The sequence below is a fragment of the Phascolarctos cinereus genome, unplaced genomic scaffold (assembly GCF_003287225.1).
Source record: "Phascolarctos cinereus isolate Bilbo 61053 unplaced genomic scaffold, phaCin_HiC Scaffold_1;HRSCAF=81, whole genome shotgun sequence".
Classification (NCBI taxonomy): Eukaryota; Metazoa; Chordata; class Mammalia; order Diprotodontia; family Phascolarctidae; genus Phascolarctos; species Phascolarctos cinereus.
The window spans coordinates 75,380,673-75,452,761 of NW_027555514.1; positions in this window are offsets into that span (position 1 = coordinate 75,380,673).

Below are 72,089 nucleotides of genomic sequence, written 5' to 3' on the forward strand. Positions count from 1 at the left end.
TCAGACAGAAAATGGCGAGATCTGTTTTGTACACATCGTGTCAAGTTCTGAGAGAGCTACAGAGGCAATCGGCAACATGGGATTAGAGTTCTGTTTCTTGAAATTCTGCCACAGAGCTCACACAGCCCAACTCCTCTGCCTGTCCAAATCCAACACATATTCTAAACACTAAATAGGCAACCACAGTTATCTACTATGTAGTAGGCATCCAAAAAAGAAGCAGGATATGCCCTCAAGTTTACATACTCTTGGGGGTTAGAGGGGAGACAGGATAGAGAGGGTGACATATATGCATATTAATATAGGCAACACACTCAAAATTCAGTTCATTCTGAGGGAGGCATTAGCTTCTGGGAGATCCTTCAATGTCTAACTGAACTGCTATCCAATCTACATCGACCCCAGTCTTCCTAAATGCCCATTATACTTAGCTCTATAATACTTTGCAGCACTTAATGAAGTTTTGTTACTTTATATCTGTTCAGTGTATGTGTATTCACATATGTTGTTGGTGTTCAGTCATTCAGTTGTCTGATTCTTCGTGACCCTGTGGACCATACAGTCCATGAGGTTTTCTTGGCAAAGATACTGGAGCAATTTGCCATTTCCAGTGAATTAAGGCAAACAGAGGTTAAAGTGACTTGCCCAGGGTCACATAGTGTCTGAGGCTGGATTTGAACTCAGGTCTTCCTAACTCAAGGCCCAGTGCTTTATCCATTGAGCCACCTAGCTGCCTTTGCACTCAACTATACACACATATAAATGTATGTGAGTATACACGTGCATATAAATAGATTTACTATCTATCTACTTGTCTCTCCCCCTAAAATGTGAACTCCTTGAGAGCAGGGATTTATTTTTTTTTGTGTAATTGTGTTTCCCCAGAACCCAGCATAGTGGCCCCACACATAGTGGATGCTTAATAAATACTTGTTGATTGATTTATTGATTTGTCTCCCCAGTTGGACCACAAAAGCTCCTTGAAAGTACTGACTTGATCGTACACTTTCTTTGTAACTCCTACAACACCTAACACAGTTCAGTGAGGACCAGCAGGTGCTAAATCCATGAGATGGATAATTGACTGAAATCATCTCAGAAAAAACACCCCCTCTTCCCTGTGCACTGATAAGAACCTGAAGGACTCTTCAAATACTGCATTTTCTAAATTGTACCTCTCCTGCCTCTAGCAGCATCACAGAATTATTTCTTTACATAGAAACCAGTTGATTTTCATGTGCAACTTTAATACCTAAAATGCCACTCTGGCCCTCAGCAGTACAGGTACCATGATTTCTGTGTAATCCAGGGAAAATGTTGTCTCAGGTCAGGATTCACAGTTTCTTCCAGTTCTTCTCCTTCTGACAAAGCTTTCTTTCTAGAGGGGCTAGGGAAATCTTGGTCCTTGGCTGAATTTGCCTTAGTTTTTAGTGTGCACAATTCATCATTGGGCTTCCAAAGGCTGCAAATTCCACTGAGTCTCTGAGTATCAGAACCAGGAAAAGTATTAAACATAGGAGTAGCTCCTAAATGAGGACTGAATTTGATGAAATAGATAAAGGTTTCCGCTAAATTGACATTGGGCCCATAACTTGGCCAAGAAAAAGCCTGTGGTAGAGATGTCCTTTAAAAATGGCCATAAAAGTAACATACAATTAAAAAGGAAAGGGAGCTGATTCCAAGACATTATGATGCATTCTTGTAGGCTATTAGTCTTGTGTAGTAGGTAGATTACTGAGCTAAGTATCTGCTTTGGATATCAGATTCCTTTAGACATTACTTCAAATCCCTTTTGTAATGGGAGTATAAAGAGGACTAGGAAAGCTTTGAGGAGTCTTATTCCAACTAACTTACACTGATGAGGAGAAAAGAACAGCCAGAGCAGAAATAAAAACAGCAGTAGAACAGTGTGCTCATCAGCCCACATTTGGTGGCCCAGGTGGGAAGAAGTCTCTTTCCTTACCACAGGTTTATGGCCATACCAGAATCCTCACTTGAATGCAGCCAGGCAGGTAGCTGAAAACTCCTTGTCTGGCTAGTGATTTCTGAATATATTTTCAGTTCCAGTTCAGCAGACAACGTAAAGACTGCCTAAGGTTTTAAGCAGGCTGGAAGCATTGCCTACACGTGCTATGAATTCCTCAAAGTGATTGTATCAGCAGAGCATTGTTGCATGTGCTCAAAAGGACTGGGTTCAAGGCCAGTCCCTCAATTAGATCTGCTTAGTTATAACCTATGTAGGTAGTCGGCCCTTAGTTCCTTGGTTGCATATTAGTGTGAAGGGAGGCAGATAGAGTGGGAATAGGGAAGGAGGACAGCAAATGGTATAGGAGTTGGGAGCACATCATAATATCTCATTATGCCTTCTATAGAGAGGCAGTTGTGGGCCAGGCTGAATTCATGTTGATCCAGTGTTTCAGGCTCAAAATTCATATAAAATATGACACTTATAGACCAAAATTTAACAAAAGGAAGTTTACTTAATCATACCATAGAAAGGATATTGATTCAATGAGCCACAACTTTCCTGCCTCCCCATTTATCACGATGACACTGCTTCGAAGTGTGTCTCAGGCCTGAGGGAGCCCTTAATGCTCCCTACACTAGATTTGGGTACTGAAATGACCAAGGACTTGTGTCAGTTGCTTAAGACTTAGTACTCTGAACCAATTAAAACTCAAGGGCAATTTCATTACCTCTTAAGGAAAAGAGAATCTAGCCTCCAAAGGGTAGATGTTACTTCAAGCACAAATGTTTACCCTCATGTTGAAGTATAAGATATGTTAGTACTCCAAAATTATATTATTACATTTCACTAAATTCAACAAATATGTGTTAAGTACCTACTAAGTGAATGGCATTGTGTCAAAAGATGGAGTTTCAGTAGATAAGAAACAAAATAGTTCCTATCCTCAATGAATTTGCCTTATGCTCAGATTTTTTAAAAAGCATACAAGTAAATTAAAAGCATATATAATCTAATATGAGATATTCTAATGAGGGATAAAATGGACAAAGAGAGAAATTCCATGAGGTAGAAGAGTAGAGGTGAAGAGGAAGTGCATTCCAGGCAGAGGAGATTATTTATACAAAGACATGGAGAAGAAAGACGGAATGTCATATATCAGGACAGTCAACAGGCAAATTTGGTTGGAATGGAAAGGACATAAAGGAGAGTAATATTGATTAATGCAAAAGTAGAAAGTTAGCTATTATACATATGATTCAGAGCAAAATTATAATCAAATTACATCAAATGCACATATCAAAATATTGATGCAACACTGCACATAGACATTAATTCATTAATCAACAAATATTAAAAGAGCATAGCACTATGAGTTACATAAAGAAAAAAAGACCCTTTCCATGTCCTCAAGGAGCTTATAATCTAGCTGGTAGATCTGAAATATACTTATGAAAAGACATAATATGCAGAGCAGCTCTCAGACAAAAAACCCTTTTTGGGGGGTTCTTTTCAAGGGTGGTAACACGGAAAGGAGAGTGGAGAAAAGATAGATGTGAGAGACACTGTGATGGAAGTAGTTAAACGGTCTGGTGACTGATTAGATACAAGGCTCAAGGGCAAGAGAAAAATAAAAGAAAGCTCAGAAATTTCTAGTATGGATGACTATAAGAATGTGTCTGGTGTTAACAGTAATAGGAGGAGAAGCCAGTTTTGAGGGAAGATGATGAATTACACTGTAGACATGTGGATTTCAAGGTAACTAACTCAGAAATATCCAGCAGATAGTTGAAGATAGACACTAGAGATCAGGAGAGAGGTCAAGGCTGAGAATATTTTCTTATATCTAGGATCTAATCACAGAGGCAGTGATTGATGTCATGGGAGAAGATATTTCCCAGCAGAAAGTATAGAAAAAGAAAAGCCAATTGTTAAGGACTGAAAGGTCAAGAATTCTCTTTTAGGAAATGTTAGTTGAAAGAAGCATCAGGCGAAGAGACAAAGAAGTTTAGTCAGAGAAGTAAGATGAAAACCAGAAGAGTATGTTGACACTGAAGCCAAGAGACAAGGGAGTTTCAAGAAAGAAGTTCAGATGCACCAGAGAGGCCAAAGAGAATGACACCCTCAAAAAGGACATTGCATTGTGCGATTGCTGACTTTTAAGCAGTAAGTGGTGGGAGCAAAAGACAAATTGTAAGCAAGTAAAGATTAGGGGAAGGAGGTTAAGGAAGTAGAGGCAGTAGGAGAACAATTTTCTAAGAAATATTACAGCAAAAGGCAAAAACAAGAAAAAAAACAAAGCAGTTAAAAAGGTCAAAAGAGTTTGAGGTTATTGATGGTTTTTTTAAGATCAAAATTTCTAGTGGGTATCTGACAGCAGAGGTAAGGAATCAATAGAGGAAAGGAGGGAGAGGATAATTGTGTGTGCATACCTCCAGAAGCTATAGGAAGTATATAAGAAAATGCAGGTGAACAGGTTAGACTTGGAAAGAAGAAAGGAATAGTTAGATTACCTCACTTCATAAGTGAGAACACGTAACCCATATCTGTAGGCTATATTGGTCACAGCACCAAGGGCTCTTTGGTCAATCCAGACTCTAAGCACGGAAAATACAAATCCCAAGGCTTAGCATCAAATCAGCCTCAAGCCTCCCATCTGTTCCAGGGACTAGACTTATTCCTAATGATCAATCCCTCCCCTCCCCCACCTTGTACCTCAGTCTTCTTTTCAGAAGCTGACAAGAATATCAGAGGCCATATATTCTGATTCATAACTGAATAAGAATCCCCTCTATGGCATCCTGACAAGGATGCATCCAGCTCTAGCTTAAAGATCTGTTGTTGTTCAGTCATGTCCAACTCTTCATGACTCCATTTGGGGTTTTCTTGGCAAAGACACTGGAGTGACCTGCCATTTCCTCCTCCAGTTCGTTTAAAGATGAGGAAACTAAGGCAAACAGGGTTAAGTGATTTGCCCAAGGTTACATAGCTAGTAAGTGTCTGAGGCTGGATTTGAACTCAGAAAAATGAGTCTTCCTGACTCCAGGCCCAGTGCTCTATCCACTGTACCACTAACTGCCTCTTGGAGAACTCTAGGGAGGAGGTACTCCCTCCTCCTGAGGCAGCTTATTCTGGTTTTGAACATTCTGCTGTAATTACCAGGAAAAATACCCACCTATTTCTCCTGGGTATGAGGAAGGAATGAGAAAAGAGACATGTATAGTCACGTTCTACAGATATGAAGTGCTAGCATTAAAATCAACATGCCCTTGTACTCTTGGCCGACTTGAGAAGAGGAATATCTTCTGCATACACATCCCATTTAGTGCCTCCCTTCAAACAAGCCAGAGCAATTCATTCACTGCTCACCTAGAACCATAAGCTTCAGAGACCACCAAAAGACAGAAATGCCCATACAGGTCTTCCTGAAATGGAGCATCTCTCTGTAGACACTATACAGTGTCATGGATGATGCTACATAAAGCTACCTTTGACTTGATGTCTACCTGCTCTTTCCTTTCCCCCAAAACTCCCTTCCCCTCCCTTCACCATTACCACCACCCTAAGATCTGTTATTGCCTACTATAAGGAAATATTCCAACCTTAATCATATTACCCAATGCTGAAAGGATATTAACAGTTGCCTAACACTTTGTATTTTCAAGGTGCTAGTTGCTAATGACTTAATCCCTACAAGAGGCTAGAGAGAAGATAATTATTAGCCTAATTTTATGGATAAGGAAACTGAAGCCCATCAAGATTAAGTGACTCAAATTTTAAGACAAATGAAGGAAAGAAGGAGAGAGAGAGAGAGAGAGAGAGAGAGAGAGAGAGGAGAGAGAGAGAGAGAGAGAGGGAGGAAGGGAGGAAGAAAGAAAGAAAGAAAGAAAGAAAGAAAGAAAGAAAGAAAGAAAGAAAGAAAGAAAGAAAGAAAGGAAGGAAGGAAGGAAGGAAGGAAGGAAGGAAGGAAGGAAGGAAGGAAGGAAGGAAGGAAGGAAGGAAGAAGGAAGGAAAGAAAGAAAGAAGGAAGGAAAGAAGGAAGGAAGGAAAGGAAGGAAGGAAGGAAGGAGAAGGAAGGAAGGAAGGCAGGAAGGAAGAAAGAAAGAAAGAAGAAAGAAAGAAAGAAAGAAAGAAAGAAAGAAAGAAAGAAAGAAAGAAAGAAAGAAAGAAAGAAAGAAAGAAAACACAGATAGAATCCATAACAAAGCCAGCACTAGAATACTATATCTGAGTCAAGAAAATAAACATCTAACTGGGAGATAAGGCTCAAAGAGAAATCAGAACAGGCCTGCAGGCAATTGGGTAGCCTGGCTAATGAAAATCAGTCCACAAGCCTGAAAGAAATTTAATAAATCCTGTCTCCCTTTCTAGGAGGCCCTCATGGGAAACGTTGCTTCTGGGGAATCTGAGTCCATTGGCACAAGCTGACGTTTCTGTATCTTAATTCTCATTACTTAGGGCTTTAGGGAGCAGTCAAAGAAGTTGTTGATAAAACCAGGAGAGGAAAAAGTCACCTTCACCAAAACCAACAATCAATCATTCCTTCCATCCCACCTACTTCAATCAGCTCTAACCCTCTCCTGATTTCATTGAATTCTTTCCCCATCTAAGATGCTGCTGTCCTCTCCTTCAGAACTAGTAGCATTCAGTACTTCAGAGAGGAAAGGCACAGTCAAATAAACCAGAGGGTTTAGTAATTGCATGCTATTGATGGCACACATACACACACACACACACACACACACACACACACACACACACACAGAGGATACAAGGAGAATGATGCTCTCAACTCATGGCTACCTTTAGTTCTCGGTCTTATTTTGACTCCAGGAAATGACACTGCACAGTTAAGTAATGTTGAGGAACTCAGCCCTACCCAATTGCAGACTAATATGGAGTACCAGGAGATAAGCAGAGCTTATTTCATTCTTACATGGTCAAAGGGAGCAAGAACTGTTGATAAATATACAAATCTGAGGGAAGAAGACTTCAGACATCTTGGAATATATCCATCCTCAATAGTCCAGATAAGAATAAACACGAAAGTATGGTAGAACCTATCAGGAGCTGCAACAATTAAGTCATCATTCATCCTAGCTGCTTCTATGTACATATCACTCTTTGGAAGGGGACTTGTCTAACTAGCCTGTATTTCCAGCATCCCTGTGACTTTAGAAAAGACTTCCATATCAACTCCCAAGGCTGGATCAGCACTTTCACCAACTCTTGCCTTTGATCTCTTTCTCAGTATAATTTAACAACTCAAAAAGACTGATTAACCACTGACTCTATTCAAGACAGTATATGTTAGGTGCTGGGGATGCAAAGACAAAGTGAACAAACTAGTCCCCACCTTTGAGGAGTTTACCTTCTTTTGGGGGGAGTTCAACATGTAAGCAGATAATTGTACATATGATCATTTGAGGAGGGAGTGAATCCTTACAACAGGTGGAGGAAAAGGAGAGTGGGAGTCCAAAAAAAGCCATTAATGTTTTTTGGGTTTTTTAGGCAATTGGGGTTAAATGACTTGCCCAGGGTCACACAGCTAGTAAGTGTCAAGTGTTTGGTCTGAGGCCGGATTTGAACTCAGGTCCTCCTGACTTCAGGGCCAGTGCTCTATACACTGTGCCATCTAGCTGCCCCAAAAGCCATTCACATTAATAAGCTTCAACGATGGGCAGACTTTGCGAAGAGAGAGATTTAGGCTTTGTATGAGAAAAGGAAAAAAAAATCCCTAACTGGAGCTGTCCAAAAGTAGAAAGAGCTGCCTCTACCTGTAGCAGCTTCCTTTTTATTGGAAGGCTTCAAAAGGATGGTGGATAAGCACTTTTCTGTTTTGTTTTGTTTTTGGCTAGGCAATGGAGTTAGGGGACTCGCCCAGCTAGTGAGTGTTATGTGTCTGAGGCTGGATTTGAACTCAGGTCCTCCTGACTCCAGGGCCAGTGTGCTATCACTGTGCCACCTAGCTGCCCCAGCACTTTTTGAGGACTTTATAAATATGACTTTTGTTCTATTAGAAGTGGGATCAGATGGCTTCTGAGTTCCTCAACAACTCTGAAATTTTGTAATCCTGTGATTTTGAAATTCTTGTATATTCTACGTGTGGCTTTCCTTTGCTCTAGTAATCCTGTCCAAAAAGGAAATGAAGTTAGTTTGACATGAGCTGTTCTTCATGGACCCATGCTAACTTACAGGGAGTACTGCTTCCATTTCTAAGTTACACAAATCCAATTTTTAACAAAATTGCATTCTATAATTCTGAATCCATGGATGATAGCCAGTTACTAGCCTGTAATTTGAGTAATCTGCCTTCTTTTCTTTTCTTTTCTTTTTTAATTTTTATATCTCTGGTTTGTTGGTAGTCCTCTGTGATTTCCAAAGCTCTCCTTTATGTGCTCTATTTGTGATGCATAAATCTTACCTGCCTAATATATAGAAGGTTCCCCAAAGGCCAGGACCACATCTCAGACAGCTTCAAAATATTATCCCCATACACATATGTATATCACCTAGCACTGTGTTAGGCATATAGTAGATACTTAATAAATGCTTGCTGATTAATTTCTCTGGGCCTTAATGCAATTTGATAATCAAAAGGCATTTTTGTTTGAATTTTATTTTATTTTGCAATTAAAGAGCATTTTTCTCTTCTTCCTACTTCCCCCTATTGGAAAAACAAAAACAAAAACAAAGCCCCTATAACAAATATGCATAGGCGAGCAAAACAAATCCCTACATTGTCCATATCAGAAAATGCACATCTCATTCTGCATTTGGAATCCATCACCTTTGACAGGAGGTATGTAGCCTACTTCATCATCAGTCCCTTTGAATTGTGGTCAGTCAATGCAATGATCGGAGTTCTTTAGTCTTTCAAACTTGTCAAACAACATTTTTTTCAAGGCCAGAGAATTTTGAAATCAATTGCAAGATGGAGTCCTCTTGAATGCTTTGCTTTGGTTGCTACATCTCTAGCCAATATTCTAAGTCTAAACCAATTCACAGGCTTCTTTCCTATAATTTGTTGCCAGTAATTTCTTTACAAGAGAAGCCTAAATCCTGATGATGATTCTTATCCCTATACCCTCATGCCAGACTAACTTCATTTCCTTTTGTGACAGGGTCACTACATTGGTCAATCAGAGAAATGCTACAGATAATATACATTCCTAGCCTCTCCCTGTTTCTCATGCTGCCCTTATTCTTTTCCAGTTGAACTGCTGTTCTAAACACTACTATCTTTGCCTCCATCTTTTCCTTTACTTAGCTACTTCATAGAACTGAACTAACAGTTCACACTGAGTGTGACCAGTAAACTAGGAGATGTGGCTGATAAGCAGACAGCAGTAACTTGGCTTCATCATCTCAGCTATGTGTAAATCACGGTATTCCCTAGCTACAACTGATCTGTTTTCCTGAACGTACTTTGAAAAAACATCTCGAACCAGTTTCACTACTTACTTGAGCCATACAAGTTTCACAGCTAAGAAAGTAAGTCCTGAACACATTAGAACAGATTGATTTGATCTTATGCAGTAATAGACAATAGATTTCCTGGACATTGAAAATAAAAATAAAAATCCTTTTTAAAAAAAGTTATGAGGGTAACACTCATCAACAACACAAACATGTCAGTATACAAAGAACAAAAAAAACTATACAAAACTATGACTTTCTTTTATATGGTTTGTTTTTTAAAGTGCCTATTTAATTTAGCAAAGTAGTAGCAGGATATCCCCATCTATACCTTCTTATAAACATTTGTTTTCTTTGGTGTACTTTCAATATTTTATTGATGCTTTGTTCTTTCTTTATTTTTGCATCTCTAACAATACTTACTATCTCTCCCCCTGTCCACAAGTCCATCCACCAATAGAAGCTCTCCTTTGTGACAAATGAGTAAAGCCAATAGAAACAAATCAAATCATTGGCCATGTCCAAAACCACATGCTTCATTCAGAGCCCCTAATCCATCACTACCAAGTCAAAACAGTCAACTGGTTTTTCAGAACCCTTCATTATATCAGCTTAGTAGTGATAAAAGGCAATAAACAGTTAGATGCTGGTGATGACGTTTTCTGTCAAAATGTTAATACTCGTAGGTGCTAATTGCATTTTTGTACCTACCAACCCTGTAGTGGTGACATCCCAAGTGGAAAAGGAGGTCAGAACACTTGATTCTGCCTCAATTGCTGTGTGACTTTGGGTTAGTCACATGACTTTACTAAGCCTCAACTTCCTCATTTATAAAACAGAATAACAATATGAGCTTGCCTCCCAGGTTTGTTATGACGTTCAAATCAGATATCATAACCTAGCTCACATTTCTGAAGTATTTTCAGGTCGGATGTCCTCAAAATGATCCAATGAATTAGGATAACAATCATTATCCTCATTTTACAGATAAAGAAACTGAGGCTCGGAGAGCCCATGGGAAGCAGTGTGGTGTAGTAGAAGAAGATTCGGAGTCAGAGAACTTGGGTTCAAATCCAAATTCTGCTAGTTAATTCCTCAGTGAATCTGAGCCAGGTATATAATCTCTTAGTTTCTTTATCTACAAAATGAAGGCATTAGACTTTAGAGAATTTTAACCTGGACCCACAAACTTGATTTTAACATTTTGATAACTATATTTCAATATTACTGCTTTCCTTTGTGATCCTGTATTTTAAGTATTTAAAAATGTGATTCCAAGAAGGGGTCCATAGATTTCACCAGACTGCCAAAGGGGTCCCTGGTGTAGCAAAGGGTAAGAAGACCTGGACTTTGAAGGTCCCATATTCAAGGCCCCACCTAGCTCTAACTGTGTGATCCTGCACAGGTAACAAGCATCAGAATCAGAATTCTAACCTAAATCTCCTGCCTCCCAGGCCACAAGCAAGTCTGTTAATAGCTTCTGATCTGGAAAGGAATTTAGAGATTATCTAGTCCAACTACCAATATTTGGAAGAGATCCAAGATCCACAGAAAATAAGTGACTTGTCTAAGATCACGTAGATAGCAATGGAGCTGGGATTCGAACTTGAATCCTTTAACTCCAAATCCAGAATTCTTTCCACTGTACCACACTTGCCTAGTACACCATGTTAGCTTACAATGTATGTAACTGTGCTTTATAAACCTTAAAGCTCTGTAGAAATCTGATATCATTAATAATAATCCCAATGTCTAACAGTATTGTGGCCTTTCCTAGTGAGTAGGCAGAGTGGCATCACAGAGCATTTTAGTACAACTTTTTAGTGTCTGTCTCCCCGTTCATTATTGGACATGTAATGGCCTTACCCTTTCTGTTCACACAATGTATGCATCATTTTTTGTATCCTCCCACCCAATTAACATATGCTACTTTGGCTTTAGCTTACTCCATCAATGTTGTCTTCTAATAGAAGTCTAATCAGTGCTAATAAAAACAGAAATTGCCTTTAGAAGGGAGATGAAAGATTTTTTTCAGAAAAGCTTAAATGATATTTTACAATTAATTAACTAGAGACTGTGAAGTGATGGGAAAACTCCCAAGTTCATAGATATCAGGAAAAGTAGACTGAAAGTACAAACATCAGTAACTATAAGGAGAATACGCAAAGAGAAACCAGCATGTGTGGAGCCTGCCTTTCCCAAATCACAGGATCATAGAAAATATTCTGATTTAATTACCCTGCCTATAGATTAACAGGCACTGGGGACACTTCAAATCTAAAAGACAGTGAATTCTAATTCCAGATCTGAGAGTCATCCATCACTTTACATTTGGCCAACGACGAAAGCTCTCGGTAATAGTGCCCCGTCTGTAACAAACAAATAAACATGAGATAACTAGGACAAAGTCCAAGGCTTTGAAATACTTTGTCTTGTATTTTGAACTATTTTCCTTAAATGTGTGAGACAGCTTAGTGTAGTGGATAGAATACTGAACCTGGAGTTCTGTTGTTATTCAGTCATTTCATTTGTGTCTGACTCTTTGTGACCCCACTTGGAGTTTTCTTAGCAAAGATACTGGAATGGTTTGTCATTTCCTTCTCCCAGTTCATTTTACAGATGAGGAAACTGAGGCAAACAGGGTTAAATGATTTACTCAGGGTCACACAGCTAGTAAGGGTCTGAGGCCAGACTTGAACTCACAAAGCTGGGTCTTCCTGACTCCAGGCCCAACACTCTATCCATTGTGTCACCTAGCTGCTAGACTTTGAGTTAAGAAGACCTGTTTGAGTTCTGCCTCAAATAGTTACTGGTTGTGTGACCCTGAGCATAGGCCTTATCCTCTCTCAGTCTGTTTCTTAATTTGTAAAAAGAGGATAATAGTAACACCAGGGGTATGCTGGAACTAGCTCATACTAGCTCAGAGGAGTCAAATTGTTAGACTTTCTGGGTCAGCATTTACATCTTGGAAAAGAGCAAACTACAAATCCCACCTTGATTTATTATTTTGCTGATCCTTGAAATCTAAGAAAGTGATGGAGAAACATTAACAAGTTTGTTGCATTTGCTTTTTTGGGGGGGAGGGGGAGCTGGTTGTTAAATGTTTACCAGCAGACTGCTGGTAACACCAACCAGTAGTGTTGTTGTGGGAATTCGATGAGATGACATGCATAACGCACTTCGTAAACCCAAAAGCACAAATGTTAGCTGTTATTTGACACAGGTGGTAATGAGGCATGGGAAGTAAGGCATTACAACAATGTCCTGGCACAGGATGGGTCTCTACTTACAAAGTAAAATAAATATCTGAAAAAATCACCAGGTAATTCAATTTTCTCTATCCACTCATCAAGAAATATGTATTTGTTTGAATCAAGTCTGCACAACTGATCATGGCCCAAAACAGCATAGCCTCATCAAGAGAGTGCCGGACTTTGAGTCATGAAGAACTGATTCTGCATCCTACCTGACACTGTGTGACCATGGAAATTACTTAACCTCTTTGCTCTTCAGTTTCTTCATTTGCAAAATGGGTGTAATATTTTGTAGTACTCAACCTCAGTTGTTACAAGGATCAAAGGAAGCAACATATGTACATTTTAAAGCACTATGTAAATGTAACTCCTTACTTTTATCCACTGTTCTACCTAGCTGCTTCAGTGTCTGGTTGCTGGAGTCCAGAAGTTCTGAGTTCAAATACAGCCTCAGACATGTACTAGCTATGGGACTCTAGGCAAGTCATTTAATTTCTGTTCTCAGCCTCAGTTTCTTATTCTGTAAAATGGAGATAACAATAGCACCTACTTCTCAGGGTTGTTGTGAAGGTAAAATGAGATAGTATTTGTAAAGCACTTTGCAAATCCCAAAGGGCTATGTAAATGCTGAATTTTTTTTTTTACCATATCTTCAATGTTCTAAATACACTTAACCTTTCTATTGAGCCAGTATTTCTTGGCACAGAATGAGTCTACACTTACAAAATAAAATAGAAAATGGAGGAAATTGCAAGATAATTAAATTCCTCTGCTACACACACACACACACACACACACACACACACACACACATGAATGCATGCACAAATCTTTATTTGTCTGATTCATCTGAGTGTCATATTTGCCATTTGAATTGAAACATTAAACTTCTTTTACACATTCCCTATTACTCTAAGTATAGTTATGTAAGGGAAACTCGGTCTTGTCTGCATCTGAATATTGCCCTTTATTTCACTTAAATGAACTTCATATCATGCATTTTCACATGTAAAATACGCACATATTTGAAACTCCCCAAGCTTCTCCTAATTTCCATTCTGTTCAAATCCTATTAAGAATATGCCTCCTATCTCCATTGATTTTTTTTTGTAGTGCTACAGGCAAACAGCATTCGTAATGATAGCAATAAGATGGATCCCTCAGCTTATGTTAAAAGAGAAATCAAGACAGGAAGAGAAATATAATATTTTTGGCTGAATTTTAGCAAAAATGACCAGGTCAATCACTTAATATACAAAGTAGCCAATTTTTTTGAAGTGACAAAATCAAAGGGAAAAGTTTTAGCCACATAAAACCTGGCAGTAACTTAGTATACAAGAATATCTTACTAAGTATAATTTAATAGGAAATGGCACACACAAATGTTATTAAAGCTATAAAACTGTGCAGATATGTATATATACATATATGTGTGTATGTTATATACATATATGGGGTATATGTGTGCATATATATGAGTGTGCATTAACATACATGCGTACACTTTCCACTGAATGTTTTGAGCTCTCTGGAAGTCCTCAGCCAGTGATTGGTAAAAGGAGATTATAGAATCAGACAATCTCAGAATTGTAAGAGATCTCAGAGATCTTAGTTCAAACAATATTGGAAGAAGAATCCCATCTCCATACTAGAGAGTATAATAAGGATGCTAATTCTACCATCATCACTAATGATGGTGATAATGGTGATGATTATGATACTCAGTCCTTTTATGAAAATTTGGTCATCTTCAAAACCACTATCATTAAAGCTTATTCTATGAAGAGCCCTAAACTAGGTAGTTTCCAAAGCAAATGACCATGAGTGCTGCCTCTGCTCTGAGAGTTTTTAATATTAGATATGCCTAAAAGAGAGAAAGCATGAACAAGCATGGGAAAAATATATTAAAGGGTTGTCAAGAATATTGTGGATTACAGGAATACTGGAATGAAAGCTGTGGTTGAATCTGAGCTGTAAATATAATTTTGGCTCCTTGGTAAACACAGTCAGAGGAAGCAAGAACAAATTTTCCTACAAATCAACTCTTCAAAACAAGTTCAGTTCAGAGAGAAACCTTTACACTGTGAGGCCACTTCTGGGGAAATTGCCCCAATGTTGAGCTCACTTGCTATGAGATCTGGTAGCTTCCTATTTTAACTAATTATCCTTGATATTGTTGTTCAATGGTTTTTCAGTCATGTCTAACTCTTTGTAACCTCATTTGGGGCTTTCTTGGCAAAGATACTAAAGTGGTTTGCCATTTCCTTCTCCAGCGCATTTTGTAGACGAGGAAACTGAGGCAAAGTTAAGTGACTTACCCAGGGTCACACAGCTAGTAAGTGTCTGAGACCAGATTTGATCAAGAAGATGAGTCTTCCTGAATCTAGGTCTGGCACCCTATCCATGGCACCACCTAGCTGCCCAATTCTCTAGGTAAATAAGCTCAGTTGTTTCCACACTGCTGAAGATGTGTAACTGCTGCCAATGTCATCTAAATTTCATTGTTCTTCAACAAAGTCCTGATTGCCCTGCCCTAGTTACAACTCTGAATTGAAGTAAATCATTAGTCTTCTCAAAGCCAGTTATGGAGGTACCTAGTGTCAAACATTTCAGGTCCTAAAAGGAATATAAAATAGGGTAGATGGTAAAGAACGTTGCTGCTGCTGTTGCTGCTGCTGCTGTTTGTCCATTGTGCTCGAAGATGACCATGACATCAGGGAGGTGATGACATGACATGCAAGTGAATTGGGCTTAAGTGAGGCAGGACTGTGCAAAATCACCATCCTCACTTTCTCCTCGGGAGCCATCCGGGTCCAATGGCCAGACATGGATCAGGACGACTGGAGATGGCCCAGGATGCAGTGGGAGACCTTGGGCCTTTTCAAGCTAGGGTCTTTAACAGGTCTCAGTTTGACTGAGGCAGCATCCATTCAGTGGTTAAGGCTACTGTTCCCACAAAGGAGTACCTGGGGCCACATCTAAACAAGAGATCAGATCAGGAGAAATGCCTTCAAAATAAGGGGATTTCTGTTTAGTTTTTAACATGGAAGCTTAATATGGAAGTTTTACAATTAATAATTCAATTTTTGAGAGAAAGGATAGTGAGTAGAGGCCTTTGTGTTAGGAAGATCTGATTCAAAATCCTACCTCTGACATCATCTTCTGAGTGACTTTCTGATCCCCACAATGGCTAATGATGCCCTCCCAAACCACAGTCAGTCAACTACTTCGTATATATTTGCATTTATTCACTTTCAATTTGTGCCATACATTTTATATGTGAACTTTTCTCCCCCATTAGAATACAAGCTCCCAGTGAGTAGGAATGGCTTCATTCTTTGTACCCATATGCCCAGGAGTCTAGCACAGTGCCTGGCACATGGTTACGTGGCCCTGGGCAACTAATTTAATCTTTCAATGTCTACAAATAGCTCTCTAACATTACAAATTGTAGACAACTTGCTGATCTGCTTCCTTGGAGAGTTCCCAACACTGAAGAAGTCACAGGACTGGAGAATTTTTTTAAAAAATTAATTTCTCAAATTTCTTGAAAATTTTCACCAGGAACACAAGTCAGCTTAAATGTCACCTTAGAAATAAGAACTTTCCTGATTCCCCTTTTCCTCCCCCATCAGTTCACATTCTTCAACACCTCCATCACCCCAAAATTGTTTTGTATGACCTTCGTATGTATTTTATATTCACTTATTTGTATCCATGCTGTTTTCCCCCAGTATACCATAAGCTTTTTGAGAATTGAGACTTTTTCATTCTTATCTTTGTTTCACCAAGTGCTTAGCACAGGTCTGACACATAGGGACCTAATAAAGTTTTGTTGCATTGAACTGAATGGAAATTTGCTAAGTAACTCCCAATAAATAATTTGTGAATTGTGTGCTAGGCTCAAGGGAAAATAGTTTGTTTTTCCTAATACTGACCATTAATGCTGGGGTAGGACTACACAGAAGAGGATATAGAATTTTAACAGTTAAAATGAAATCATTAGCAGCTTTTAGTGATGCACATCCTCTCTAGCAAATTGAGAATGAATACCACTGTCTTCACCAGCAACAGATGTGTAGATCTCAATAGACCTGGCACAGTACTAATGTTTTCTTAGGTTAGGTAGGTACCTACAAATCTTTTTTAAGGTCACAGAGTACATTGATGACAAAACATCACATAACTGTTTACTCCTACTTGTCTTTTCTTTATTTTCTACCCTTAGGCCATATTATCACACTTGATGTCAATTTTTTTTAATTAGCTAAATCATTTGAAAAATAAAGATTTGATTGGCTTTTTGACTGGCCCAACCATCCTAATGGCAGAACTAGCTAGAGTACAGGAATGTTGAGACTGGTCTACTTTGGCTGGTGTGTCACAGTGAAACATTAAAAACAACTTTAAACTTCAAATCTATTATCACTCTATGATGCGTTTTTTTTTCCATTTTTCTTCAAGATCTCTTATTTTATCAGTGTAGGAAATTCTCAATCTGTAAACTCTCTCCACAAATGCAACTTCACAAATAACTATAACTTAAGAGCAGTAAAGAGTTGTCTGGCACACCGAAAGGGGTAAGTAGCCCAGCTTCACACATGCAACCAGTGTCAAAGCCAAGACTTGAATCCAGGTCTCCCTGTTTCCAAGAATTTCACCTCCGTGCCCCTCTGTTTCTTGATTAATCATTAATCCATAAGAATAAAATTAAATTTATGCCATGAGGCAACATGACCACATAGCCGTGGATGGGAAGTTGAGAGGTCTGGGTTCTAGTGCCAGGTACATCACTACTATGTTGTTGTTGTTGTTGTTGTTGTTGTTGTTGTTGAGTCATTCAGTCACGCTCAACTCTTCATGATCCCATGGATCTGGACATGCCAGAGCCTTTTATCATCTATTATCTCCTGAAGTCTGTCCAAGCTCATGGTCATTGCTTCCATAACACTATCTATCCATCTCATCCTTTGCCATCCTCTTTTCTTTTTCCCTTTAATTTTTCCTAGCATCTTTTCCAGTGAATCCTATCTTGTCATTTTTTAGCCAAAGTATTTCTGCCTCAGCTTCAGGATTTTTTTTTTCCCCAATGAATAGTCTGAATTGATTTCTTTAAGTATTGAATAATTTGATCACCTTGCTGTCCAAGGAATTCTCAAAAGTCTTCACCAGCACCACAATTCAAAAACCTCAATTCTGTGGCATTCAGCTTTCCTTAGTGTCCAACTCTCGCAGCTATACATTAATACAGGAAAAACCATAGCTTTGACTGTATGGACCTTTGTTGGCAAAATGTTTCTTCTTTTTAGTATGCTGTCCAGATTGACCATAGCTTGCCTTTCAAGGAACAAACATCTTTTAATTTCATGGCTACAGCCACCATCTGCAGTTATTTTTGAACCCAAGAATATAAAATCTGACAGTTTCTGTTTCTTCTATTCACCACAAAGTGATAGAAATACTTGCAAAGATCTTAGTTTTTGGTTTTTTTAAACTTCAAGCTAGCTTTAACATTCTCCTTTTTCACCATCTTCAAGAGGCTTCTTAATTTCTCTTCACTTTCTGCCATCTGAGTGGTATCATCTGCATATCTGAGATTGTTGATATTTCTCCTAGCAACCTTGATTCTGGCTTTTGATTCATCTACCCTGGCATTTCACATAATGTATTCTGAATATAAGGTAAATAAATAAGGTGACAACATACAGTCTTGTTTTACTCCCAATCTTAAACCAATCAATGATTTCATGTTCAGTTCTTATTGCTGCTTTTTGACCCAAATACAGGTTCCTCAGGGGACAAGTAAGATGATCTGGTACTCCTATCTCTTTGAGGACTTGCCACATTTTGTTGGGATCCACCCAGTCAAAGGCTTTAGTATAGTCAATGAAGCAGATGTAGATGTTTTTCTGGACTACCTCGTTTTTTCCATAATCTAGTGAACACTGGCAATTTGGTCTCTAGTTCCTCTGCCTCTTTGAAAACTAGCCTGCTCTTCTGGTAATTCTCAGTTCACATATTGTAAAGCCTAGTTTGTAGAATTTTAAGCTGTCATGTGAAATGAGCACAATTCTTCAGTAATTTGAACATTCTTTGGTATTCTCTTCTTGAGATGTAAACTGATCTTTTCCAATCCAGTGGCCACTGTTGAGTTTTCCCAAATGTGCTGGCATATTGAATGCAGCACTTTAACAGCATTATCTTTTAGGATTTTAAATAGCTCAGCCAAAATACTTTCATCTCCATCACCCTTAGTAAGCAGTGCTTCCTAAGGCCCCATTCTCCAGGATTTCTGGCTCTAGATCTAGACCACACCAGGGTAATTATCAGTGATGTTAAAATCTTTCTTGTATAGTATTTTTCTGTAAGGGCTTGCTACCTCTACTTAACCTCTTTTGCTCCCATTAAGTACCTCCCATTTTGGTCTTTTCTCATGCCCATTTTTGCATATCTCTAATTTCCTTGAAGAGATCTATCTTCTTTCCCACTCCATTGTTTTCTTCTATTTCTTTGTATTGCTCATTTAAGAAAACCTTCCTATCTCTCCTTGGTATTCTCTGGAATTCTGCATTCTCTTGGGTATATCTTTCCCTTTCTCCTTTTCCTTTCACTTTTTTTCTTTCCTCAGCTTTTTGAAGTCTGATCAGACAGCCATTTTGCTTTCTTTTCTTTGGAATGCTTTTGTTGCAGCCTCCTAAATGTTGTAGAGACCCTCGGTCCATTGTTCTTCAGGCAATCAACCAGATCTAATCCCTTAAACCTATTCATTACCTCCACTTCATATTCATAAGAGATATTACTTAGGTCATACCTATCTAGTCTCATCGTTTTCCCTACTTTCTTCAATTAAGTCTTAATTTTGCAATAAAAAGCTCATGATCTAAGCCACAGAACCTTTGGTAAATGCTTGGCTTTCAGTGAAACTCAGCTTCTATGTCTATAAAAATAAGAATTTTGTAGTAAATGATTTCCAAATTTCCTTTCAACTCCAAACATGTACAATACTATGAAAATGGTATATATTGAATGGGGTGAAGCTTGGTGAGTGAGATTTCTCACTGATATTCAAATTCAGTAGGCCTGTTAATCAGCTAATGTGGACTAATCATCTTGATAACTTCATCTAATTGTCCTCAAAAATATAGTTATCAAAAAAGGGAACATGGAGAGATTGGTGGAATCATTTTGGGCAAAATGATATCAAAGCTTATTTGGCCCCAGGCAAAATTTTTTTTCTCCACCCATGCTAATGAATCCCATGCCCCAGTTTACATAAAGATCTTAACTACCACAACCTCTCTCTGGATAAGAAGTGGTAAACCAAAATACATGTGAAAAACTGAATCTATTCCCATGGGCAACAAACATCAGTCTTACCTAATGGACCCCTGCGCCTCCGCTACTCCCCCAACATCTAGGAAATAAAACAGGGAGCCTAAAGAATGAAGTTCTCCCTAGGAAGTTTGAAGTAGGAGCTCAGGTCTGTTAAGTAGAAAGATATTTCATAAAAGTTAAAGCAGATACAGGACATGTGAAAACAAACACTACTCTTTTTTAAAGTGTTATTACAGAAATCGCCACAAAAAATATTCAGCTTCAAGCTCTGACCAAGAATTGAGTTTGGTTTTCATTTGATGCAAACCCTAATTCCTCCAAAGCAGTTGCCTCATAATGATCTTGGGAACCTGGAAATGAAATGAAATGAGAGAAAATGGAACACATCTGCCTGGTTTGTTGTAAATTGTCCACAAGACCAGGGAAAAAACCAATGGTAAAAATAAACTCACCGGGCATTAAGGATGACCTCGGTGCCCTAAAATCTCAACCAATCCATTATGAGCTATTATGCTTGGCTTTCCATTAAGAAGAGGATTTGGAGGTATTTCATTGCACCATGATAAAGGCAGTTGCAGATTTTGATAGGATCAAAAATAACTGATCCTGTCTAAACCTTCGTAATTGTATATTGAACAAAGTAGTGATTTTTGGACTGCCTTCATTTGGTTCAGCTGCACTCGCATAGAGTAAATGGATAAACAAGCCAGTTAGTACTGACATCAAAGGGAACTCCGTACTTCAGTTAATCTGTTTGCATTTCATCTGTAAATACGATTTTTACAGTAAATTAGATGAATCTCATCTTCTCCTTTATCATCAAAGGATATCCTTCTTCCTTATAAACAAAAAAATCCCCTTTCTGCCCCCAAATATTCCATTAATTGCCTTACCATTTATTCACTCATTTATTCAATAAAATATTAGGGAAAATCTAATACATGTTAGGGGGATAGAACCATGATCATGGCAGATAGAAATAAAAATTGGATCTGTGATTGCATTGATATAGGAAACTCCCAAGTGAAGGAGTCCCTCTATGAAGTCAGGTCAGCATCTTCTCTGCAATTAACAGTCTTAGAGAGTTCCCTCCAAGATGGTGAGATGAAGTGACAGCAAGGATATATCAAATGACAGGCTCTTTAGCTAGCTCTCTATCCACTCCACCACACTGCTTCTCTTGTGACAGCAATAATAATATTGATAATTAACATTTATAAAGCACTTTGCTATTTACTGGAACTTTTTTCACAACAACTCAGGGAGTTAGGTAATACAGATATTATTATTATTATTATTTTAGAGATGAGGACACTAAAACTTAGAGAGGTTCAGGGATATTTACCCTAGGTTATACAGCTAGGATCAGCTAGGTAGCCCAGTGGATAGAGTGCTGGGCCTGGAGTTAGGAAGACCTGAGTTCAAATCCAACCTCAGACAGTTACTAGTTGTGTAACCCTGGGCAAGTCACTTAACCCTGTTTGCCATGGTTTCCTTATCTATAAAATGGGCTGGAGAAGGAGATAGCAAACTATTCCAGTATCTTTGCCAAGAAAACCCCAAATGGGGTCATGAAGAGTCAGACATGACTAAAAAGACTGAACAACAAAAATTTAGCTAGGGATGGCAAGGCCAGAAGTAAACTCAGATCATCTGATCCCGGAAGCCATTGCTCCTTCCACTAGATCATATCTGTGCCTAAGAGGGTGGGCATCAGAGAGAAAGGGAACATGAATATGTTTCTAAAGTACTTTTCCTCACAATTCTGTGAACTAGTGTAGATACTGTCATTCCTGTTTGTCAGATAGGAAAATGAGACCTAGAAGTGAAGTGATTTTTAATGCCACACAGCTGCTCAGTTTGAAAGTCAAGAGAGTCTTTTGACCCCAAATCTAGCATTTTGAGATAGCAAGGGATGACGGGAAGGAGACAGTGACAGAAAGAATGAGGGACTGAGGGAGATAGAAACAGAAAGAATGAGGGAGGGGGAGGAAGGGGAAAAGGGAGAAAGGGAGGAAGGGAAGGGGGGAAGGAGGGAGTACAGAGGTGGTGGGTCCCCCTTCCTTGGAAGTCTTCATGGAGAGACAGGACCACTTGTATCAAGTGTTATAGAAGGGTTTCTTTTCTCTATGGATTGGATTAGAAGGCTTTTGAGATTTGTGGACCTGCTTCTCTTTTCTTTCTGTAGTATTTAATTAGCTCCCTTGTAAACATCATCTTTGTGAAATTGATGCCAGAATTTCTAAGTCCAGCTCAGTTTCTCTTCCACATCATCAATTGTCTTTCCCACATAAACTGGGTGTCTCATAGGTATCTCAAACTCAACATGTCCTCAACAGAACTCATTCTCTTTTCCCCCAAACCTTCCCCTCTTCCAAACTTGTCTATCACTACCTAGGGCAGGACCACGTAGAATTGTCTCTCTCTTCACCTCTACCTCACAGTTTCCTGGGCCTCATTTGAGGAGAGGCTACTCTCAAATTCCACTTTTTTCAGGGGGTCCTTTCCAGTCTGTTGCACTCCCATCTACAAGTCCTTGCACTTTGAGCTCACCTTCCATGTATTCTGTATATCTTTTATGTACCTAATTATTTTTCACATCTGAATTCATGATTAGTACGTAAGCTCTTTGAGGGCAGGAATTATATTTGCCCTTCTGTACCACCACAGTGTTTCGCACATACTAACCCCTTAATAAAAGCCTTGACTCAAATTTTGTGATTCTGTTTATGAATGAATAAATGAATGGAGTGAATGTTTTTCATTTATTAAGTTCTTATTATATGCCAAGCATTGCACTAAGGGCTAGGGATAAGACACATGCACAAATGGTTGTGATGTATATCAGATATAACTATAGAAAAAAGGTAAAACCAAAGAAAAAATAAAAATTGACAATTACTTTAGTGCATATCTGAAACCTCCTGGTACTGGACTTAAAAGCCCTTACAGTCACAGGATCAAACATCATGACACAGACAGCACTTAGCACTGTAGCACTGTACCTTGTAGGTGAAGAAGAATTTATTAAGTACCTACTATGTACCAGGCGCTATGATAAGCGTTGAGGATACAGAGAAAAACAAAAACATAAAAATAAAAATAGTCCACCTAAGGAAGTCACATTCTGTTTGAATGAATGAGTAAGTGAATGAATGAATGAATGAATGAATGAATGAATGTCCCTGGAACATAATGACTCGACCTTCTCCCAGCCTCCACCTTCAAAAATGAGTTCATTTTCAAAAAAGGCCAAGAAATTTAAACTTCAGAGAACTGGGACGGGGGGGGGGGGTGCGGAGGTTAGACAGGGAGAGGGGCAAAAAGAAAGTCACTTTGGTGTAGAAGGAGTATAAGACATGAAGAACATTCCTGAACTCTACTCCCCTCTCTCTTGAGCTTTCCTCAGCTTGGATTTAACTATTGGAGCTGAGGACAGCTCTCCTAGCTTCTGAGCTGGAGGTGGCATATTCCATGTTTCCAGAACACTTTCCCAGTGTTTGTTTGTTTAATTATCTGCCTCAATTGAATGAAATATCTGAGAGAATGAAGTTATTTCCAATAAAATGAAGTAGTTAAAATTACTTCATAAGTGGTCATATCAAAAGTAAATCAGTGACATGAACATTCACTAAGTCATTAAAGTTCTTTACCATTTCTTCCTAGGAAATTGTAAACTTTTTTCAGCCCTTGTATATCTTAGCTTTGAGAAAACTTTCCTGTAGCCCATATTGAATATGAAAGGAAATATATTCTAGAGTTTGTCATGCATATGTACGTAAGAAATAAAATTGATTACTTTTCCATTAAAAAAAAACCCTTGATCTGTAACTACATTTTTTTTACTAACACTACTACTTTTAAAATGTTTCAAAAATGATTATATAATTATATAATTATCCTTTTCCCTTTGACAAGTTTTTTCATGCTGATTGAAGTACATATACTCCTGGTTGGGAATCATTTGTAGACTGTTCAATAGACTAGTGAAATTCTCTATGGGACCCGGATTTCTTGCTTCTAGCCTGGGGGCTATGTTTAAGAAAGAGAGGACCTTACCTTTATTTCCACACGTCCCCTAGGCCTTTCCACCCTGCAAACATACATATGACTACCTCATACATACATACATACATACATACATCTCTCCTAACATAATTATCAGAAATAGTAGATTAATTCCTATGTACAGGCCTCACTAAAGGCCTTCCTTCAGGATGTAGCTATTCTTATTTCTCCCCTGATGTTAGAATTTGCCATCATTAGCAATGACCTAACCCTACTTAAAATTTTAATCACAGGCCTGTTTCCTATCTCACTTCATATTCTGTGCACAGTTAATCTGAAGTATGGAATTCCTTTTGACGTCAGTAATAAGTGACCCATTTGTCCATTTGCTCCATGTGGATGCAGCTGATCTCGGCAAAGCATTCAAAAAAAAATCATTATCTTGTTCAATAAACAATTAGTAACAGGAAAGACTGAGAAGAGGGTTTGTGATGGGGCAGAGGGTGGGGAATCTTCTTGGAGTACTGTTTGAGTGTCATCAATTCTAATGAAAAGTCCAATGGAAAATTAGAAAAATGCTAATACAACATGAGCTCAACTGGTCAGCTTATGATCTGGCAATGCTCCCTGAGTTTCCACAGAACTCCCTTCCCCAGAAAACCTCCCCTGAAACTTACCTAATGAAAGCAGGCTCAGCCAATGAGCTAAGCAACATATTACATCAACTCTCAGGCCCAGAGGTATGACTTTCTTTCTATTGTCTGAGATAGCTTCTCACTTTCAAAGCAATCCCCACCCCTCTCCCTCCCTTTCCCCCTCCTCCTCTCCACCCTTCCCCCCACACTGAGACAAGCTGATCCAGAGCAGTGACAAAGTTCAGCACTTTGGAAAAGAACCTGGTTTATTGAAATTCCTAACAATGGAGAGAAGAGTAGTCTTATTTGGGAGGTATGGTTTTTAAAAGTCCTCAGCACCCAAACTCCCCTTCCCCCTATCAGTAGACAGAGGGGGAAAGGGTAGGGGGAAAGGCAGTTTCTCATATTTCTCAGGGGAAAAGATTTGAAGAGATTCTGGGAGATAATGTTTAAAGGCATTGAGAATGAATTGGCCCTCCACCTAAAGTATCATTGGTAAAATAACTCAAAAGAAGCAAGAGCAGATTCTCTAAAGGGTGATATATTGGGTGGGCTTAAAATTGAGCAAAGAATCACAATGAGGTTTTCTTTCTCTGCTGAGGTGAGTAATATAACCATCAGCTTCCTTATTTCAAAAGTAGTTAAAATGGAGCCTTCCTGACTCCTTTACAGAAACACAAGAGCAGCATAAAGGTGAATATTAATCTTGGAAAGATGAAAATAAAAATAAAAACAAAACTCTCTGGTTGGCAAAATAGAGATTGAAATCACAAACCATTCTTCAGAAAGTGTACATAATGCCATACAAGTCATCAAGATACTGTTATCACTGAAAAGACTTCTTTAAATATGTTAATGCATGCATGATGTTTATCACAAATGAAACTGGGCCTGTTTGGGAACTCCAGTAAGGAAGAGAGAGAAGGAAGTAGGCTATAACTGAAGGGTTTAGATTGTTTCCAATAATTCATTACTTAATACCCTTTTGACCTTCAAGGCTTGCGAATGTTTCTGTTGCATCCAGGTTCATGCCCTAAACAGGATGGATAAAGAAACTCTTTTGGAAAGGGGGGATAATAAAAGCAGCTATCTGCCAAGATTGTTGTGAGGATAAAATGCGATAATAGTTGTAAAGCGTTTTGCAAAACTTAAAATGCCATGCAAATTTTGTTGTTTATCATTTCAGTTGTGCCCAACTGTTTGTGACCCCATTTGGGGTTTTCTCGGCTGGATACTGGAGTGGTTTGCCACTTCCTTTTCCAGACCATTTTACAGATGAGGAAACTGAGGCAAACAGAGTTAAATGACTCGCCCATGGTCACAAAGCTTGTTGATGTCTGAGGCCAGATTTGAACTCATGAAAAGGAATCTTCCTGATTCTAGGCCTGGCACTCTATCTGCTGTACCACCTAGTTGCAAATAAATTTTAGGTAGCAGCAGCAGCAGCAGTAGTTCTGTGTATATAGAGTATATAGAATGTTCTCCAAGTCTGAAGTCAGAGGACCTAGATTTAAATTGCCCTCCCATTTATTACTTATGTGACCTTAGGCAACTCCCTTACCTTCTCTAAGCCTTAGTTTCCTCATCTGTAAAAATGAAACGGTTGGATTGAATCATAGATTTAAAGCTTAGAAGGGACCTCCAAGGCCATGAAGTCCTGACTCCTCACTTTATAGATTAAAGAAACTGAGATCCATTACCTCTAAAGTCCCTTCAGGCCTTCCATCTATGATCCTAGGACATTGTCATTCTTGTCATACCCTTAACCCTTGAGGACACTGCTTCATTTCTTCTGTAAAATGGGCAGATAGTAAAAGAGCAGCTTAAAGGGATCACAGAATTGAGACTGAGTCAGAGTGATAGTGTTTAGTGCACTCAGGCAGAACTCCAGGAGAAGCCTGAGGATGTTAGTCAGTACCATCCTAGGTGACCAGTAAGGATTTTACATTTCCCTTTCGTGGTGTGTGTGTGTGTGTGTGTGTGTGTGTGTGTGTGTGTGTGTGTGTGTGTAGAGAGAGACAGATAGACAGACAGACAGACAGACAGATAGAGAGAGAGAGAATGACAAAAGAACTAATTGCCTTAATAAAAATCGAATGATCCTCAACAATTCAGAAAGGTAGCCAGTAACTATGCAGTCATTTTAACAATGTTAACTTAATAAAGTGAAGTCAAAATGAGTTTAAAGGGAATTGGCTGGTAAGGAATCTTCTTTTGTCTTTAATTTCCAGGGCTGCAGGGGCCACAACCCTGATTACAAGGAATCCTCCAAGTGAAATTATCAGTGCTATTGTTCTAAATTCATGTACCCTGGGACAGTTCATATAAAAACAAACAAACAAACAAAAAAAGCGACTGGAGATTATGAATGATAATGGCTAAGGAAGGGATTTACATTTCCCTGAGCATCCTTGACTCATTTAAAAGAAACAACCTAACTTGGAATGGCTATCTCTACAATCATACTTCTCTCTGGTCTCCAGAGAAAAGGTATTCCTCCACTGTTCTTCCCCAGAACTAGTCTCTCCATTTGTACCTTCCTGACCACTCTGGGACCTCACTTCTTACATTATTTCTTCCCTCTCTAGCATCTGTTATCTCTTTTTCTCTACCAGCTCCTTTTCTTGCTTAAAAACATGCAAAAATGTTCCCTGTTTTGGAAAATAAAAAGTCACTTACACTTGCTACCTCATCTAGCTAGGGTTCTATTTCTCTCCTTCCTTTTCTTTCAATGAATGGTCTACACACTGACTAGCTGTGCGACCTGAGGCAAGTCATTTAACCTCCAATTTGCCTCAGTTTCCTTATCTGTATAATGGGAATAATAATAGCACCTACCTCATAAGGATCAAAAGACATGATAGTTGTAAAGCACTTCACACACATAGTAAGTGCTATGTAAATGTTAGTATTCTTGCTATTATTATTATCATATCTGCTATTACTTCCATTTTCTTAAAGTGTGTTTCTTCCTTAGTCCTCTCTTTAAGATCTCCAATTTGGCTCCTGTACTCACCACTCTTCTTAAACTACCTCTGTAATGTACATTTCTTCCAAGATATTGTGACCAGAATGAGTAAAGGCAGAAAATGTATTACGTGGACAGAGAGTAGTTCATTTGGGCTAGAACATAGGTGCAATGAAGAAAACACAAATTTTTTTTGGCTTTTTTTTGTATCCCCAAGGTTTAGTATGGCTCCTAGAGCACAGTAAGAAACTTAATAAATGTAGCAGATGGTGGAGTGCTTTGAATGCTCTCAATAACAGGCTAAGACTTAGTGACTTGCCCAAGGGTCATTCAACTAATAAATGTCTGAGGCAAAATTTAGATTCAGACCTCCCTTACTTCATGTCTAAGGCTCTATCAGCATTATACCACCTAATTGTCTCTTTACATGTCAAGTGCATAGTTACTGAGCTAGAGACAGACAGACATTAAGAAAAATAGCCTCTGCCCTCAGGGAACTTACATTCTACTGGAGGAGGGGAGAGAGGAGTACAGCTCCTACAAAGATTCTACAAAGCACAAAGTAGAATACTCTGTTCTATACAGTGTCACAAAGTAGAATAGAGCTCTCACACCTCCAGGAAGGGTTTATGAAGAAGATGGTACTTCAGCTGAGCCTTGAAGGATGATAAGGATTCCATTCAAGGCATAACAGAGAACCAGTGCCTGGAGTTTGGAGATGAAGCCAAGTTCAGGGAACAGCTGGTGGTCTATTTTGTCTAAAGTATAAAGTTTGTGAGGGGGAGTAGTAGGAAATAAGGCTGGACTAATACAATTAAGGTTTTCTGAACTGATAGATCAGGGAAATGCTATAGAAAGTTTACCTCGATTTTATCATTCTTTTCTTGTAGAAAAAATAATGAGTTGAGAGCTCTATGATAGCACACTTCAGATTGGATTTAGAGCTGGCTGAACATATCTTATTTATATGTATGAATGTGATTTCCCCATGAGGAAATATAAACTCTCACTCAGAAGGGACTGTTTCATTTTTGTCCTTGTATTCCAGCACTGAGTCTGCCACATAGGAGGCCCTTAATCAATGACTGGGTGAGTGGCCGGAATCAAAAGAGTAGTTAGTCATCAATGGCGTGACGTCATTGGCAAGAGGTCCCCTGTGGACTGGGATCTGTATCTGGTACTGTGCTATTTATTGATATTTTATTCATGTTTATCAGTGTTTCTATTAATGACTTGGCTAAAAGCATAGAGGGCATACTAATCAAATTTTCCAATGACACAAAGCTGATAGGGATGGTTCACACATTGAATAACACAGGATCAAAAAAAAGATTTTCCCAGACTACAACAATGGGCTAAATGTAATAAAAATAAAATTTAATAGGGATCAGTCTAAAGTCTTATACTTGGGCTAAAAAAATACTTAACAGGGACATCGTGGGTGAGGCATGGTTAGACAGCAATTTGTCTAAAAACGATGTAGATGTTTCAGTGGACTGCCAAATTCACTCAAGTTGGGAGTAGGGAGGCTGTCACACCCAAAAAAAGCTAATTGGAACTTCAACTGCATTAAGGAAGCCATAGTGTAAAGAAATAAGAAAGATGGAGCAATGTATAGGGTTCTGGACATGGAATAAAGACTTGAGTTCTACTTCCATCCTAGAGAATCTGAACTAAGCAGAACAGTAATGCTAATTAATGATGTGAATATGCTGCACAGATATGTGTCCATGCAGGACCTGAATGGAGACAAGTTGAGATGCAGCCTTCACTGAAACTTAAACTCCATGCACATCACTGGCTCTTCTTCTATCGGGGTGTTCTCTTTTGATTAGGAAAGAAAAGGTATTGGTCCCTCAGGAAAAGGAGGAGGGAAAGAGCCCTATCACTTTCCTAACTGAGTTTGGAGGGGAGTCATTTCTTTCCTGATATGATTTATAAGTGTTTATCATTATTGAAAAATTTGGTGGCTCACAGTAAACCAAATACCTTAGAAATATGCCACATTCAGATGTTTCATGAGAGAGTCACTCCTAAGTGGGGATGAACATAAGCAAGGCTGATGTTCTTAGAGAGAAGCTTCTCAAGACTAAAGCTAGTCTGACTTCCAAGTGAATAGGGGTTCTATAGGCTCAATATCTTCCTTCAAGGCTCATTTCAGGTATCTATACCTTCATGGATCTCTCTAGGATCTGCCCAGCTGAAAATATTTTCACTCTCCTTAAAATTCTCTAGGCTCAAAAAAAAAATTTTTTTTAATTAAAAAAATAAAAATCCTCTAGGTTCTTTCTTACCATACATTTTACATATATGTATACTTATCCTTTCCCTCTGGGAAAATGTAAGCATTTTTTATCTCAATACCTTGGGCAACCACCTCAGAACTTTGCAAATAAGGGACATAATAGGTATTGTTGAATTTATAAATTTTGGTTTTAAAAACATCTTGACTGATTAAAACAATAGCGAATTATCAGTTACAATTATTTTGAGGATAATAAAGCAATTCATTTTGCAAAAGATTTTACTGCAGGTTATTTTTTTCTTAAGTAATCCAATTCCCTCTGGTATATCAGAATTTTTTAAAATTTAATTTACACATAGATTTTCATCAATGTTGTATAAAGTGAGGTATACCCAAATTACTGGGACTGTCTAACCCTTTGGTTGAACTTTTCCAGTACAAAAACTCTTGGTATAAACAGGTTACATGAAATAAAGGGAAAGGCACCTATTTTTGATAATTCAAGCAAATTCCAGCAATGTCAAAACATTATTAGATAATAAAATGTGCTTTGAGGTGCCATGAATTACATATATGTGTGTGTGTGTGTGTGTGTGTGTGTGTGTGTGTGTGTGTGTGTATAATATATACACATTGATGAGATGCTTTTCTCCCCAGAATAACTGTTGATTTCTGATTCCCTTTACCTGTATAGCTAGTTCTTAGGCCCAGATTTTAAAATTTGGGGAATTCAGACTAAAAGAATGGCAAAGCAAAGCACTCTTGGATCAGATTAATATCTCCTCCACTAAGTAATTACTAGGAATGAAAGAAAATGAATCTGAATTCAACCTCAGTTCAGAAACTTGTTTGTTATCTTTGCTAATCCTTGAGGTTAATCCTTGAGGTCCCCAGAATACACTCAGAAATGCACAGACCAATACTGTACCCATTAGTCACAAGGCCAGATAAGAAATCCTGAACTAGGCAGAAAAAGAAGGAGTTTCTACTTTTTTTTTTGTACCCACCTGGGTACAGCTGGAAAGAGCTGGCAGCATTATACATAATTGATCATCAAGTCACTTAACTATTTACGGGCTATTTTTTTTTTATCCACAGAGGGTTAGACATCTGCACTCATAAGTACAAGATGACCCATCTTAAAAAATCATACCAACCGGATGGAACATTGTTTGGAGAGTAGGGATCTCAGGCTTCCCCCTTTATAAGGTTGTCTCTCACAGCCTTATGAACCAATAGCATACTAACATTCCTGACTTTGATGGACTGTGTGGATGGCCAAATAGGGCTCACACTTATCTGACTGTTCCAAAGAAGGGGCAGAATTCTAATAATTACCAAATCAAAGGCTCCTATCTAGCCTCTCTACCATTGCTCAAATTGAACCCCCTCCAGTGTGTCCAATAGACCACAGTTATTGATAAGGAAAGAGGTTATAATGGAGATACAAATGAGAAGAGGGAGAAAAAAAAATACATTAGAAAAAAATCTGTAAAGGCTTGATTATGAGATTCTTGGAGGCTAATCAGAAATCAACTTTAACTATCAAAAAGGTAAAGGAAGACAAGAAAAGGAAGTGGAAACCTCATTACTCTCCTTCCAAAGATCCGCACATCCACATTAAACTATATTTAGGCAGCTAGGAAAAGCAGTGAATAGAGCACTGGATTTGGAGTCAAGTAGGTCTCTATCGAAATTCTGCCTCAGTACTTACCAGCTTGGGCAAGCCATTAAACTGCTTTCTGCCTCAATTTTCCCCATCTATAAAATGGGGATGATAATTGCACCTACCTCAACAGGGTTGTTATGAGGGTCAAATGAGATATTGTATGTAAAGTACTTTGCAAACCTTAGAGTATTATATAAATTCTGGCTACTAATATTATTATTGTTGTTACTAGGGAGAATGATGCAGAATAACTATCAGAAAAGTATTTTATTGTTTCTTCTTCTATAAATTGAGAGAGTTTGGACTCAATGACTTCCATAGTCCTTTCTACCTATAATTCTATGATGCTATGACTAGATCTATACTCTGTAGAATTCCTGGCTGTTAAGTGACTGGAAAAAAATATAACAAACATATAATATCTGAACACAAAAATGAGGACACTAAAGGAGCATAAAACAGGCTAAGTTAGAACAACTCCATCTGACTTCAAACTGTTCTCATATATTGGATCTCTGTACCTTTTGGAAATTGCTAGAGTGACAGTTATAAACACCTGAAAAAGAGATCAAGGATTTAGAGTTGGAAAGGACCTTATTGGTCATCTAGTCTAACCACTGCATTTTACAGATGAGGAAACTGAGGTTAAGTAAGTTGCCCAAGGACACTCAAGTAATAAGTAGCAGAGACAAGATTCAAACTCAGGTCCTCTGACTCTAAACTCAACAGTGCATTGAATTATCTCTCCTGCCTGGAGCAAGCCCTCAGTAGCTTACTAGCCACATCATCTTAAAATAAAACAAATTTCCTGGAATGAATGTATCAGAAAAACAGAACCAAAGATTATATCTCACTTTTTCAAATCCGTTAATCCCCCTGCCCCTCATTCCCAGTGGCCTTCTGGCCTAGTTAATTAGTTACTGTCTGAATTCCACAACATGTTTAATCCGGGGTTTAAGAACTGTTTAATGCCTATATCATCAGAACTCTTTTAAAAGGCCTGGTCTTCTCAGGCATTTAACAAACTCATGACATTTGACAGTGATTATTATGCTCTTGAGAAAAAGAATGCTTTCTCTAGAATCCTAGACCTTACCATGACACAAAAGTATTGGGCTTGCTGAGTGTTTACCAAGCTTATAAAATCACAATGGAATGTGCTGATGATCAGGTTTTTCTATGAAGGCAAGCAACTCATAAAACAATAGTATATAGCAAATTAACTTATCTCAGTTAAGGGAAATATTGCACAGCTTCTAACATTCTTCAATGTCTTTCCAAGGTTTCCATCCCTTTCATGCCTAGCTAACATCACACTATTTATTGGACCAGATAGCTCTAACAATTTGTGTGTAGACAGCTCGTTATCCAAGTCGAACAAAAATGTAATAAAAAGGTGCCTGTATGGTAACAGAGAGCTTCCACTGATATCTCCACTTTATATTTTCAGTGTCCAATCAGCAGAGGCCAAGAGGTAGACTGGAGTTACACAGTTATGGAATCACACAATCTGCCATTGTTATATTACCTGTGTGACTGGGCAAATTATTCAACATCTATGGGCTTCATTTTTTTCATCTGTACATACATATAAAATAAAACAAGAGAGTTAGGCTAGATGGTCTATAACATCCTTTCCACTTCCACCTCTATGACCTATTGACTAAATGACCATCTATATAATCAATTTAAGGGAATGTGTTGTCACTATTAAATACCTAAACTGATCATTTAAACTGCAAACCTGCCAAATTTCCCCTTTACTTTTATACTATATAGATACCATCTTAGGCTAAACACTACCTCATCCCCAAAGCTGTTGAATTTTTTAATTTTTAATTTAATTTAATTTTTAATTTTAGTTCTTAATATACACAAATTCCTGAAGGCTCCATGTCTCGGACTGCACTGAATTTTATCCCCTTTGAAATACACTTCCATCTCAACTGAAAGCTGAAAGGTCTTTGTGTACCCTGGTTTCAAGAAACTTAGGGTGAACTTCTGAAAATTATAAAAGAGGAAGACAATTGTAGTCTTATCTACAATTAGATTGGAGTAGTTTGATAATGAGAAACAGTTTGGTGTAATGGATAGGCTACTAGACTTGGAATCATTAAAACCTTGATTCAAATATCACCATTGTCACCTATAAGCTGTATGACCATAGGTAAGCCATTTAACATTTTGGAGAGTCAAGAACATTTCTAAAATTATAAGTGATAGACGATTGCAATCTGTTTTAATGAACAGAGTTCCCACACTGAATAAACCACAGTTCTTTCATGTATTGACCTCATGATGAAGGAAATAACATACTTTGAAATAGGTGTATGCAGCATTATTTTCAGCTTTATGGAGTCAGGCTTTGAAATCAACTTTTTTTTAGCAGTACCTGACTCTATCACCCAACAGCGGCTTCCCCTTCAAAGGACCAAATAATAGAACTTGTCTCATTTACAGAGATTTTCCATTATTTTGGATAGGGGATAACTTTATACTTATTTCAATCTGATAGCAGTGGGTTGGGAATAAAGGGAAAGGATAGAGGACTTCTGACGAAGTACAAAATAGAAGACAGACTGAGAAGAAGGCTGAACCCAGAGGCAGGGTCCAGAAGTTGATGATAAAGACAGAGCCATACTCTGGAACCAAGCACATTTGATAGGCTATCCCTCTTCTACCCTGCTTGTGACGTTTTCCCTCTTCACTTCTAGATCCTGGATTCCCAAGTTTCTGTCAAAGACTCATAATAAATGCCACTTCTTCCAAGAGGCTTTTTTTTGACTTCACATGTTGTTAATGTTCTTCCCCATCCTCAACTGTGAAAATCACTTTGTGTTTACTTGCTATATATCTTGCATTTGCTTATCTGAGTTGTGGTATCATCCCAGTAGTATAAGCTGTTTGTGGGCAGTGCGTCTCACTCTTGTATTTGCATTTCTAATGCTTAGTACGGTGCTTGGTACATGATAGATAGAAGATAAAAAATGTATTGGTTGATTGATTGATTGATTGATTAATGTGAGTAGCAAAGAGTAGAGACACATCTATTTATGGAAAGTTAGAATAAGGTAGTGGGTTATAGTCAGACAGATAAAGTGAAGCCAGGATATAACATAGCAAAGCCATGGTGAGCAAGTCAACCAGAACAAAGAAGCCCAAGCAAAGTGGTCTAAGCAAGGAACTAAAAATGTAGAATAACACAGATTCCAGAGGTCAGAACAAGGTGAGTGTTTAGGAGAGGGCAAAGCAGGCAGAACAGACTGATGGAAAAAATATAAAGGGAGTTAGACAAATGAGGTCCATCCTTGGATTCAGCCAGTGATTTTTGGCATACCTTCTGCTAGGGCAAGAGCTAGTCCCCAGGCATAGTCTGGACCTGCAGGTGGAGGCGAATTCTAACACTTGACAATAAGAGAGAAGGATGCTCTATGAGTCTATAGATGACATAAAAGGTTAAGGGGATCTTAGCCTTTTTTTATATCATGGTTTCCTTTGGCAATCTAATGAAGCCTAATACTACTGTGGTATGTTATCTACATTTGTAATTGGAGAATGTGCTAAATTTCAGCTATAGGCTAAGAAAAATTAAGATGTAATTTTTTCGCCATCCAAGTTTACAGACACCCTGAAATCTCCATGGATCTTCAGAACTTCTACTACGATACTTGTTTTGGGGTTTTTTTTTTTGTTGTTTTTAATTGATCCCTATAGAATCTGCTCTCTACAACCAAAGGAAGAGAGTAGTGTCATGTTTTAGGATCCTTAGGAAAATTCTTAGTGACAGTTTCAAATATATATATACAATATAGATTATTATTATTAATGACAATAATAATAGCTAACATTACTATAGTGCTTACTATGTGATAAGCACTGGGTGAAGTGCTTAACAAGTATTATTTCATTTGATCCTCACAACAACCCTGGGAGGTAGATGCTATTATTATTCTCATTTATTGTTTTTAATTTTTTTCTCTTCAGTACTTTATTCTCATCAGTTACATGTAAAAACAATTTTTAACATTCATTCTTAAATCTCTGAGTTTCAATTCTCTTCCCTCCTTCCTCCTCACCCCTCCTCATTGAGAAGGCAAACTATTATTCCCATTTTACACATGAGGAAACTGAGATAAGAAAGGTTGTTACTTGCTCAGGTTCATAAGCTAATAAGTGTTGAATTCAGGTATGTATGTATATATACATCAATGGAATGAGAATTCAATTTATTTTTATATATTAACTTAAATATATAATATAAATGGTATAATGTGATAATTATATAAATGTAATATAATAATATATGTGTTTATATTTTTATATTTTTTTCCCTAGAATTGGTCTTATTTGTGGATGCTCAGCAATATAGTATAGTGAAAAGATTACTGCAATTTAGAGTCAGAGGACCTGGGTAAAATCTTAGCTCTTCTGTTTACTGCTTTTTTCACCTTAACAGTAATTGCCCCTCTCTAAGCCTCAGTTTCCTTAACTGGAAAATGAAGTGACTGGACTGAGGTCACTTCCAGTTCTAAATCTATGATTCCATTAGAAAAAGTGTTATTTCACTGACCAAATGAAATTAGACTAGGAGGTGTGTGTGTGTGTGTGTGTGTGTGTGTGTGTGTGTGTATGTGTGTGTGTGTGTGTGTGTGTGTAGCTTCATACTTGACCTCTTATTATGGATCCTGTTGTCAGTTAAGATAATCAGCATGTAAATGACAAATTATTTTTATTTGGACTTACTGTATTATAGGCCTTCTATCCAGCATTGGCTTCTAAACTGAAAGCTTCTGCTTACTTCCTGGAAAGTACAGCAATTCCTTACTCTTAGGTCACAAATACAGAAAACCCATGAAAATTCCCCTAAAAAGCCCTGCCATTGGAGCTCTTCAGACCTTTCAAATAAATTTCCCCCTTCAAAACCAAACCTCAGGAAAGGTTGATTAAAGAAAGGAGTGATTAAGGAACCAGTTCACAAAGCAAAGTGTTATTATCCTTATTTAATATGTTGTCAAGGACCAGCAATGCGTCAGTAGGGTACGTGATTCTGCAACCCCTTCTAAGAGGACATAGCCTGATTTTCACCAAGGAGCATACCCACCTGTGAAAGGATGCAAGTGCATCTCCTTGTCTGTAATAGTGATCTGATCAATAACTCATCAGTTACAGACAGGAATATCTCCTCCAATAGCTACGGCTATTCTGATCCTAACTGTGCTGTTAACATTTCTATCTAACACAATTGGGTTGACTTGTTCATTAATGTACCCTCTTTTCCCAGAAATTTTACATACGACTCAGTCTAGTGGGTTTGGATTGTTACATTCCCTCAACTGGTCTCATCTGTTCTAACCTAAAGAGAAGATCATAGGATTTTAAGAGGAGAAGACCTTAGACATCTTTGAGTATACTATGATTATTTTACAGATTAGGAAGCTGAGGCTCAGGGAAGGTCAAATGACTTATCTATGATCAAAGAGTGGAAGAGCTAAGAACAAGACCTCAAGCTTAAAAATGTTTATATCTAGGATTTCCCTGAGTACTCCTTCTCTCTTCCCTCTGCCATAACTGTCAATGACCAGCATAAGAAAAGGTATCACTTGAACTCCTGAGGATGTATTCTTGGTTCTACTCTTTAAAGTGGGTTCCTTTTTGATGGAAAGGAGGTAGAAAAAAAAAGAAAGGGCCTCAATTACTCAAGAACTTCCCAGAGAATTCAATTTGAACCTACAGATTCCCACAAGTGAGAAATAATTGAGGGCTCAGTAAGGGTAAGGCATTGAAGATGATACCGGATGAACCTGACTACCTGGAGGTAAGGTTACACCCTCAGTAATAATGAGGGAGTTCTGAAGATGGGATCATTTGGGGAGAAAAATAATGAGTTGTATTTTGGACAAGTTAAGTTTGATACGCCTATGAGACTTCCAATCTGAGATATGCAAGAGGCAGTTGGTGATGTGTGACTATTGCTCGGGGGATAGAGACTAGGACTCAATACAAAGATGTGGGATGTGGCAATCATGTTCAAAGAGATGATAATTTAACCCATGGGAACTGATGAGATCATCAAATGAGACAGTACAGGGGCAAAAGTTTCCAAGTCCAACGGCCGTTTCTCCATCATCATTTTCCTTGACCTCATTGCAGCCTTTGACACTAGTGATCACCCTCTTATTCCTTGACATTCTCTGTTATAATTCAATGGGGGGGGGGAAATCAGGTGGTCTACATGCCTCCTAATCATCTGGGTAATTTAAAAAAAAAACTCAGACAAATTGATTATACAGACACATGAAGGCAAACATCCAGATGACTGAATGCATTTGGGATTGAATGGCCACAAATGGTCAGAATTTTTGACACTATATAAACACAACCTACAAAGTACATGAGCTCATGGTTTACTAATCTAAGTCAGGGTAACCTGGCCTATATGATAAATTGTTTATTTGGACATTCTATATGAGTCCTTCTTAAGGAAACAGGAACGAAAATTTAAAAAAACAAAAACCTTTGGAACTGGGTTCCAAGTTCAGTGTGCTCTTACACAAGGAAAGAAAAAGGATCTTTTCTGAAAATGACTGATAAAGTGGGTCATAGTATAGGGTACAGGGTCAGAAATCTATACTCTCCAGTTGGGCCCCTCTCCAAGATATTTTTGTAGCATGTTATGAGAAACTGGTATGGGACTTTTGATCACTCTTCTACTGTTTCTTTTAAAGAGAATGAATCTATTCAAATTCCCCTATTAGTCTATGCATTTTGAAAGTATACAGCTGAATATTTCAACTCTTCACAACACCCACCCTAATATTTCAGCAACAGAACAATAATGAAGACTAGTTCAAAGATGGTAGTGGCGGGGTTCAGGTTGGTGGGGTGAGGAGAATTGAAGGAAGATACTAAAAATGGGTTTCTCCTTTGTGTCAGTCAGGGTGGGTGGAAACCAAGCAAATTATAAAACTCCTTTCAAGTAAATGGAAGCTTGAAACCTGTATCAGTTCCATGGGGGCAGTCAAGTGAGGGGAAACTAGCTGAAACCATTTAAAAATGCAAAAAATGTCAGGGGAAAGATATTGTTTTGGAGAGGCTAGATATGACATTAGAGATCTGAGGAGGGAGAAAAAAGGGGAAATCTGCAGGGCCAACTGAGATACAGTCATTCTAATTGAGAGCTTATAAGCCTTTCCATGTACATTGCCCATGTATTGGAACATGGTCTTATTAAATTATAATGTTTTATAACCAGCAACTAAAATCAGTAACATGTTTATTATGCAAACTCCTGCTATTTTTCAAATGGATATGTATTTTAATATAAAACTGGAATTTAATGCTAAAGGACTGAGCAATGAAACCAACCCACTTACTTTCAAACAGCTCAGATTATTTTTTGAGTTTCATATCTAATAATGTAGTGCAATAACAGTGAAACGAGATTAACACTATGATACTTATTTGTTTAGGAAGCCCAGTTGTGTTGCTATGGAAACTGACATTCTGCATATCTATGGAAACAGTGATACTATTGTAAATAACGATACCAGAAAAGCGGAAGCATGTAAGCCTGACATATGAATTCTAAGAAAAATGAGAAAAAAAAGTTGTATTTTCCTGTAATAGAAGCATTGTTCTATTCTTTTCTGTGTCAGCTACTTTCAGAAATAGCCACATGGCCTATTATCTTCTGCTAGTTTATTTCTTACCCCTCATCATGTCCTAAACTATACTATAGCCTAAACTCTCAGAAGGTCTTTATTAACAGGAAATCATAATGAAAACAATTTTTTATTCAACTGACTGCTCCTAATATTTCAGGGCACAAGCTATTTTTCCAATTGTTTGATAGCAAAATTGGAGTAATCATACCATTAACTGGCTTGCATTGTTTACCTTAAAAGAGTAGGATTTTTTTTTTAATTTGGCACATAGCATTTACTAAATATATTGGAAAATAATGAGATTAAAATAAGAGCTGATTTTAAATTTCTATAACCATAGGAACACATCTACTGGACAATAAACACTTTCCCATTGACTTAATTAAAATGCAGCCCCAACTGTACAGCATTACAGAAATATTCCCTAACTGGTTTCATCTAATTTTCAAAGGTGATGATGATGATAATGGTAATAACTTAGCATTTGTAAATGTACTGAGCTAAGTCAGAGAATATAAGTAGGTGCAATACACAAGCAATATTTTTATCCTGGCAGAGTGTATCAGCTGAATGAAAGAAAATCTCATTTTCTTTTGTATTCCTGTTAATTGCTAAAGGTCACATATATAGGCTGCTATGATTGAGGGAATTGTTTTTTTCTTTCATCTGTTCAAAACAGATTCCTCCTGAGTTTTCACCCTACTTCATGTCATTATTTGGTTGAATTTACACTGCGATTTTCTTTGTTTTTCTTCTGGCCAGAATTTGTGATTTTATCCATGTGAAGAGTTCCTAGTGTAGAAACTCCCTTCAGTGTTGCAGATCAACAATTTCATCATGTGATCTAATCTTAGAGGGCTGTTTGTTTTTTGGTTGTTTGTTTGTTTTGCAGTGGGGGGCACTCCGTGAAAGGTTAAGTTACTCACACATTACTATATAACTAGTATATGTCAAAGGCAGGGCTTGAACCCCAGCCTTTCTTCCTCCAAAGCCAGCTGGCTCTCTATTCATTATTTCACTTGGCCTCTCTATATTGTATATTATTGTTCTCATGATGGACTTATATTTTAAGGGAGGGGGTAGTAAATAACTGAAAGCAGTTAACTGAATATATAAAGATGGCAGCTAGGTGTTTCAGTGGCTAAAGCACTGGGCCTGGAATCAGGAAGACCTGAGTTCAAATCTGGCCTCAGACACTTACTAGCTGTGTGACCCTGGGCCAGTCACTTAACTTCTGTTTGCCTTAATCCACTAGAGAAAGAAATGACAAACCACTCCAATATCTTTGCTAAGAAAAACCTATATGGGGTCATGAAGAGTCAGACACAACCAAACAACTGAACAAAATAACTGAAAAGTGAATTTATTTGGAAAATGTGTCTGTGAATCCATTCCATTACTTTTTAATAAAGAACATTTAATAGCTAGTTTTTTATAGCTCTTTAAGCATCTGTAGCATTTACAAAACACTTAACAAATATTTGTTCCTCCCAACCACCCTGAAAGGTAAGTGTTATTTTTACCCCCATTTTTCAGATGACAAAACTGAAGTGGACAGATGTTAAATGATTGCCCAGTATCACACAGTTAGTAAGTATCTGAGGCTGGATCTGAACTCAGCTCTTCCTGAGGATCAGTAATCAAAAAGAGATCAGGAAAGGGCAGCATATAAATAAACATTTAATTATACAAGCTGTTTTCACAGGTAAAGCAAAGTGGAAAGTCACTTTAATTTACTCAAGAAACTATTAAAAGGAACATAGAGATAGGTTTGCCCAAAATTATTGTGACTACTATTTACTTGACAATGGTCAAATCCATTGTATCAGTGCTATGAGTAAGAAAATAGCAAATATAGTTATATGAATTGTGCTAGGGTCAGATTTGCATGATGCCCGATAGAAGTTTCTTATAGATGATGGTTCAAAGAATGGAGATTCCAGGATAAATGGAAATCATACATTGATAGCCCTTGGGAGTAGTGTCACAGGTGGGACTTACTTTGTGTCAGGCACCGTCGTAGGGGTACAAAAAAGATAAAAATAGTCCCTGCTCTCCAGTAGCTTACAGTCTAATGGAGGAGACAACACCCATACAACTATACATTACATGATATATATATATTTATATATATATATATATATATAGAGAGAGAGAGATATCTATCTATCTATCTATCTATCTATCTATATATACACATACATATATGCACTATAAAATATATACAGCATTAAATTGGAGATAATCACAAAGGTGCAGCACTAGCATTAATAGGGACCAGGAAAGACTTTCTACAAAATATAATGGGGAAAAAAAGTCATTTCATTGAGAGTTGGGGGGGGGGTATGGGTTCAAGTTCAGGGTCTGACTCTAGTAGTATGACTATAGGCAAGTCACTTTTTCTGAGCCTCAGTCATTTCATTCACACTTTTCAGATAATAACTAGCAATATCTAATTCAGACAGAGGAAGCATGACATAATGAAAAGTCATGAAGTCAGAGGCACTGGGTCCAAACCAAGACCCCAACCCCTATCCCAGAATATGCTAGCTAGGTAAAGCTAGACAAGTCACTTAAGCTCTGTGTCCCAGGCATCTTTCTAAGATATATTATAGAGTAATTGCTAATCTGTACTAAAATAGAGGAAATTATGCTCATTGGGGATATCTCTAAATTAATGAAATTACAAGGTCTCTCCCATCCAAAAAAAAATCTACTTCACAGAATGGTAAGAAAGGTACTTTATGAATCAAAAAGCACTAATTATAATAAGCCATTATTATTGTTGTTGTGCTAGTCCCTGTGTCCTAGACAAAGATGTGTTCACCCATAAGCTTTTGAGGATTTCACAAAATCACAGAATATGTGAATTGAAAGGGACAGGAAGAGCCAACTATTCCAATATTTATCTGAACAAGAATTACATCTACAATATATTCCCCAAGAGTCCATTCACTTGGCCTTTGTTTGAAAATCTCTAGTAGTAGGTGACTCATTACATCAAAAGGCAAACTATTCTAATTCTGGGCCACTTTATTTATTTGGGAAGTTTCCTTATGTTAAATCTAACCTTTTTTCTTTGCAATTTCTGTCTGTGGGTCTTACTTCTGCCCTGTGTGGATGCCAAAAAAAAAAAAAAGACTAAGCCTTCTTCCAAATGACAGGGTCAGCTAGGTGGTACAGTGGATAGTCTCAGGCCTGGAGTCAGGAACACCTGGGTTCAGTCCTCAGATACTTATTAGCTGTGGGATCCTGAGCAAGTCACTTAACCTGTTTTCCTTATCTGTAAAGTAGGGACATTTTAAATGGCAGCTAGATGGCACAGTAGATAGAGCTTAGGGCCTAGAGTTTGGAAAACTCTTTTTCCTGAGTTCAAATATGACACTTCATAGTTCTGTGACCCTGGGCAAAGTCACTTAACCCTGTTTGCCTCAGTTCCTCATCTATAAAGTATGTTAGAAAAGGAAATGGCAAACCACTCCAGGATCTTTGCCAAAAAAAACCCAAATGGGGTCACAAAGAGTCAGACACAACTGAAACAACTGAACAACAATGTCTGTAAATGCTTACATGAATAAAATAGAGAGCAAATCAGTGAATTGGGCATGCAATTTTAAAAGCTAGAAAAAGAACAAATTAAAAATCCCCAATTAAATACCAAATTAGAAATTCTGAACATCAAAGGAGAGATTAATGAAATTGAAAGTAAGAAAACTGTTGAACTAATAAATGAAACTAAGAGTTGGTTTTGTGGGGGGGAAAATAAAATAGATAAACATTTGGTTAATTTGATTAAAAAAAAAGACCAAATTACCAGTATCAAAAATGAAAAAGGTGAGCTCATCAGGAGCTAATTTGCCCAACTGTATGCCAATAAATCTGACAGTCTAAGTGAAATGGATGAATATTTACAAAAATATAAATTACCCAGATTAACAGAAGAGAAAATAAAATATTAAATAGCCCCATTTTAGGAAAAGAAATTGAACAAGACATCAATGAACTCCCTAAGAAAAAAGCTCCAGAGCCAGATGGATTCGAGGCCAAATTCTACCAAACATTTAAAGAACAATTAATTCCAATACTATATAAACTATTTGGAAAAATAAGCAAAGAAGGAGACCTACCAAATTCCTTTTATAATACAATGGTGCTGATACCTAAACCAGGGAGAGCCAAAACAGAGAAAGAAAATTATAGACCAATTTCCCTAATGAATATTGATTCAACAAATTTAAATAAAATACTAGCAAAGAGATTATAGCAATTTATCACCAAGATAATACACTATGACCAGGTGGGATTTATACCAGGAATCCAGGTCTGGTTCAATATTAGGAAAACTATTAGCATAATTGACCATTTCAATGAAAAAAAACAAAAGCAACAGAAATCATTTGATTACCTCAATAGACACAGAAAAAGCTTTTGACAAAATACAGCACCCATTCCTATTAAAAATACTAGAGAGCATAAGAATACATGGAGCTTTCCTTAAAATGGTAAGTAGTATCTATCTAAAGCCATCAGTAAGCATTATCAGTAATGGTGATAAGCTAGAAGCCTTCTCAATAAGATCAGGGGTGAAACAAGGATACCCATTATCACCACTATTATTCATTACTGTACTATATAAATGGTAGTTATTGCAATAAGAGGGAAAAAATTGAAAGAATTGGAATAGGCAATAAGGAAATAAAACTATCACTCTTTGCAGATGATAAAATGGCATACTTAGAAAATCCTAGAGAATCAACTAAGAAATATCCCAGAAAAGGACATATGGCTTAGGAAGAGCTTCCCTCTACTCATTAAAGTAGAGAGAAATGTGGGCTATCTCTAGCAAATGGAGCTGCTATTCTTTGTTCTGCAAATTGTGACTCCAGTTCACAACTTTGACTTGGCAAAGTGCTTGTAACTCTGAAAATAACTGAGGAGCTGAAGGGACAGTGAGTCATTTGCCATATATTCACCAATAAAAACAGTGCCCAAGAAGAGGAGGAATCTTGGAAAGCCCGAGTTGCTTTTTTTAATAGTACACTGCAAGCTTTGACTTTTGATTACTGAGAGTGTGAGCAAAGTTTCCATTGTAGCTTCACTCTACCTCCTTATCTCATTATCTTTGATATTTTGATTCACATATTAGGAACTTCCTCAGAGGAAATTAAAACCTATGGTGATGCTGTTCTCTACGCAGTGAAATTAGAGATAAAAAGCTGAAAGCAAAAGGTTTTATTAAGGTAGCTGTTAAAAGAGTAATATAGAATATGATGTGTCACAATACAAGTTACCAGGTTCTTCAGCAGAAAGAGTTAATAGAAGAGTCTTTTAAAAAAAAAAAAGCAGGTAGAAATTATATTTGAAGGAAAAAGTAAGTCAATTATTAAATAAAGGTATCTTACTTCATTTGGGATTGAATCATTGAAAATGTATTAATGCTTAAATAAGTTCTACAAAGTGGTACTAAATGTTTTCATCTTTATGAATAAAATCCCATTTACCTTAATAGCGTGTTAAGTGATAGAGGCTTCCACTGTACTGAACAATCTGTCTTTTTAAATTTCCCTATCTCCTAAGTATTCTATGTAGACTGTGTTTTTTTTAAAGTTTTCTTCTCATTCCATTATCTTTATTATTATTATTATTATTATTATTATTATTATTATTATTATTATTATTGTGTATGGAACAAAAATATATTTGTGTGCTTTAAAATTTATTATTTCTCAAGTTAGGAATATTATACTGGAATATAAAATGAAATAGATATACACACAAGAATCTCAGGAAATAATCAATGTATAAGAATTTATTATTAAGCACTTACTATGTATCAGGCATTGGCACACTAGAGACACAAAGAAAAAAGCAACTATAATCCTGCCCTCAAGGGTCTCACGTTCTAATGGAGGAGACACCATACGTATTAGTAGGTACATATAGAGTATATGAAAACTAACCTTAGAGAGGAAGGCACTAGCAAATGGGAGAGACTGGGAAAGTGTTCCTACAGAAGGTGGTGTTTGAGATAAGTCCTGAAGAAAACTAAGGGATTCTAAGAAGTGGAGGGGAAGAGAGGGGGTACACCAAGAATGAGGAACAAGCTCAAAGGATGCTAAAGGAGGATTGTGTGAGGAGTGGCAAGTAGACCAATACTTGTGGGTGAAGTAGAGTTCATGTGTAAGAATATTGGAAAGACAAGAAGGGTCAAGTTAGAAAGAGTCCTAAATGCCCAACAGAAGAATCTACATTTGATCCTAGAGGTAATACAGAACTAAGAGCATTTACTGAGTAGAGAGGTGGCATGGTAAGACCTACACTTTAGGAAAATCAATTTGGCAGCTCTATGGAAAATGGATTGAACTGGGGAGAAACATAAGGCATGAGGATAATCAGAAATTTATGGAAGGAGTTCAGGTGAAAAGTGATTAGGTCTAAACTAGAGTAGTGGTTGTGTGGGTACAAAAAAAAAGGGGGATCTATAGGAAATGTTGTGAAGGTAAATGTGGCAACTGATTGGATATGTCAGATGAGTAAAGGGGAGGGATCACGGATGACACCAAAGTTGTTCATTTAGTGAGACTGGGAAGATGGCAGTGTCTTAAACAATGAATCAGTCCCACACTGCAATCTACCCTCAAGCGCGTCTGTGCTGCTTCTCCAACACGGTTCCTACTGTTCCCCAAACATATCACCCTGATCTCTCAGCTGTGTGCTAAGGTGGACTCCTTTACACTAATACTTTTTCCTCCCTCTTCCTATCAGCCTGTCCAAATTCTACCCATTTTCTCAGAATCCAGCTTAAGTTTCACCTCCTCTAGATAGAAAGAAAGGTCCCTTGGTAGATAGATCATTGGGCCTGGTGTTTGGAAGACCAGAGTTCAAATTCAATCTCAGCCACTTACTAGTTGTGTGATTCTGGGTAAGTCACTTAACTCTTATCTGCCTCAATTTTCTCATCTGTAAAATGGGGATAATAACAGCACCTGCCTTGAAGGGTTTTTGTGTGGGTAAAATGAAATGATATTCGTCTCTTAGCACAGAGCCTGAAACATAGCAGGCATTTAATAAATCCATATTTTCTTCCTTTCACTCTAAGAAGTCCTCCTTGGTCATTCTAGCCCAGAGGAAATTCAGTTCTATAGTACTTCCTGTCTATATTGCCATTTTGATAATTCATTATATTCTGCCTTGAATGATTGATCATACATGGCAATTTCTTATCTTCCTAACTCACTGAATTCTTGAAGAGCCATTAAAGTGTTAATTTCTTTTGCATCCCCCATAATATCTACTACATTGATGTGCATATAATAGATGTTCAATAAATGTATTGATGATGTATTGATTACCCAATTGATAAGTGGGCAAAGGATAACATATAGATTTTAAGTAAAGAAATGCAAGCTACAAAAAAGCACATATAAATTCTCCAAATCTCTAAGAAGTGGCACAGAAAACAATGCTTAGATTGGCAAAAATGGCAAAAGAGGAAAATTGCAATCATCAAAAGGGCTGTGGGAAGATAGGTACACAAATGCACAGTTAGTGGAACTGGGAATTGGTACAATTTTGGAGTACGATTTGGAAATTCATCTCAAAAGTCACTAAACTGTACATGCCCTTTGAATCAGTGGTATCATCACTAAGCATTATCCTCAGAGAAGTAAAGGCAAAGGGAAAAGATCTGTATGCATAAAAATATTTAGAGTGGCACTAACAAAGACCTAGAAACAAAGGGGTGCCCATCAAAGGAGGAATGGTTGAACAAAGTGTCATATATGAGTGAACTGTGGCCTATGATTACAATGGAAAACTCTGAAACAATAATGGATTCGGAGAAATTTAGAAAGAAGAGTATGAACTAACTCAGAGTGAAATTAGCAGAACCACAAAAAACTATTTATATCATGATTCCAATAATGTAAAAGAAAACAACATTGAAAAACTTTAGAACTCTGACTAAAGAAGTGACCACTCCTGACTTCCAACAAGTATGATGATGGATGCTTCTTACCTCTCGGCAGAGAAGTGAAAAATAGTTACAAATATGGCCAACATGTTGATTTATTTGGCTTGATAACACGTATTTATAACAAAGGAGAGCATCGATTTTGAGAGAGTGATTTTTTTCTTAAAGAAAAGAACATCAGTCAAACATTTTTTAAATACACAAAAGAGAACCAAAAGAAGTTGAGGAGATACAAACAGCACAATTTGTTGCTACCTTGTTAAATATAAAATTCCACAATCCTAAGAAAATTGTAAACATTTTAACTCTTTTAAATTGAGATTGTGATAATACTTCCTGTTCAATTGAATATCAGTTTTGTGCAGGGCAGAGGAGAGCATAATAAATAGCTAATAATAAATTAATAATAAACAATCTTTGACAGATTTATAATGTGCTTTAAGGTTTATAAAATGCTTTATAAACATTACTCGTTTTACTCTCACAATAACCCTTTGTGGTAATTACTAGAGGTAATTCCTCATTTTACCAAAGAGGAAACTATGTCTGAGGGGGTTTAGCTGATCTGTTCCTAGTCACTCAGTAAATATCAAGGACTGAATTTGAACACAAGCCTACCTGGATAGAGTGCAGGGCCTGGAATAAGGAAGACCTAAGTTCAAGTCTGGCCTCAGATACTTACTAGCTGTATGACCTTGGGCAAGTCACTTAACTCTGTTTGCCTCAGTTTCTTCATCTGTAAAATGAGCTAGAGAAGGAAATGGCAAATCACATCTTTGCCAAGAAAACCCAAATGAGGTCACAAAGAGTCGAACAGGCCTGAACAACAACAATTTCCCAGTCTGGTCTTGAATCCATTACCTCATGCTCAAGGTATTCTGAAGAGACTCAAACATTCTTCAGATTCATGGAGGGGTGGAGCTTCGAGAGTTAATTGAGTTAACCTCCATTCCTATCTCCAAACCCCGGGGGGTTGATACTGGTGTAAAGTATTGACTTTTATTTAGAATTACCCATTTACCAGCTCTTAGGAAGGAGAAATGGAGCCCTAGCCAAGCAATAGTTTCAGTTGTTTGTTTTCAAAATCTACACCCCAGACTTGACTGTCAGTCTAGTAAACTGAGCATTTGATTTTCAGTTTGGAGAGCAGGTTCTCTTCCCAAGCCTTTCACAGTCATCACATGATCTAGAGGAAAATCGGGTCATGCCTCAGGGTTCCAACTCCTCTCCATGTATGAGTCACTAAGATTCACCTGGGAACTAAAAAGCTTTGTAATGCCCTTTCAGATCCTTTCGCGTGCAACATCTCATTAGCACCCAAGGTTATAGGATTCCAGTTATTAGAAAAATGCAAGTTAGCCCTAGGTTTTCACCAGGGGTTCTTAACCTGGGGTCAGTTAACTTATTTTTTAAAATATTCTTGTAACCATTTCAATGTAACAGGTTTCCTTTGTAAAACTATGCATTTTATTTTATGCATCTAAAAACCTTGTTCTGATAGTCCAAAGACTTTGATAAGACTTCCATGACACAAGAAAGGTTAACACTCACTGGTTTAGGAAGTGGACCTGTCCACATGGGTGGGTTTATGAAAAGCAATTTATTAGGAAAAACAGGTCAGGTTGTAGATATGACTCAAAAGTGTTAGAAACAAGGTCTAATAATAAAGGCAAATGTGTCCTGTTACAGAAAAGTATCATTTCTGAAACAGAAAAATCATGGCCTCATAAGTGCTGCTTAGGGCAGGGAGACAAGTGCTATTAATGTTGTATTTCAAAACCAAAGGCTCAGTAATGCGAGAGAAGAATTATTAATAGCTTCTGGTGTTAATGCAACACACTCCTTTGTATTCTAGAGCAGAGTCCAGCTTGTAGCTGACTACAAATTGGAACCCTGGCTGGCCGCAACTTTGGGGCCATCGCAAGGGAAGCGCCCTCCCATCCCATAGATATAGATACACAGACACACAGACACACACACACACACACACACACCCCTCTGACTGCTGAGTCATCAAGGAAGGTTTCACTGGCAACCCCATTACATTGCCAATGAGGCATCCCACTATGGGAAATTTAGAAAGAGAAAGAAAAGAAGCAACAGGCTCCAATTATCAGCAGCAGATAGAAAAGGGCCACAAGGGCAGGGGAATTATTGGAAATTTGGAGAAACTGTACTACTAAAAAAAAAAAAAAGCAGGCTGGATGCCGGAGATAGAGGCTCCAAGCAAACAGAAGGAAGTCCTGACATTCATGTGGAGTGAAAGCTGCTGCAGTTTGTGCTCGTGGGGGGATGGCAGTGATTAGGCTTGGAGACTGAATGTTGACAGCTGAGGATGAGCAGCTTAAACAGAAGGAAGAGAAATCTCTGGACTTACTGTAAGTCCTGTGACACTATCATTTGACTCAATTAGCTCAAATGACTGGGATATAATTGAACCAAATATAACATGATCTGTGACTCATACTGTGGCACAAAGTGCTCATGGCTCTGTGGCAAATTAATTCAATTTTCATTAAGTGAAAGTTAATGTCTAACAACAGACCCCAATGAATGGTATATATGTACTATATATAAAATGTAATGCTAAAGTAATGAAACTGCTATTTTAGAAAAGTACTAGAATGTATATATCCACATGAGATGCCCCTTCAAATTAATAATAATAATAATAATAATTGTTGTTGTTTGTTATTATTATTATTATTATTATTATTATTATTATTATTATGGGCAGCTAGGTGGTTCAGTGGGTAGAATGCCAGGCCTGGAGTCAGGAAGACCTAAGTTCAAATCCAGCCTCAGACACTCACAAGCTGTGTGACCCTGGGCAAGTCATTTAACCCTGTTTGCCTCAGTTTCCTCAACTGTAAAATGAATTGGGAGAAGGAAATGGCAAGCCACTCCAGTACCTTTGCCAAGAAAACCCCAAATGGGGTCACAAAGAGTCAGACATGACTGGAAACAATCCAACAACAAAATTATTATTATTGATGATAATGATGGTGGAGGAGAATGTGATGTAGTTAAAAAAAAAAAAGGACCTGCCTTAGAAAGCAGGGGACTTGAGTTCAAGTCCCAGTTCAGTGACTACGGGCAAGTCATTTAATTTTTCAGAGCCTGAAATCACTCTCTAAAGCTATAAACCTGCCAAGGAGCAGGCAATTTGCTCAACGGAGGGAGTTTCCACATTGAATTCGCACCTCAAGGAGTCACAGATGGAGACTAACAATAATAAAAATAGCAAACATAGATGTGGCACTTCCAAGTTTACAGAATCTTTGATGTGCATCATCCCCTTCCAGTCACCTGGGAAAGTAAAACACTTGTGTGAGTGATGCTGTCTTTGCTCAAGTCATTTTTGGAATGAGAGATGAGAGGGCTGGGATTAGAGTCAGGGAAAGAGTGGGTTCAAATTCTCTCTCCCACATTTACTAGCTATGGTAAGCCTGGACAACTCATCTGAGTCTCACTTTCCTCATCAGTTTTCTTTGGACCATATCTGTGATTCCCTCAGTTTGGGGAGCTCTTAGCAAGGAACTTCCTCTCTCAGTGAAGATTAGCACCTTCGTGGCAATTTTTTGTCTTTAGAAAGTGGCCTGGTAGACTGACAAGTCAAGCGACTTGCCCGGCATCCGAAAGCCAGAATTTGTTAGAGTCAGGACTGAAACCCAGACCTTCTTGACTCCAAAGCAAGCTTTCTAGCCATGATACCACTCTGCCTCTTCTTTCTTCATCTATAAAATGGGCAGAATAATACCTGTAGTAACTACTCCCACAGGGTTGCTGTGGCTCTCAAAGGATAAAGTACATGTAAAATGCTTTATGAGGCAGCTAAGTGACACAGTGTGTAGAGCTCAGTGCCTAGAGTCAGGAAGATTCATCTTTCTGAGTTCAAATCCAACTTCAGGCACTAGTAATATAACTCTGGTCAAGTCACCAAACTCTGTTTGTCTCAGTTTCCTCATCTGTAAAATGAGCTGGAGAAGGAAATGGCAAAGCACATCTTTGCCAAGAAAATTCCCAGATGGAGTCACAGAGAGTCAGACATGACTAAACAACAGCAAAATGTTTCATAAATGCTAAAAACCTACATAATAATAACTGCTAAAATTTATATAGCACTTTAAGGATTACAAAACTCTGTACATATATATTATCTCATTTGATTCTCACAACCACCCTTTGTGGTAAGTAACATTATCCTCACTTTACAGATGAGGCACCTGTGGTTAAGGGACTTGCCCAGGGTCAGCAAGCTGATGAGCGCATGAAATGGAATTGGAACTCAGGTCTTCCAGGATCAGCACTTTCATTAACCACACCACACCTCTCTGACACATTTACGGTTTTAAAAGTAATTTTCTTTAGTCAGCCTACAAATCATTGAAGAAAATTCCAATCAATCAATCAATCAACAAGCATTTATTAAGCACCAGAAACTATTTAGTCTTCCCAAAATTTTACCCAGATCAATTACTCAGTTAACTCATTGACCAGACATGGTTCAGAGGAACTTGGCACTCTACATAGAACTCAGTTGTCTCACACTTAAATGGATCTGTGGTCTCATCAATATGCATACTTACTTCCTTGATGGTGATCACAAAGCACGCATGTCTTCTCTGTGTGATTGTGGTCCATCTCTTCCTACAAATGTTCCTTCACTATCTAACCAAAATGCAAAAGGGCTTCCTCTAGCGCTCTGAAAAGAAAGCATCCCAAAAGTCTTAGTGTAGTTTGAAGCTTTAATAGCTCATACCAGTGCAGCACTTAAGATATCCATCCATCTGTCATCCCTCCCTTTGGTTCCATGACTGACCCATCTCCTTTTCTGATCCTATCAGCCCTTGGTGATATCTTTTTGCACCACTGCTCATGTACGGGTCCTTATTAGGAATGTGCCTGCTTCTACCCACCATGCATTTCTCCATGGCCCTGTAGGTCATCTGTAATTCCAATTCTTTTTCTTTAAATAAATTTGTTATTTACTTTTAGCATTTTTTTTTTAAATTTTAAGTTCCAAATTCTCTCTCCTGCCCCTCCCCCATCTACTAAGAAAAGCAAGAAACATGATATATCAATTATAGATGGGAAATCATGCAAAACCCATTTCCATATGTAATTCTAATTCTTCAGACATCCTAGTGATTCCCCAATTTGCAGCCAGAGAGAATTGGTGGAGAATGCTGATGGAGTTTTGTGTAATTGATGGGGCTAGAATCATTGAAAGTACTGCACAATTTCCTCCAAAGCAATCCATTTTTAATCAATTATAAACACAGCTCACGTATACCTGTAATGCTTGTCCTACATAGACAGATATAGATAGCTAGATATAAATATATCTATATATCTGTATATTCCTATCTATATGTTTTATTATAGCGTATCTATTATATTATAATCATGCATGGACTAATTCGGTTCTCATCCAAATGCATATCAAAATCTGGGCAATAAATATTCTTTATCCACTTTGTTTTTGTTGATTTTTCCCCCATCCACTTGGTTTTTCCTAGAGATATTGCTTGACTGATCTCTTATGTGACTATGGCTTTCACTGGGCCTTAAGAAACTAAAGTATCCTGGGGCTTGACCCAATTACCATAATATCACCTGGAAAATAACAGCTGGGAGACTGAAACTCAAATCCACTTTTCAAAGACTAAGATCAGACTGTTCAGAATATTCAGATAACTCTACTTCAGACAAACCCTGCAGCTAGCTCCAAAAGAGGAGTTTCAAAAACCATACCTGGGATCCTGGCTCTCGGTGTGCGTGTTGATGGTTAAAAACCTGTGTTTACCACATCAACTATCTTGACTAAATTGACCCCCATCAAATAAATTAATCAGACTGTCATTTCAAACAACAGATGTGACTGATTTTTCCCCACTGAATTAAAAGTTCTTTGAATTGATAGAGTTTGAGGGGTTTTTTCCCCCAACTTTCTCTAAATGCCATCTAATCTATCTCTGTCTATATGTATATTATGAAACAGAGTATTGAGGGCTTTTATAAAGTTAATAAAACACACACACACACACACACACACACACACACATACCCCTTTTGCCTGAAATATCGAAGGTGTTCTGGCTTAAAGGAGCTAAGAAACTCCCCCTAAGAAGGTTGAATGACTCTGTGTGTGTGTGTGTGTGTGTGTGTGTGTGTGTGTGTGTGTGTGTGTGTGTGTGTGAAAGAGAAGAGAGAGAGAAAGGGGAGGGAGGAGAGAGAGATAGAGAGAGAAAGACAGAGAAAGGGAGGGATGGAGGGGGAGAGAGGCGGAAGGAGAGGGAGGGAGAGAAAGGGAGAGAGAGGATTAGAGAGGGAGAAAAAGAGAGGGGGGAGAGAGAAAGAGAGAGACAGGGAGGGAGGGAGGGAGGGGGAGGGGAGAGACAGATAGGAAAAGACAGACAGAAAGAGAAAAAGTGAGAAAAGAAAGGAGAGAGAAAGGAAGAGAGAGAGAGGAGGGAGGAGAGGAGAAGGAGAAAAGGGGGGAGGGATGGAGAAAGACAGCCAGAGAAACAGAGACAGAGAAAGAGAGAGACAGAGAAGGTGTTAGGCAATTCAGTCATTTGTTTTTCTTCCTTCCTTCCTTTCTTTCTTTCTTTCTTTCTTTCTTTCTTTCTTTCTTTCTTTCTTTCTTTCTTTCTTTCTTTCTTTCTTTCTTTCTTTCTTTCTTTCTTTCTTTCTTTCTTTCTTTCTTTCTTTCTTTCCTGTTCACCTAACTTTACCCAAACACAATCCTAACTGAAAGAATTCAGTCATTCCTAAGGTTGTTTGTTTTTCAATCCCTGTGAGCTAGTGACCATCTCAAGTGTCTGCTGCAGATCCCAAATACAAATTCACTACTTCTCAGTGCTCAAACACATTTTGTCATTCCAGATAGTTCTCCCCTTCTGTTATTGAAAAATTTCGCCTTACTTTGCTTCCTTCCACAAGAAGCTTGGCAAAAATTAGAGAACAATTCACAGAAGGCATTTTGTTTCTCCCACCATTTGGCCTAGCTGAAGTTTAGGAGCTCGTCCCTTTAAAAGACAAAATATGAAGTCTAAGCTAGCTCAAAGACAGGCTCATTTGTTATACTGTACCTCTGGACATTAACTCTTCTAGTAGACTGCAAACTCCTTGAGAGAAGGCTCAGTTTTCACTTTTTCTTGGTATTCTTTGCGCTAAATAACAGGGTTTGTTGAATTGAATTCTGTCCTACCTCCCCCCCAACCCCCCCCCCCCCCCCCCCCCCGCCCTCTGCTCCTAGCCTCATTCTTCTGTGCTGGAGAGAAAACAGAAGTCTTCTTAATGATTTCCAGAATGTAGAGTTTGGGAATTTGCTCTGAAACCTGAAATCCCTATTTGATGATAAGAAAAAGAGAAATCCCCCAAGAATACAATGCAAGCATGAGGTGATGTTATGGGAGAGTAGAGTTAGAAGTGATCTGAGTTAGAATCCCACTGCTTACATTTTTAGCAAAATCATGGCCCTTTATAGCTATACTTCTTGAAAAGGCCCTCTACAATGGGTACCTCCACTTTCTCTCTTCTCACTCTTCTTAACCACTTACAATCTGGCTTCCGACCTTGTCATTCCACCAAAACTCTTCAAAGTTACTCATGACCTTAGGTGTCAAATCCAACGGCCTTTTCTCAGTCCTCATTCTCCTTGACCTCTCTGCAGCCTGTGACACTGCTGATCTCTCTCTCTCTCTCTCCTCTTTGATACTCTATTTTCCCTACATTTTGAGGATACCACTCTCTTCTGGTTCTCCTTTTACCGATCTGATCGTTCCTTCTCTCTCTCCTTTGCCAGATCACACCTCTTAATTTTACATATCCCTCAGAGTCCTGTCCTTCGCTCTCTTTTCTTCTCCCTCTGTACTACTTCACCTGGTGATCTCATCAGTTCCCATGGACATAATTATTATCTATATGCTGATAACTCTCAAATCTACCTTTCCTGTCCCAATTTTTCTGCTGACCTCCAATCTCGAACTGACTTTTAGACATCTCAGACTGGATGTCCAGTAGACATCTTAAACTCAGTTATGTCCAAAACAGAACTCATTATCTTTTCTCCTAAAAACTACCTGCTTCCTACTTTCCCTATTACTGTAGAGGGCAACACCATCCTCCCAGTCTGTCTGGCTCACAACCTTGGTGTCATCCTAGATTCCTCACTATCTCTCCTCGCCATCCCCCTCCATATCCAATGTGTGGCCAAGGCCTGCTGATTTCACCTCTGTAACATCTCCTGGATACACCCACTTCTCTTCTCTGACACTGCCACCACTCTAGCACAAGCCCTATCACCTCACATGTGGTCTACATACCTCAAATCTCTCCCCATTCCAATCCATCATCCTCCATTCTGAAGTCAAAGTGGTTTTCCCAATCTGATCTGCCTTTCAAAGTCCTACATAACCTAGCCCCCTCCTACCTTTCCACTCTTCTTAGATCTTACCCTTGCCATGTACTCTTCAATCCAGTCACACTGGCCTCCTGGCTCTTCCATCAACAACACACCCCATCTCTTGTCCTTGGGCATTATCTGGCTGTTCCCCATGCCTGGAACCCTCTCCCTCCTCCATTCCAACTACTGACTTCCCTGATTTCCTTTAAGCCCTATCTAAAATCCCGACTTTTACAGGAAGGCATCCCTAACCACTCTTAATTCCATTGCTTTGCCTTTTTTAATTATCTCCTATTTATCCTGTATATATCTTGCTTCACTTAGATTTGTTTTCACGTTGATTCCCCCATTAGATTATAAGTGCCTTGAGGGCAGGGACTGTCAGCCTTCTTTTGTCTCCAGCACTTAGCATAGTAAATGGCATTTAGTAGGCAATTAAAAAATGTTTACTGGTTCATTGATTGATTGTTCAGGGTCCTGATATGTTAAATGAACTAATGCCATCTGTAGTTCTGATCACACAGAATCTTTGCGAGTTTCAAATGAGCTATGATTAGTAAAATGCTACATTAGGTGTCCCAAAAGTCTTAGGAGAGTTTTAAGCTAAGAACTTTTTAAGTTTTGAGCTTAAATTGCACTAAGAATTTTGGGACACCCTATAAAGACAGCTCGTTATCAGGTCTTTTTACAGGGAAAGGGTGCAAAATTTTCAAAAACATCTTAATACTTCTTTAAAATTTTACCTGAATAGCATTTCTACTCCCTTTATTCCTCCCCTCCAATTTTTTCATTTAAATTTCCTCTTTTTAAATGAACCAACATGATTGTCTTCAGATATTTAGTCTTGGTTTTCACTTAAGTATATAAAGACCTTTTGGGTGATATTTTCTAAAAAGGTTTTTTAATTTTTTTTATAATAGTTAAGTGGTGTAGTGGACAGAAAGCTGGAATTGGACGCAGGCAGATGCTTAATAGCTTTGTCACCCTCAGCAAGTCATGGTAACTTCTGTTAGTGTCAATTTCTTCACTGTAAAATGGGAATAATAATTTAACCTGCCTGCCAGAGTTGTGAGAATCAAATGAAATGATCTTCCTGAAAAGATCTGTAAACTCTAAACAGCAATATAAATGCTAACCTTGTTGGTGTTGTTATTTTATTTGGTTCAGTGACATTTAGTGCTTCACTTATTATAAAGTGTCTTTGGTAGAGGGTGTTTCTTCATCTAAGAGTTTCCAAACCCAAAGGAATTAAACAAGGAAATTCCTACCCTTATCCTATAACATAGCAAGATAAGTTACTCCCCATTCATTCCTTGCTTATCAAAATCTTTCCTACCCTTCAAGACCCAGTTCAAGTTCTGCCTTCCCCATGGAATATAATAACAAAAATAATAGCTAGTATTTATATAGCATATATTATATTATAGCATATATATTTATATACTTTAGGGTTTGCAAAGCACCTTATAAATATTATTTCATTTGATCCTTTCAACCACCCTCAGAGATAATGATTCATCCCCATTCTACAGATAAAACTGAGGATCAGAATGGTTAAGGGACTTGTCCAAGGTCACATGGGTAAGTAAGGGTCTGAGGGCATATTTGAACTCAGTTCTTCCTGACTGTAGGCCCAGGATTTTAACCATTTTGCCATCTAGGTGCCTCACATTATTTGCCAGCTAAAATCCATGTTGATTTCTTCTCAGAAACTCTACAATGCTAAATTTCAGTGTTGTGGTTTTATATATATATATAGATATATCTATATATATAGAGAGAGAGAGAGCACTAATTTGACTAGTCACTAGGTCTTTTCCCTCTAACAGATTATAAACTCCTTGAAAAGATACTTCTCCTGAATCCTCTCTTTGCTCGTGGCATGAAGCTGGGCACAATGCAGTCACTTAATACACTTTTCTTGAATTACTTGTCTTCTCAGATTGCCATTTCACAGAGGGGGATTACCTGAGTGGGTCAGATTGTACAGTTCTGTTCTAAAACTGAGGTCAAGAATTCATTGGCAAAGTCAAGTAGAGAATTTGGGCCATGACCTAGATAAAGTGAAGGAAATAAAAACTATTTGTATATCAGTGATCTGGGCATAGCGTGGCATAGTGCACACAGGGCTGGATCTGAAATAAGGGAAAATTTTGGATCAAATTCTACCTCAAACACTAGCTGAGTGACTTTGGGCAAGTATGCTCATCTGGAAAATTGGGTTAATTTCTTCAATCAATCACCAATTCCTATGTGTCAGGCACCAGCAATACAAGATAAATAAGGATAGCTAGGTGATATAGTGGATAGAATGCTACACCTGGAGTGAGGAAGATGAGTTCAAATCCAGTCTCTGATAGTTACTATCTGGAATCTCTGTGCCTCAGTTACTCCATCTGTAAAATGGGGATAATAACCACATTCACCTCTTAGGGTTGTTGTGAAGGTAAAATGAGGTAAGAGTGAGGCCAGTGGCTTTGAACAGCTCTGCCTCACTCCAGTCCAATTCACTTTCAAGTCAAGGCATTACTCTTCTGATGCCATTGGTCCTCTTTGAGAATGAAGGACAAACAACAACAGAAAGGTAGTATTTGTAAAATGCCTTGTAAATCTTAAAATGCTACATAAACACTTTTTGTTGTCGTTTAATCTATTAATCGTATCCGACTCTGTGTTGACCCCATTTGGGGTTTTCTTGGCAAAGATAATAGAGTGCTTTGCCATTTCCTTCTCTAGCTCATTTTACAGATGAGGAAACTGAGGCAAACAGGGGTTAAGTGACTTGCCCAGGGTCACACAGCTAATAAGTTTTGGAGGCTGGATTTTAATGCAAGTTCTTCTGAACCCCAGCGCTAGCAGTCTATCCACTCTGACACCGAACCACTAACTAATGTTATTATAAATACAGAGGAGACAGAAGGTAACTTTTGAGGAGGTGGCACCTGAAGCTAGTGGATGAAGGGAGAAAGGGAACTGAGAAAGGGCATTCACAAAGTGAGTATAAGGTGCTATGAAAACTTTAAAGCCATATACAAATTTTAAAGAAGTATTATTTTAGTTGAAATGTTTTGCCAGAACTATTGAGAAAAATTATTAATTCCTTTCTTTTATAGAAACCTGACCAACATCTCCCTTAGCAAAGTTACACTCTCAAGTCAAGGTGGATAAATAAATTATACTGCTTCTGAACTAATCTCTATTCCTTCAAAAGTCAAAGTAGTTAAGGATAGCATGAATCTACATGTAAACACCGACATTTATTTAAAAACAAAACAGAACAAAGCACCTTTTCTTCAAAGTGGAGGTTTGGTCTGCTAAGACCAAAGACTTCTGAATACTGGCTTTAGTTATTAAGCAGTACAACAGTCACCCAGGACAATTTCCACTAAAAAAAAAAAAAAGATTTTTTTTTCCTCCTTTGTAGAAGGAATGACTGCTAGGTTAAGCAGTTAAATCAATCTGCAAAAATTAAGCACAGGGTCAATGGAATTTAGAAATGAAATTAAACAATAGTTTTCTTTTAATTAGCTTACTTACATATATGCCATTTCTATAGGAAATTTTAAATGTATTTTGTATTTTCTACAGACACTCCTCTTATCTCCCTAATAAGTCCACTGCTTTGTCATTAATTGTACAACTGAGCTATTACATTAAATAGGAAGGCCTGGAGCACAGAGTTTCTCTTTTCTAAATCTGTTCCAGACAGAGTGAAAAATGCAATACTTTGCAAGGGGGAAAAAAATGGTTTCTGAGAGAACATTTTTTTAACCTAAAGAGATGAAATAATTCTCAAGCAGAAGTACAAAATGGAATGCCCTGGTCAAAGAGAGGTTGGGAAGATCCATTATTTAATGGGATTTTCACTTCTTACTAAACACTGGTATTTGAAGGGAAAAGATAGAGGTGTCATTTATAGGTTCTGGATTACAATGTCCCATTGAAAGAACAGAAGTGAGTTGATTATCTAGATCAGTGGGGGTGGGAGGAGGGAAATTCTAGTTCTGTCTTTGAAAGATAGGGATGGGCTTTTGAAGTTTGAATTAGCTGGATAATTGTCTTAATTTTCCACTTTCATAGGTGTAGTTGTTGGGTGTTCCCTGGGTCCCAGAGTAATATTAAGTAAACTGCTCTGAACTGCTAGGAGACTAGTTAGTTACTTATCTCCTAAGACAACCGTTCAACAAATACTAATTGAGAGACTACTGGTACAAGTCATCATGCTATAGTAGATGCTGAGGAGGATTTTAAAATGAAGAATATGATTCCTAATCATAAGGAACTTTGAAGCTGGGAAAGGAGCATAGGGAGTAGGGGGGGAGGGGGGAAGAGGAGGAGAGGGAAGAGATAAGAGACAGAGACAGAGGTGGGTAGAAAGAATAGAGGGTTGGCCTTAGAGTGAGGCAGACCAAACTTGAAATCTTGCTTCTGACACAAACAGGTGATACTGCCCATGGGCAAGTGACTTTGCCTTTGAGGGTTTCCAGGCAACGCTATACTAAGCTATAACCTATTTACAAGTCATCGTGGATCTCTAGTCATTTGCGCATAGAAGGTGCTCTGTTTTGTGTATGTGTTTGTTTCATTAAATAGTGTGCCTTCAGTAGAATTATTGGGGATGGAAGCCAGATTGCAAGGAGTTACAGAAATAGTGACTCATGAAGAAGTGAAGATAGTTGCTGACAAACCACTTGTTCAAGAGTCAGAGAAGCAGAGAGATCTTGGGGCTGGAAGACACCATCTGGATCAGCACTCTGGCTCTAGTTAGGTAAGGGATTACTATCCCCATGTTCTAGATGATAGAACTTAACCTCCCAAATTTGAGAATTGGAAGGGACCTAAGTGCCCATCTAGGGTAGGGGTAAGGAACCTGCAGCCTTAAGGCTGCACTTAAGGACTAGAAGGCCATGTGTGGCCTTAAGACTATATGTTCCCCACCCCTGATCTAGGGAGACCCATACACCAAAGGAACTCAGTAGAAGACCTCCACCGAGTGTTCACCCAGCTTCTGTTCAAAGACCTCCAAGCAAGGGCACCCACCTCCTTTCTAGGCAGCTCTTTTGGATGGCTCTCATTGTTGCAAAGTTTTTATTTATATCAAGCCTAAATTGTCCTCTTTTCAACCTTTACCCACTGCTCTTCCTTGGGCCTTCTGGGACCAAAACAGAACTAATTTGATCCATCCTCTCTGTGACAGCTCTTCATGACTCCTGAGTCTTCTCTTCCCCAGGCTAAACATCCCCAGTTCCTTCAAACAATCTTCATGTCGCACATTTGAAGCCCTTCACCATGCTGGCTGTCCTCTTCTGAACACTTTCAAATTTGTCAGTGTCCTTCTGAAACCAGGGGACCCAGAACTGCACTCAATACTGCAGTCAAAGGCTGACAACGGCACAGTATTGGGGGGGGGGGAATCATTGCCTCCCTTTTCCTGGAAGTTAGGTCCTTGCTCATCATGGTGTACAGGTGGTACAGCAGATAGAAGGCTGGGCCCGAAATCAAGCTCCAGCCTCGTCTACTTCCTGTGTGACCCTGGGAAAGTCATGGTCTGCCTCAATTTCCTCAACTGTGAAATGGAAATAACAATGACATCTACCTGTTGGGTGAGTATCAAATGAGATGGTACTTGTAAAGGACTTAGCATGTGTCTTACACATAGTAGGTGCTTAACAACTGCTTGTTTCCTTCCTTTTCCTCTTAATGCAGGTCAAAATTTCATTGAACTAGGGCAGCTAGATGGTGCAGTAGATAGAGTACCAGCTCTGTAGTCAGGAGGACCTGAATTCAAATCTGGCCTCAGACACTTCTATCTGTGTGACTCTGGGCAAGTCACTTAACACCAATTGCCTTAAAAAAAAAATTTCATTAAATCCTTTGTCAGGGAGATCTTAAGAGATCACAAGATTGGTTCATACAAAGCTTGCTGTCCACTCATACTTCCAGTTCTTTTTCAGAACAATTGCCATCTAATTGTGCCTCCCCCATCTTCTACTTGTAAAGCTGATTTTTGTGTTCCCCAGTGCAGGACTTCAAAATTATTCCTTATTAAATTTCATCTTATTAGATTTAGTCCAACCCTTAGCCTGTTATGGTTCTTATGGATTCTAATTCTGTCATGCATTGTGTTAGCTAGACCTCCTTGGGGTATATCATCTGCAAATTTGATAAGCGTATTATCTATGCTTTTATCCAAGGCAATGGCATCAAAACAGGAATCACTAGTCCATACAGAAGAATCCCTGTTGACTCAATATGACTTAATTTTAAAATGTAATAGTATCTATGTTTTATTATATTTTTACTTTTTTTTGTTAAAAATCTGCCAGTTACATTTTAATCTAGTTCAGAATACACTAGGGAATGTTGTTGGCCCCATGTTTGACATTTCTGATCCAAGTCTGATAAAAAACATTAAAAAGTGTAGGGCAAGCACAAATCCCTGGGGCACTCCAATAGAGACTTCCTGCCAAGCTGATACTGAACCATTGATAAGTACTCTTTGAAACTAGCCATCCAACAACTTCTAAATCCATCTGATTATATTATCTAATCCATATCACTCCATCTTCTCCCCAAGAAAACTATGAGACACTTTATCCAAAGCCTTCTGAAATCTGGGTATATTGTATCTATACCACTCCCTTTATTGACTCGTTTTGTCACTGTCAAAGAAAAAAAAAGACTATGTTTGGTAAGACCCACTCTTGATAAAGCTATACTGATTCTTCTTAATTACCCTTGCTTCTCTTTCTAGCTATTCAGCAGCCACTTCATAGTTTTGGAATTTTTAGGAATCAAAATCAAGCTCAGCGGCCTAGAATTTGCAGATTCAGCTCCCTTGGGTGCTCTCACACTCTCTCCTCACTTATCTTGGGTATCACCTCCCTTTTAGCAGTGTTTGGCACGCAGTATGTCCAGATTAATAAATTAATAAATTCAAATTGGCCAACTTACTGATTGACCTTTTAGTCATTTTTGTTTTATCATTTCCAATGTAAAGGTCATTGTCTTGCACAAAATTAAATAAATCTAGATACAAAATAAGAGTTAAGCAGTTCTGCCTTCTCTCTGCTGTCACTTATCACTGTACCATGTACTCCAAGCAAAGATCCCAGTATTTTTTTGATGCTCCTTTTTCTCCTAATTTAGCGCACACACACACACACACACACACACACACACACACACACACACACACACTTTATGGACCTTAGCTTCCCTTACTGGCCTTACCTCATCCTGAGCTTTCCAGCATTCCTGACACCATTTTTATAGGACCATTCCACATTCATAATCATCTTCTTATCTGATATTGTTTCTTCTTTTTTTTTCTGTGAGTTTTAAATGGAAGTTGGCTAATGAATTCCCTGGGCATCCACATTAGTCTCTTCAGAAAAATCCCATTTTTCATTCTCACAGGAATTGTTTCCCTTTGCATCTTCACAATTTCTGTGTTGGATATTTCCCAGACCACCTAAGCTGATTTTCCCCAAAAGCATTTCAATCTATGGGATCCTACTGGTCTTTCCTCTGAACTGTTTGCTTTAAAAAAAAAAAAAGCTAGGGTACATATCAGACTAGGTCTATATCTCCTCTTCTCTATCATAAACTCTAGAATGGAGGGGTCACTTCCCCCCATGTTACCTTTAGGGTCACCCCAGCAACCAGTTCCTCCTTGTTGGTGAAAATCAAATAAAGAACAGAATTTCTCCTAAATTTCTTCTGAAAGATGAAATCACTAAGGCATGTCAAAATTGTATTAGATGTTCTGCTTGGGGGTTTGGGGAAAAGCCCACAAGCTTCTGCAGATATTTGGACAATTGAAGACACCTTGGTCATTGCTGTAACATAGCATTTCTCAAAGTCTTCATCTAGGTCCTCTTTTTGCACAAGGAGTCCGTAGTAAATGCTAGTCAATCAACAGTTAGTAAACATTTATTAAGCACCTGCTATGTACCAGACACTGTGCTAAGTGCTGGGGATGCAAATACGAAGATAGACAGCCCCTGCCTTCCATTACACTGCCCCTATTACAGTCCAACGGAGGGAAGAGAAGAGACACAAAGAAACAGAACTGGATGCACAGGATTGATAAGTCAGAGGAACCACAGAATAGCACGGCCAGGTGAAAAGTGAGATGGCTCAGCTGAGCTCCCTCCTTAAAGGGAGGTTGTAGAGGTCATGGCTCCACTCCCCAAGCAGAGTGGCAGAGAGTAGTGATAAGGCAGAGTACCCAGATTGGAGGGATCTCATAGGGTGATGTTTTCCCCATAATGAGCTTCCTGGGGCATGGGAGAAAAGTCAGAGAAGTACCAGAGTGGCTCATCCAGGTGAGAAATGAGGAGACATCAGAGCTGAGCTCCCTCCTTAAAAGGAGGACACCCTAACATAATGACAAAATCATTGATGTTTTTCCCTCTGTTGACCTACATCCAAATTCTCTCCTTCATCCTTCCACTCCCAGCTCCCCTCTGGTTCTTAGATGCCCTCACATGAACAAATGCATTCTTTTTTTTTTTTTTGAGCCAAAGAGATTAAGTGATTTGCCCAAGGGCATACAGATACAAAGAACAAATTCATTCAAAGGCTGCTCTTCTCTTCCATTCTCACCACCTACACTCTCCCCTCCCCCATTTTACTTACCCTATATCTTTGCAAGCAACAGTCTAGTCATGGGTTTCACCTCATCAAATCCTTGCCTTCCATTTCTTTTCTTTTTCTTTTAGTCTCCATTTTCCTGACAAGTCATCTCCCCTCCTCAACCTTCAATCACTTTCTTTCCCAGTGAAGCTTTACTCTAGTTCCTTCATTCTACCCAAAATCCTACAGTGTTGAGAAGCATTCTTCAAGGCTGCCTCCTCCCAGAAGGGAGATTAGCCTACCTGTGGAACACAGATAACAGGTATTAGGCTGTGTTAGAAATGTAAAGATGGCAGACCCAATGCAGATCATCATATAATTTGTCCTAAGCTCCATAAGGGGTTGAAAGTTTCATCCTTCCTTAAAACCACTTATGGGTGATTATACCTCAACTCTAAGCACCTGGCTACAATCTTTTACTAAAGACAATCTCAGTCAAATTCCTTTCCTTTATCTCAACAACTTCTCAGCAACATTCACACTGACCTTCCCTTCTAGTTCATATCAACCTTCCAATTTGTTTCACCAACTGCCCCACCCCCTTCTCTATCAATTTACCTCACCCTCTAATTATTCCACTTCTCTTTTCTTACTTACCTTGCCTAGTCTTGTCCAGTACCTTGTTTTTATCTTTCTTGAGGGTCTATTTTATACTTCTTGGGGTGTCTTCCCTAATATTCAGTGATCCTCTTTAACCCTCTACAAGCAGGAATTAGACCCTGGGCTAGTATCTGGATCTAGAGATTGTTTTTCAGAGGGTTTTTTTTTTAATTTCTCTAAAACTTTTCCAACTTTTTCCTCCCCAAATTGAACCTCTTACCTACTTCATTAGTGCAAATTACCTGCACAATTCACCGCGGCTCCCCCGCCTTATTTAGCTCAAGTCTTTTTCTCTTCTCCCACCAAAGCCAAAAGGAGAATGGGACTGTGACTTGCCCAGAGACACACTGGTAGTAATGATATCTAGCACAAAATAGTGGCTTGGTGGGAAAGAGAACAGCATTTGTGCTAAACTCTTTACCATTTTCACACCCAGTACACTTGTATCCCACCTACCACTATACCCACATATAGTATATTTATTTTTCCATGTGATGTAGAAATTCAGTGGAGCTCCAAAGTATGAAACTCTCTATAGCCTTATATAAAGATACTGAAAGCAGAAGAATATTCTAGCATGGCAAGACTATTAGAAAGTGCTTATAGGAAGAACTTGTTCTATCTTTCTAGTAACAGTGGTGGGGAACCTGTGGCCTCAATGCCACATGTGGCCCTCTAGGTCCTCAAGTGTGGCCCTTTGACTGAATTCAAACTTCACAGAACAAGACCCCTTAATAAAAAGATTTGTTCTGTAAAACTTGGAATCAGTCAACAGGCAGCACCCAAGGACCTAGAAGGCCACAGATTCCACACCCCTGAGTTAGACTGTGATCTGATTTTTGTTCATCCTTCATTTTTAAAAAGGACCAATGACATCACAATACTGGGGTCAGGGTATAATGTGTTTGGCATTAAAAATTAAGCCTGAGACCATAGACGGAGTTCTTCTCAAGGCTCAAACACATAGTAGGAGCTTAATGAGTTTGTTCCCTTCCCTTCCCCACCAAACTGCTGCACTGTGTCAGTTATCATTATGTGTCTCTGGGCAAGTTGCAATTCCATTCTCCTTCTGGCTTTGGTAGGAGAGAAGAAAAAGACTTGAGCTTTTGGTTCACTGGGGGTCCAAGCCTGGGATTTTGCTCTGTTTAACTGCCCTAACCAAGGTGTCCAGTTCAGACAACAACAAAGGTCATATGTTTTTGTGGGGAAAAAAAAATTTTGCTTAGTCTCTGTATGACTCTTGGAATCATATTTCACAATTTGGAATTTCCCAGTAACAACAACAACACACAACTGTTCCATTTAGAAGAGAACTGTGGGACATCCACAGTGGGGAAGAAGGCAACTGCATGCAAGGAATAAGCTCCTTCCCTCAAGAAATAATAATAATAATGATTAATAATAATAAAGCTGTCCGTTGTATAGGGCTTTAAGATTTACAAGGCACTTTACAAATATTATCTAATTTATCTTCACAACAGCTGTGGTAGGTAAGTGCTGTTATTCTGCCCATTTTACAGATGAGGAATTTGAGGCAAAGAGATGTTAAGTGATTTGCCCAGGATCATGATAGCTAGTGTCTTGAGGCCAGATTTCCCACTTCTTTAAAGTACTATTGAGACTCCTGAAGGGGCAGCTAGATGGTACAGTGGATAGAGCACTGGCCCTGAAGTCAAGAGGACCTGAGTTCAAATTTGGCCTTCCACACACGATACTCAATAGCTGTGTGACCCTAGGCAAGTCACCTAACCTTGATTGCCTTGCAAAAAAAAAAAAAAGACTCCTGAAGAACACAAGAATGCCATTTGATAATGATCAAGGGATGCACTGCACTGGTATTTTGGGGTCCACATATGTCCCTTCTTAAATTAAAAAAATATATTTTCTAAGCCAACTTGCAAGAATAGGGTATTTGGCAAAGATGTCCAATTATGAAGTGTAGGAGATGAAAGTAAAAAACAAAAGAGAGAGAAAGAGAAGCTTCATTGTGGGCTATTCAACACTAGAAGAGATAGAGACATAATGGAAAGGGCAGTCAGTAGGACTTTATATTTGTTGAATTAAATGGTCCTTAACCTGAAGAGGAGTCCTTGTCACAGTCAAAAGTATAATGCATTTCCCATGTTTGAGTCTCCTTATCACATCAACCTCCCATTTTTATATTATGTATCCGACATGCTGGTATGATACAGGTCTAACTGGCAACATACAGTTATAGCTAAAAAATTTGCAAAGCCACTTGGTAAAACTCAGCACTGATCTATTTAGGGGATATAGAGGACACCCTCAACATTACTCCCTAGTCTTCACATTCACTTCAACTAATTTCAGTTCAACAAACATCCCAACATCGCCACTGTTACCTCCGGTGACCAGAGTCACAGGGGGACAGACAGTGTGAAGACTGATCTTCAACTCACTTAAGAGTAAGAATAGCTAGTATGCAAATTTAGGAAGCATTGATTAAAAGATCTATTCTGTGTCAGGTGCTGAGGATACAAAGACCCCCTCAAAAAACCCCAAAACTCTACAAGAAAGCTCAAGAAATAATAATAATGATTAATAATAATGAAGCTATCAGTTGTATAGGGCTTTAAGATTTACAAGGCACTTTACAAATATTATCTAATTTATCTTCACAACAGCTCTGGTAGGTAAGTGCTGTTATTCTTCCCATTTTACAGATGAGAAAATTGAGGCACAGAGATGTTAAGTGATTTGCCCAGGGTCACTACAGCTACTGTCTTGAGGCCAGATTTCAACTGAAGTCTCTTTAAGTTGGGGCAGCTAGGTGGTGCAGTGAATAGAGCGCTGGGCCTAGTGTCAGGAAGACTCATCCTATTAACCTCTCCGAATATTTTTTCCTTATCTATAAAATGGGGTCCAAAATAAATGCAGTACCTCCCTCATATGAGGCTCAGATGAAAGTGTGAAAAGTATTTCAAATTTTAAGTTTCTATGCAAATTCCATTTGTATTAATAATAATTATTGTTATCATTAAGTGGTGATAATTATTTGTTCCAAAAATACCAAAGCTAATATTAGCTAACAATGATACGTATTTTGGGATATAAAAGTGTTTCTAGTAACAAAATCTAAGAGTTCACAAATCATTTTTATGTGTGTGTGTCCTGGAACCTTTTGGCAGTGTAATGAGGCCTATGGATACCTCAAAATAATGTTGTTGTTTTTAACGAATAAAGAAAATACACAGAATTACAAAGGAAAGCAATTATGTTGAAATAGCTATCAAAAATTTTATTTTTTTTTAATTCACAGACCCCAGGTTAAGAACCCTGTTCTATATTCATAGTCTAGATTTTGAAAAAGCTCATTCCCAGAAAGAAACATTACCTGCCCTATAAGATAGTCATTCTCTGATAATCCCTTTGCTTTGTAAATGAGGAAATGACTCATATTTGCTAAATCATTTGGTCGTTAAAGTCATCTTGCAATTCAGCAGAAAGCAGGCCTGCCTCCTGATCCTGTTGCCTGGGAAGTCTGGCATGAGTAAGAGTCCAGGTCATCCTTGAACCTTCTTCTCCAAATAACTCCAGCTCCTTCTGTCAAGACTCTTAACAGTCTCGTTGATTGGAAAGGTGCCTGCCTGGTCACAGGTTGGCATGACTCATGGTGCTACTCAACCCTAGCTCCATGATGTCACCGCTCTTTTATGTAAGATAGAGGGATTGTTCAGAGCATGGCACACAGTGTTTCCAATGAGCAGAATGTCTGAAACTAGAGGGGGAGGGATTAAGGTGGGGGATGGTGGGGAGGGCAGCCGTGTTTGAATGCAAACATATTGCACACACAGGAATCTGCAGTTGGTTCTATTTGCCAGTCCAAAGTATTGCCTGAGTCACACAGCATGCAGACAGACTAGTTATCAGGGCAGGCCAAAGTTTAACCCAAGGCATATGACTTTAGATATGAGTGCACATCTAAGTTTTCCGAAAAGATTAGAAAGCAGTAACAGCATGTTCTCTCGTCTACAGGGAAGTTGAAACCTGAGAGCAGCGTACAGAGAAAGTGGCAGATGGATTTGTAGAGAAGCACCCTATAAAATTCTAGAAAACAATGTCTAAATTCACTTTAAATCTAGAAGATGAGAAACTCAAGAGTCAGGACAAACTACGGTCAAGTCTATTGATTGCCTTCTTAAATCCCCCCCAAATCAAAGCCAATTCTATCTTTCTATCTTTGTGGGGTGGTTAAATTTAGGTAGAGTGTCACAAGCAAACTGCATGACAAAAAGTGAGATCAATATTTACAGACAGCCACTGCCTGGGGTTAATGTATTGGTCACAGAATACCAATAGTGAGAGCAGTTTCTGTATTAGTCAGTTTGTCGTCACTGTGAGCAAGAGTCTGTTCTGAGAAAGAAAGCTAGATTGCTTACTGATTCATTTGTGTAATCATAGTCAAGATGAAAGGCTTTTCAATTTGATAGATTATGCTGTATGTTTTGGAATGTGGATGGGAGTGGTGAGGGTCAGTTTGGGGATTCTGTTGAAAAAAATTATTTGGCCATTTTTATTCAATTAAAACATTAATCTTTAATTTTTTTTTAAATGTAGCCTATTGGATTCTCTGTTATACTACCAAATAATAAATAGCAAATGCATTTATCAAAATCTTAAGAACACACACAAGAAATCAAGAGTATGAAATAGGTCAATGTGTATTTGGGGGGGTGGGGGGAGGGAGAAGAAAGCTACAGAGATTTGGTCAGAATTGACCATCACAGCTCTCGAGCTAAAGGAATATCCAGGTGGGATCCAAATAGTTAATTCAACTTGAAAAAAATCCAGGACTTTAACAAAATGAGTGTTCTTTCCACTGATATGTTCAATAGTATGGTTTCTCATGCTTCAGTAGTCGGCTTCCTGAAGTGTTTTGGCCCAAACCCCTATCACCTAGGGGCCAATCTTTTGGTGAATTTAGCCTGGTCTGCAGACAATAAATCATTGCTAGGCCCATACTTGAATTCTTTCCAGCTTGGTAAAGGGTGCCAGAGTCTGTGCTCATTTGGCATCACCTTTGAGACCCCAGGGTCACTGCTGTTCCACAATGAGTCATATAAACCCTCTCTTGTAATCCAAGGGCTCTGTGACCTCATCAACACAGATACTTCCTCTCACGATTCATATCACAACCCATCTTTACCTGTCAATAATGTGCAACTCTCCTACATGTCCTCACCTAAATTTGCCTCATGGAGCCCTGCCCTGCATTGTCTTAACATTACATTAATGCTAACAGGATACACAAACTGATTATGTCAAAATTTCTCCTGGAATGGTTTAGGGGACACAAGAATAGATATTGATATTTCACGCATTTTTCAGTGAAATGTTCTTCATTGAGTTTATTGAAATACTCATGCTTCTTCAAACAAAGGGTATTAAGAGATAAACACCAAGTATTGTGTCACATACTGATATAAAGTATGGTTGCACATTATGGGGTCTGTGTGGCTTAATCTGGTAGCCCTTTAACTTGGGTCATGCTATCAATTTAGCATTAAAATGGTCCTTACCTCACCCTTCACAAAGTTACAGAGTTCACTAGACTTCTGTGTTTAACCTATTCTTCTTGTCTTTATCAACCATGGCCTATTTGCTCATCTTTACCTTAAGAAGGTACTAAATATCAAGGAAAATTATCATCACCCCAAAGGCTTGTGTTTTTTACTCCAAAGGAAAAGACAGTCTAAGTAGTGCTTCGTAAACTGTGGGTCAAGAAAAATTTGGCAACAGTAAAGGGTTTCTGAATGAGCAACTACCAAAAATTAATTAAAAATCTAACATGGAAGCGTTTCTGGCAGCATTTGCCCATGTTGCATTGTGTAACTTCACTGCAGCCTTGATTCTGAACACACAGCATGCATTTTCCTTTGCACTGCACGTGCCTTCATGACACACAACGCCAAAAAAAGGAAAAGGGGTCTCGAGTGGAAAAAGTTTAAGAAGCCCTGGCCTAGAGAACTAGGCTACAGACCTCAGTCATTCACAGGTGATTGTGATGAATGTCAGTCGGCTGTCTTACCACTTAACACAGGCTTGGACCATCGCTAGAAAGATTCCACATTGACTGATTGTTGTATCTGCATCCTTCTGCAATAGGACATGGAGTCTGATTCCCTCTACAAACTCAGAGACACGGTGTTTCAACATTTTGGCTTGTGCCTGACATTGAAAAATTCATCAAAAGGGAAGAAAATGTCAAGTATAAAGAAATCTAATAATTCTCGCTTCTTGTTTAAAAATGTCATCTATTATAGGTAATAACTGAAAAAAATCGGCTTCCATGATCTAATGAATTATTATATTTCTATCTCCTGAGAGAAGCTATTGTAGGGTTAAATGATTGCTGGTGAATCCTTGACTTGTCAGACAAGTTTTAGCTTTGTAGCTTCTTTCTGGCAGGAATGTATGATGATTCAGATATCATTACTGTAACAGATAATCCAATTGATCAATATTTATTGAGAAACCACTGTGAACAAAGCATTGTCCTCAACCCTGTGGGTGACACAAAGTGGTATAACACAGTGGTATAACAGCTTCAAGAAGTTACTCTTTTTCTAATCCATTCTTTGCTTTTGCATTCTGATCATTGCTACTGGATACTAAAATCTATCACAGATATTAAAATGTTTCAGATATGGTTATGAAATGATAAGATTGCTTTAAAGAACACATCAGAACTCCATTTGGTAGAGTCCATAAAAGTGGTTCCTATAGTAGCATATACACTTATTTCATCTATGTTACCTTTTGTTTCAGTCCTGTCTGACTCTTTGTGAGCCTATTTGGGTTTTTTCGGCAAAGATACTGGAGTGGTTTCCCATTTCCTCCTCCAGCTTATTTTACAGATGGGGAAACTTAGGTAAACAAGGTTAAGTGACTTGCCCAGGGTCACATATGTAGTAAGAGTCTGAGGCCAGATTTGAACTCAAGAAGGTAAGTCCTCCTGACTGCAGGCCCAGGACTCTGTCTACTGTGCCACCTAACTGCTCCAATATTACCTTTACTTATTATATTTATTATATTATATATTGCAATATAATATATAACATTATATAACATTATATAACATTATAATATATTATATCATGTTATAATATATTACATTATATTTTTAGAACTTTTTTTTGGACTTTATCTGATCCATTCTATTAACCATAGAAGAAAAGTCATCTACTGTTTTATAATCATACTTCATTTTTCATCAGAAATGACTTCTGGCTGTTTCCTGAAAGCAACCCACCTCCAAAGGATAAAGACTTGTCAGCAGT